Source organism: Lolium perenne, chromosome 4, assembly GCF_019359855.2.
Source record: "Lolium perenne isolate Kyuss_39 chromosome 4, Kyuss_2.0, whole genome shotgun sequence".
Classification (NCBI taxonomy): Eukaryota; Viridiplantae; Streptophyta; class Magnoliopsida; order Poales; family Poaceae; genus Lolium; species Lolium perenne.
In genome coordinates this window covers 291026213-291098301 of record NC_067247.2, presented here as the reverse complement: position 1 = coordinate 291098301, position 72089 = coordinate 291026213, and the positions used below count along the sequence as shown (strand labels likewise).

Sequence of the window (72089 nt, the reverse complement as noted above, 5' to 3'; positions counted from 1 at the left end):
GACATATTATCATCTTTAGGCATTTCCAACACAACAAAATCAGTTAATATTAAGAAATTATTAGCAACTTGAAATATACCAACAGGAACAGCAGTAGATTTATCACCCATTTGCAAAGATATATCAGTTGGTATCAACTTATCTAAATAAAGTCTCTTGTAAAGAGAAAAAGGCATAACACTAACTCTTGCTCCCAAATCACATAGAGCAGTTCTAACATAATTATTCTTGATGGAACAAGGGATAGTCGGTATACCTGGGTCTCCCAGCTTCTTTGGAACTTTGCCATTGAAAGAGTAATTAGCAAGCATAGTGGAAATCTCCTCATTAGGAATCTTCCTTTTATTAGAGACAATATCTTTCATATACTTTGAATAAGGAGGCAATTTAATAGCGTCAGTTAAAGGGATTTGCAAAAACAAAGGTCTCATCCAATCACAAAATTTATTATAGTGTTCTTCCTCCTTTGATTTTAGTCTCTTACCAGGAAAAGGCATTTGCTTTTGAACCCAAGGTTCTCTTTCATTACCATGTTTCTTAGCAATAAAATCTTCTTTAGTATACTTTTTATTTTTAGCATGCTTTTCAGGTTCATCTTCAACCTCTTCTTTATCAGAAACATCATTCTTATCATTATCTTTATCATGTTCATTACCACTTTCAGTTTCAGCATCAGAAATAGAAATACTATTAGGATCATTAACAGGCTCAGAGGATTCTACAACAGTTTTATGTTTCTTCTTCTTTTTCTTAGAAGGAGCACTAATTTCTTTAGTTCGTTGAGAATCTTGTTCAACTCTTTTGGGATGCCCCTCAGGATAAAGAGGATCCTGAGTAGAAACACCACCTCTAGTTGTTACTTCACAAGCATGTTTTTCTTTAGAAGTATTTTTTAACAAGTCATTTTGCACTTTAGTAAGTTTATCAATTTGAGTTTGAACCATATGAAAATGTTTAACAAGCATCTTAACATCATTGGAGGTTCTCTCCACAATATCATGCAATTTACTAATAGCTTGAGAATTTTCCATTAAATGATTCTCTACTCTCATATTAAAATTATCTTGCTTAACAACATAATTATCAAATTCATCTAAACATTGATCAGGAGGTTTTGAGTAAGGAATATCTTCTTTATCAAAGCGTTGAAGAGAATGTACCTCAATCATGGATGGAGGGGGAGTTATCTTACATACATCTTCTATGGGGGTAAATTCTTCACATCTTCAGATTTAATACCTTTCTCTTTAAGAGATTTCTTGGCTTCCCTCATATCTTCATCATTTAATTTAATCATACCCCTCTTCTTCAATATTGGTGTTGGGGTTGGTTCAGGTGTAGTCCAATCATCATGATTTTGGCTTATTCTAGCCATTAATTCTTCAGCATCATCTGGAGTTCTTTTCCTGAAAACACAACCAGCACAACTATCCAGTTATGCCCTAGACTCAATGGTTAGTCCACTATAAAATATATCAAGTAAGTCATGCTTCTCCAAATCATGTCCAGGCCGAGCTCCAAGAAGAGAGCAAAACCTTGCCCAAGCTTCAGGCAATTTCTCTCCATCTTCCTGGTCAAAACTATAAATTTTCTGCAAAGCAATATGTTGAGCACTAACAGGAAAATATTTCCGAAAGAATACATCAAGCAAACCATTTGGACTATCAATATAATCAGGAGGCAAACTATTATACCAAGTTTTAGCATCATCCTTTAATGAGAAAGGAAAAATTTTAGCAACAAAATAAGTACGCTTCTTGATATCATCAGAAAATAAGCTACTCAAAGTAGAAAGCTCATTCATGTGCTCTACAGCACTTTCTTTTTCAGTACCACAAAAAGGTGTTTTCTCAACAATAGATATATGAGATAAATCAAGAGAAAAATCATAATTCTTATCCTTAATGTTTATAGGAGATGTGGCAAATTTAGGATCAGGAGACAGTTTATATCTAACAGCACGTTGTGCAAGAAGCTTTTTAATGTTACTTGCATCAGTAGTAGCACTACATTTATCAATAAAATCATCATCAAGTTCCACATAATCTTCATCAAGATCATCACTAGAGTGTTCAACAGACTCAGGTGAATTAACAGGTGTAACAGTATTTTCATTAGGAATTTCAATATTTTCAATTTGTCTAGACCTAGCAATTGTAGCATCTAGAAAAGGACCTAATGAACCATTATCATCAAGCACAGAAGAAGCATCATCAAAATTATCAAAGCAATTTTCAGATTCAGCAGAAGTACCAACACGTGAAGCTTGTGGTGGTGACACAAGTTGACTTATCACAGATGGTGAATCAAGAGCAGCAGAGGTACTCAGAGTTGTACCTTTTCTTGTAGTGGATGGTAATATGACGACTTTAGTATCGCGAGGTTTACCCATGATGGAGGATTTGCAGCGAACAATATCAATTTAGGTGAACTTGCAAATAAAGCTATGCTCCCCGGCAACGGCGCCAGAAAATAGTCTTGATGACCCACAAGTATAGGGGATCGCAACAGTCTTCGAGGGAAGTAAAACCCAATTTATTGATTCGACAGAAGGGGAGCCAAAGAATATTTGTCAGCCTTAACAGCGGAGTTGTCAATTCAGCTGCACCTGGAAACAGACTTGCTCGCAATAGTTTATCAGTAGCAAAAGTTTTATAGCAGTAGCAGTAGTGAAATATAAGCAGCAGTGTAATAAAGACAGCAGTAGTGATTATAGTAAACAGCAGGATTAAAATACTGTAGGCACAGGGATGGATGAACGGGCGCTGCATGGATAAGAGAACTCATGTAACAATCAAGGCAAGGCATTTGCAGATAATAATAAAACAGTATCCAAGTACTAAATAACCATAGGCATGTGTTCCGTATATAGTCGTACGTGCTCACAATGAGAAACTTGCACAACATATTTTGTCCTACCAGCCGGTGGCAGCCGGGCCTCTAGGGAAACTACTGGTAATTAAGGTACTCCTTTTAATAGAGTACCGGAGCAAAGCATTAACACTCCGTGAACACATGTGATCCTCATATCACCGCCTTCCCCTCCAGTTGTCCCAATTTCTGTCACTTTGGGGCCTCGGGTTCCGGACAGCAATATGTGTATACAACTTGCAGGTAAGATCATAAAACAATGAATATCATCATGAATCAATAACATGTTCAGATCTGAAATCATGGCACTCGGGCCCTAGTGACAAGCATTAAGCATAACAAGTTGCAACAATATCATAAAAGTACCAACAACGGATACTAGGCAACATGCCCCGACAATATTATGCTATTACATTAACAATCTCATCCAATCCCTACCATCCCCTACAGCCTACATCGGGGATTTACTCACACATGGATGGGGGAAACACGGATGGTCGATGGAGAGGCGTCGGTGGTGATGATGGCGATGATCTCCTCCAATTCCCCGTCCCGGCAGGGTGCCAAAACGGAGTTTCTGATCCCGATACGGAGTTTCGCGATGGCGGCGGAGTTCTGGATGTCTTCTGGCAAAAAATTGGTCGAACCCCCGTGCATTTTTAGGTCAAGGGCTTTAATTAGTCCAAAAGGGACCGTTGGGGGCTGGCCGAGGCGGCGCCACCATAGGGCAGCGCGGCCTAGGGGCCCACCGCGCTGCTAGGCGGTGTGGGCGCCTCGTGGCCCCCCTCCATCTCGTCTTCTGGCTCCGTAAGTCTTCTGTGAAAATAGGCCCATTGCAATTATTTCCGGGGATTTTCCTGAAAGTTGATTTTCTGCACAAAAATAAGACACCAGGGCAATTCTGCTGAAAACAGCGTTAGTCCGTGTTAGTTGTATCCAAAATACACAAATTCGAGGCAAAACAATAGCAAAAGTGTTCGGGAAAGTAGATACGTTTTGGACGTATCAACTCCCCCCAAGCTTAGCTTATTGCTTGTCCTCAAGCAATTCAGTTAACAACTGAGTGCGATAAAAGAACTTTCACGGACACATTTGTTCATATGATGTAAATATTCTCATGATATGGACGAGTACTTAGGCAATTCACAATAAGATACATGCAAATAAAGTCATCTAATAGTTATGTCAATCATGAAAAAGATACCAACCAACTAATAATAAGCATCATGAATCATGTCTATTAGCAGGATTGCAATGTCCACAAAAAGATATGATAAAGTGGTATCTCGCTTGCCCATATTTGTACAACAAAACATAAATGCCCAGCCACCTCTGAATTTCATGGAAAGACTAGAAGTAAAGATTATCAAAGATAAAAGCATCAAAGTTATACCACAGTTAACCATATTCTGGGACAAACATATTACACTAAGAATGACAATTATGCTCTCAAGAAGGTGCTCAAAGAAAGGATGGTGACTCAACATAAACGTAAAAGATTGACCCTTCGCAGAGGGAAGCAGGGATTAACATGTGCTTGAGCTTTTCATTTTTAAAACAGAAGTAAAATTGTTTTGAGAGGTGTTTGTTGTTGTCAACGAATGGTAGTGGGCACTATAACTACCTCGTCAACCAGACTTTCAAGAGCGGCTCCCATGAAGGACGTTATCTCTACCAGCAAGGTAAATCATCCCTCTTCTCTTTTGTTTACACATTTATTTTAGTTTCATTATGGATGACACTCCCCCCCAACCTTTGCTTACACAAGCCATGGCTAACCGAATCCTTGGGTGCCTTCCAACATTCACATACCATGGAGGAGTGTCTATTTGCAAATTAAGTTGCTTACTGATAAATCAGGGCAAAACATGTAAAGAGAATTATCAATGAAAGTTAATTAATTGGGACTGGGCACCCCGTTGCCAGCTCTTTTTGCAAAATTATTGGATAAGCGGATGTGCCACTAGTCCATTGGTGAAAGTCTGTCAGGAGTAAATGACAAGGTTGAAAGATAAAATACCAAATACTTCCTCATGAGCTATAAAACATTGACACAAATTGAGAAGTACTTTGAAGGTTTTAAAGGTAGCACATGAAAATTTACTTGGAATGGTTTGAGATGCCATGCATATGTATTTATGGTGGACACTTTGGAAGAACTTGGTTTTCAGGGGTTTGGAAGCACGAGCAGCATTCCCGCTCAATACAAGTGAATGCTAGCAATAGACTGGGAAGCGACAATCAAGAGAGCAATAACTTTCATAATCATGCTTGCGACAAAATAAATTAAGTGAGGAATAAAAGTGATACAAGAACTCTGAGGCAAAGTAAATCATCGAGGCTTAATTGATTCAAATGAATGCGTGAGCATGTGCCAAGTCGATTCAAATGAACTATTCAGAGGAGGACACCACAATATCATACCTATCTATGAATAAAACAATGCAAGCAAATATTTATGACATGCTACTCATATTAATAAATTGGAGCTAAACATGAGAGATCATGAACTACTAGACTTTCATTAAATGACATATACCTCACATGAACCAACTAAGCATGCTCACATGGATGAGTATATGTACAAGAATGAAAACAAATAGAGTTCATACCAGCCTCTCACCACAGTCGAGTTGTCGTAGATCGTCATTATTGCCTTTCACTTGTGTGGCTTGAATAATATGGAATGAAAACCAAGCTCCAACGACCGAAGACCGCTGAACTCCATAGTTAACTTTACAAAACCGAAGAAGAACAACAAATATTTTTGGTGTTTTCGAATTGGAAACAAAAAACAAAAGGAAACAGGCAAACAAAGAAAAATCTTTTTGGATTTTCTCATAGCAAACTAGCAATAGTAAATAAAGCAAAATAGGAACAAAAAACAAATAAACAAATGGTAAAGAGAAACAACAGAAATATTTTTTGGGTCTAACAATGGTTCACAACCATTTAGAAAAGGAAAAGGGTATTGGTCAAGATTTGCATACTAGGGCTACATGCCCACATATGTCTTTTTATTTTATTTTAATCTCTTCATATTTGCTCCTATTTGGTTTTGAGAAGGTTAGGGTTTTGGGTTTTGGAAATGTTTGTAATGCAATAAACAAACAATCATGGCAATAACACAAGGATTAGGTATTAGTACTATGCATAGCACCCTATGTAAGAAAAGTTTTTGTTGGTTCTCATTTTTGGAGAAAGGAAATTCATTTTCTTCTTTGTTTGAAAAATTGGGATGTTACAAACCCTTCCCCCTCAAACAAATCTCGTCGCGAGATTTTAAGAAAAGTTAGGTTCCTAAGAGAGATTGGGTAATTGGATTGACAAGAAAATATACTTGGCATGGCCTGAGGTGCTTCCTGTGCTTATGTTGCCTTCATGTGGTAGAGGCGACCGTTGTGGTTGTTCTGGTTCCTTCTGGCTGCGAAACAGCGTTGTTGCTGGGCAGGTGCAGCAGGGTTGGTGGCAGTCTTGGCAAGCCTTTTGGGGCACTCATTGGAGTAGTGTCCCACAATTCCACATTCGTAACAAGTTATGGTTGACTTGTCCTTGGGGGTGACGGGGATGGCATTGCTTCCAGTCCTCGGACCAGTGTTGGTGTTGTTGTTGTTCCCATTGTTGTTGTTGCTGTTGTGGTTGTTGTTGTTGCTGGGATTGTTGTTGTGGTTGCCTCCGGGCTTCGGGGGTCCTCCATTGTTGTTGGTGTAGTTTGGGCGATACGTCTAAGTAGGGGGCGTGTTGTATCTTGGGGCAAATCCTCCAGATGAGTTGCTGCGGTACTTTGGGGCATTGCTGGACCCATTCTGGTTCATCATCCGGCGTTTGCGGTTCTTGTTGGCTTGGTGAAGCTTCCCTTCCATCTGGATGGCGGAGTCTACCAGGGCTTCTAGGTCAGCAAAGGGAATGTTGACCAGTACAGTCTGCATTTCGTCGTGTAATCCGTTTAGAAATCTTTCCTTCCGTTTCTCGCTGGTGTCGGTTTTGTCTGGGGCGTACCTTGACAGAGTGAGGAATCTGTTGCGGTATTCCACCACGGACATTCTTCCTTGCTTGAGTTCACGGAACTTGTCTCTCATCTTATTGATCGGTCCTTGGGGAACATGGTATTTGCTGAACTTGAGTTTGAAGTCTTCCCAAGTCATCATCTGTCCCGCATTCATTGCACGGGCACTCGTCCACCAGGCTCTTGCAGGTCCTGACAGGTAGTGGGTGGCGAACAGTACTTTCTCTGCGGCTTCAACTCCCTTAACTTCCAGGTTGTTCTCCATGGTCTGGAGGCAGTCATCAGCATCTAGGGGTTCTTCTGTCTTGCTGAACATGGGTGGGTTGGTGTTCTGAAAGTTCTTCAATTTTGATCCAGGGTGATCGTGGTTTCCATGACCTTGATTGTTCTGAGCTATCTGTTGCAGGGCAGCAATGTTGGCTTGTCGTTCAGCTCTCTCGGCTTCGCGGTCTGCCATCATCATCTGCAGCATTTGCATCATTGCATCCTGGTTGGTGCTGCGGGTTGGTGGGGCCATCTAATCATTGAGGTAGATGTTTTAAGATAAGAGGGAAATTTCTATGGTTTGTTTGAGTTAAAGTTCACAAAGTTTCAAAACTTGAGTAGTGCTGAGGGGGTAAAAACCAACAACACTTTTTCATTCATACCAAATATCACACATTACAAAGCTAACACACCGTTGGTTTTAAGAACCATTCATTCGTTCTACGATACAAGGGATCCTGATACAAACTCAAACCTACTCGAGTGGTTTAGTGATAATACTCTTCAGAGTGGATTCTTTGTCTTCATGGGTAATGTGCTTGGCGAAAGGTGATGGCGTTGTCCAACTCCTTGCGGGTCTTGTACAGCATGAAATCTAGGTAGGCGACATAGTTGTTCATCTCCGGGTGCGGGGGCATGGTTATTGGTCTTCCCATGGGGTCATGTCTTGGGTAGTAGATGAAGCGAGTGTTTTTGAGCTTGTTCACATTCTTTCCACACAGACGGGCAATTGCTTATTGCATGGCTCTGACTATTCCTTCCTTCCAAGTGTTTCCCGTTACAGAAAACCATATGGTTTCCCATATTGGGGCTCCAAGCTTTCCTCTCAGATCTGAAGTAACTTCCCACCGAGGTGGTCCTCCTGACTGATTATTGAGTGGTATTCCGAAGAACTCGGGATACGGGCGTCCTAGATATTCAACTAGTTGCTTCAAATCCTTCTTGAACATTAGGTTTCCTCCGTGGCGAAGCTGATAGGACTTGCATGTGTACTCCATCTGTGAACCATTTAGGATGGGTAAGTTAGTGAAGTGATCAAGTGTGCAAACTTTTATGTAGAATTTTCAAGGAAAAGTAAAGCATGAAGTCCTTATTTTTGAAAAAGCTCTCAAGGATAAGAAGAAGAATAAGTTTTCATAAATATTCAATTCCTTTGGTTTGAAACTAAGTTTTCCAGACGTCCATTCTAACTAGGATTTCCTAAGGTCAAACAATGGCTCTGATACCAACTTGTCAACACCCGGATTTTTAAGTCCAGATGCCCATTATGCCATACATCGCAATCCCAGGAAGATTGTTGTTGCGAGACATAACAGTCGATATCATAAGTCATCATTCATTACAAACCATACTTGTCTTACAAATTTAGATCACATGATCCAAAATCACACAAATAGTTGATCTAATGATCAACGAACAGATACATAGCGAAAGCGTAATAGAAGGGGACTATCTAGTCCACAGGCCAACGCTTGACATCAGAAGATTCCTAGTTGTCGTAGGCGTCCTGCTGGTCGTCACCTTGGTAGTGCTGCTCCTCTTCATAGTCTGGCCATTTTAATAGCCAGGGACACAGCCGTGAGTACTTTAAGTACTCGCAAACTAATACCAATGTAAGTAATATCACTCGAGTAAGGGGGTGTTAAGCTCTAGTTTATTTTGCATAAAGCCAGCTTTAGTTCACAAGTATTTGATAAAGACTCTTCATATGCTAACTAACTCAAGTGGGAACATTAGTGTCATTCCCACAACTCAGTTGTGATTCAAGTCAAGTCACTATTCAGTTCATCAACCCTTTTCAAGAAATATCTGACACCGGAAACAGTATGGCCTTTCCAACCGTTAGTAACCGTGGACACGGCTATTCGAATAGATTTACACTCTGCAGAGGTTGCACACTTGTGCCACAACATTTGATATCATCTGTCAGGGATAACCCTGAATCATCGTAACTCAGTACGCGGATCATCAACCATAACCTTTCACTTACATACCCTAGTATAGGTACCTCTCCCCATGAGCTTGGCCTCCCAGTGAAAACCAACTGTCAACCTGGGAACTGCACAGGGCTTGGGCCGTACATTCACCTCATTTCACATCATTTCACTTACAGCGGAGGCAGCCTCGGCCTAACCCCTATGAGGCTTGTTCTGAGGGAACCCATACTAAGATGTATAAACTTCAAGTTAAGCCCTACCCATAATCAGGTATTGTGGGGGTACTCAAATTTGGAAAGGTATCGCATCCAAACCAACATCAGATTTGATCAAAATCCACCATATCATTCAGGTCATATTCACCTTCAAATACCTTTTCAATAGAAGGACACTTCATTCCAAGGTTTTCAAATTCATTTCAAAATCACAAGTTCCCATCTAGAGTAGTCAATTTTAGTTGTTAGCACTAGCACTAATCATGAGGGGTGCTATCTTGCTTATCCATCTTTGAGGCTAACTTTACTACTCTTGTACCACTCTAGACTTAGACCAAAGTAAACTATAAAAGTACATCTTTAATAAACAAAGTAAATGCTTGTAAGGTAAAAACTTGGGATGGGATCATTGTAAATAAGGTAAGAGTAAGGGTGCCTTGCTCCAATAGAGCTTTGCACTTGCAAGAATATTAGCTTGCCTTGGTTGGGGTAGTGATCAAAGTTCTCTTCTTCTTCTTGGTAGAATACCTCCTCCTCTTGATAGTCTCCGGTACTAGAGTCTATAAACAAAGACGAGGATACAATCACCAAACAATACTTAGGTAGACTTAATTATCCTTAATGGCTCACCCAGATGATCTAGCATCATCACCTAACATTACTCAACATTAAGCTAGTGTTTTCTTACTTAGTGTTAGGAAAATAATTTCCTCTCATTGAATATGTGGATTAGGGTTTCTATTTAGTTTGGAGAAATAAATTACTCTCATTGAATCTTCTTAAGATTTATTCTCCTCAAATAAGTAATGTATGAACCCATGTTGACCAAGGTCAACCATTAATAATCATCATTTGGGATAAATGAGTTAAATGAGGTAGAATACCTTATACCATTTAACAATACCACTTATGATTTAACATCACCAAGTAATTCAATGTGAGAGTAAGTAGACCAAGGTCACAACCTCATATGAAGTTACTTGGGACAAGATTTAAATGAGGGCAAACACCTCATATGATTTATTATATAGTTTTGGACAATATCACTTGAATAGAAATAGCCATATAGTCCTTTATTTAACCTAGTCCATGATCACACAAAGTAACCATGCCATATTTTTGCATAAACAATTAGAGGGTTTGAAATGCGAGTCATAGCATTTGGATTCACCTCAAAATTCATTTTGGTTGATTTTCTAAATTTATTTGAAGTCTGAAAACTCTCTGACTTGTTATTTTCACTATTCAAAATCTACAACGGATATGGATTTAAAGCCAATGTGGTTGGATAGATCTTTTCATAAGCTTGCCAACAATATAAAGTTGGTAAAATTTGGTTTGGTAGATTTTGTTTTATTTAAATTCAAAGAGGACACCAGTAAGTAATTTAAAAGATTTGATTTAAACTAAATTTGAATTAACAGGCCACGCGGGAAAAGAAATGGGCCGGCCTAGCTTCGCTCTGGCGCTCAGCGGGCCGCCTGACAGAGCTACCCCACCTGTCAGTGCGTTAAAACGCCGAAGCGGTACGAATCAACGAGAGCCGCACGATTAGAACAGGATCTGACGATCCACGTTCATCGTCATCGACGGCGAGAGGGCTTACTGGCGCGGCGAGGGTTTGGCATGGGCGAGCTCACTGGAGGTCGAAAAGGCTGGGCGTCGGCGAAGCTGGAGGTTGTCGACGATGGCGAGTTCAACGGTGGTCGTGGGAGCGCCCGAGGTGGTCGCAATCGATGGCGGCGTCTGCTACGGTTCCGTGGGCTCCGGCGACAAATTGGCTTGCTCCGGTGGCTAATGTGGAGCGGCGATTAGACGAGGAGGCTGAAACGAGAGAGAGGGGAGAAAGGGAGTGTGAAGAATTTGTCCAGGGGCGGGCTCTATTTATAGAGGCGAGGAGGTCTGCGGAGGTGCGGCGAAGTCGACCATCCGGTCCCAGGCCCGGTCCGACCTGATCTTGAGCCGGGTCAGCCCGGTTTCCAACCGGGCGCAGCGCTTGTGCCATCCCGGCACTATCCAGTATGCCCGGGAGCACCGCCCGGTCACCACCCGGTGCCAGGTCCGGTTTGAACCGGACCGGCTGGTCCCAGACCCGGTCGACCGGCCGCCAGACAAGCAACTCCGAGTCTGTCTCGACCATATCTGTTCTGGGTCGGTTATTTTCGTACTTTTTTGACCTGAGGTCGTCCTGGACACCTATATAAGTCCATAGGATGCCCCCAAAGTTGCTTTAGACCACGTTTAAGAAAAACCCTAGTTCTTAGTTGTTTGCTCTGCAAAACTATTGAATTCCCTACACCATATTGCTTGATATTGTGTAGATCCTGATAAAGTCTTGTGTGATCTGCTGTTCCATTGGGAATTAGACGGTTGCAACTTACCGCTTCGTGGTCTGTGGCTACGTGCGCAAGTGTGTGGAGTTGCGAATATCTTGCAGGGTTGAGAGTTGTTGCATTGGCAACATGGACAAATCGAGAGATCTCGTTGTGTCATACAAGTTATCATCCATTACATCATCGAGTTTCTCCACTGCCATCACCCTGTGATCATCATCACCACCGTTGCTTACTGAGAAGATCGGGCCACCCCTTATCATCTTGGTATCAGATTTCCAGTTTTCCTCGGTAAGCCATCCACAATCCACCCCATAGTTGAGTTGTGAGTGTTTTTCCTATCCAGAAAAAGCCAAAAATATTGGGGTTAGGGTTTGCCATAGCCTTAGATTGCACTAATTTCAAGTTTTAGTTGCTTTTCGTAGTTGTTTTTGCGTCTCTTTTTCTTGCATCTAGTATTCTTAGGGTTTGAGTCTCTACTATCATCTAGTTGTAGTTATTGTTACTCCGAGTCCACATAGCGTACAGTGTGTTTTTCCCAACCATAGCCACAGCCTATCGATATGCGTGACTAGGAACTTCCCCAGAAGAGACTAGTTTTACCGCTCGACAGGCTGCTCATTAGGGTTTTGGTGCTTTGCATATCGTGTCGGCCGTGTGATCAAGGAGTGTGTCATAAAATCAAAAGAAAAAAAACAGAAAATTAAAAAGAAGCAAAAAGAGCTACATAGCTGCGTTCCAAAAGAAAATACAAAAAGAAAAGTAAACTGCTAGAAGAATCAAGTGAAGGCCTAAGTTTACTTTCCTGCACCCGAAGTTGAGCAATCTTGTGCTTGTTTCATTGAGCTTTGCTAGCGTCTCTCTAGTACATTGCAACCTTTTCTCCATATAGTTGCATTGTCCCATTATATCGCCTTGTGTGAGTATCATTGGTTGTCTACGGTCAGCGCTAGAGCTTGTTATTGGTGCAAACAGGTAGCCTACCTACAGCCCCACATTTACCCTGCTTTGTCGTGTGATTTGTTCTTATACCCTTGATATTCGCTTCGCTACATTCGTGCACTAGTTGTTTCTACAAGTGGTAAGCAACACTAATTTACTTTGGAACGGTAAGATCTCCTTTTCTTATCAGTTTTGAGTGAGTTGTGAGAGTACTGTCGTTGCCTAATCGACGGTACCTCGGAGGAGGGATCCTCACGAGGGGGAGAAGAAGTAGGGGCCATAGGGCGGAGTGCACACGGGACGGTGGTACGCGAGTTACCCAGCTTCGGAACACCTGCACGATGACAGGGCCTACTGCTGCTTGTCTGGAATTATCTGGGCGCTTTCGCGTTGTTACAATGAGTTGTGGTTGTGCCTCTAGGGCTCCCGGGATCCGGCTTATAAAGGCGCACGGATCTAGGGTTTACATGGAGAGTCCTAGCCGGATTACAGATAGCCTAGCTACGGTACAATATCTTGCCGTGCACGTCACGGATCCGCCTTCCATACACGTCGTACTGGATCCGGGTTCCTCATGGGCCTCCCTGGATCCGGGTCACTCCTAGGTCGGTACGGATCCGGCCTGCTGATCCTGGGCTGGACTTCTTCCTTCATGATCAACAGCAACTGGGCCGCCCGATGGGCCACATGCCTCATCACCATCTGTGGGCCACCCGGGCTTGCCGGATCTAGGCACTGTCGATGGTACACCCATGAAGTATACCCACAACAGTAGCCCCCAGAGTTCTCCGAGTTTCCCCTGCAGTCTCCGTCTTGCTGGTCCATCATGATCTCCGGCAAACGTTGGTAACGCGGAGAAACTTGAAGAGCTCCAACTTTGCATTTTCTTCTTTTTCCAACTTATAGCCGGAAAATGCTCCCATCCCGAGGGACTTCATCCATCGACGTTCCAAAGAACATTTCCGGGTTACTCCCTGCTTGAACGTAAGCCAATCTTATCTTCACAGAATCACCCGGAATCTTAAAAGACTCTAACGGTTTCGGAAATCCTTCATCTTCAGATCATGCTTAACAACGGAAGTTCCGTATTTCCCGCGCACAACTTCCTCATTTCCCGCGCTAAAGTTTCGCAGATGCAAATCTTCAGCCGGAATTTTCGGGAGTGCATGGTTAAGTTACCTCCACGTCGTTTTACCGCATTTGACCTAAACACGTGTCATCCATCCAACGGCGCGACCGTTCAGTTTCCACCGTTGGATCCGGATCCCGAATCTCCGAGCGCGGCCTATAAATACCCCGCGGCCCGGTAAAAATTCATTCTTTCACCCCCTCTCACCACATCGTCTTCCTCCTCGCGCCGCGCCGCCCGCCAGATCTTGATTCCGGCGAACTTCGCCCCGGTGAACTTCGAGTGCCGCCGTACCAAGGCTTCCCTCGCCCCAAGATTCTCACGTTTGAACGGGAAACTTGCTCCGCCGCCGATTCGTGGTCACGCGGGCCGATTTCCTTCAAGTTCGGCGACCTCATCTTCCGCCGGAGCTCCGTCGCACCACCGCGCCATTAGCGGTAAGTACGCCGGACTTGTAGAAGACAACCTAGTGTAGAAGATAGGCTTAGTGATCCGGGTACTCAGACACTTTGTATGGGTGCAGCCGGAAGCATGCCACTCGAATCGTCACTTTGCACTGGTAGCTCTTCGAGTAGCCCGGATCCCAACCAAATAGAACCCATATGCCCGGATCCTATATCATTCCTGCCACCGTATGTTTCCGACATCAGACTAGCTCAACCTTTTTCCGCATCTTCCAGCACCGCTCCAAGCCGGATCCCTACCCTCCAAGAGCTCCAAGAAGAACTCGAGGGACAAGCTCGGATGGCAGCAAAGGTGCAGGAGGCGGAAAACAAGAGGGCGTCCAAGGCCCGGATCCGTGAAGGAGAACGAGGTCAATGGTGGCCTTGCGCAACCACCGACGTGGAGCTTAGAGAGCTCCAGAACGAGGGAATGATCTCCACACACTGGAGTTTCGTTCGTGACTCCGACGCCCCCAAGCCAGAAGTCGGAGAAGTTGTCATGACCAAGGCTTGGGTGGAACGCGGACTTTCACTCCCTTGTTCGGAATTTTTTCTCTCCATCCTCAACACCTACGGGCTCCAGCCCCACAACATTTGCCCCAATTCATACCTTCTCTTGTCCAACTTCGTGACTCTGCGAAGGACATCTTGGGATCCGGCCAGATGTCAAGTTGTGGCAATTCTTTTTCCGAGTGAAGAAAGAAACTAAGGACAAAGCAATGGTGAACTGCGGAAGCATGACGTTTATGCTCCGCCCTAATCGTATGTATCCTCCCCACGATTCACACGAGTCCGTCCGGTACTGGAACGCCGGATGGTTCTACGAGAAGAATGCTCCTGTTCCGGATGTCCACGAAGGCCTTCCCCAGTTCGTCAACGAACCTCCGGAAGAACTTGCAAGCTGGAGCTTCGTCCCTCCACTCGCCCTGACTCCAACCTTGGAGAAAGCTGCGCGGAGAATCTCCTGGCTAGTCCACGACGGACTTACCGGAGCCCAGCTTACACTTAGCTGGTTTTCCCGGAGAATCCAGCCCCTTCGCTACAACGCGCGGTTGATGTGCTCTTACACCGGGGCGGATGATCTTCTCCGGGTTACCCGCCATGATCTTCCGGCTGACTCTCTGAAAAGAAGACTCAAGACGCTGGTGAAGATTCCGAGGGGCCAACAGGTCCCGGAACTGTTCAAGGATATCTACACGAACGATCAGTGTCCTCCGGTAAGCTTCGTTCTTTCCGTTGCTTCAAACTTCACAAGGATAACTCTAACTTCTGTTCATTTTCCTTCCAGCTCAATACTTTGGCGGAGGACAACTTCCGCACCATCATTCGCGTCCCCGTTACCAGCGACACGGCGGAGGAGGCTCCGGAAGACGACGAGGAGGAAGAGGACCAGGCACCCCGCAAGGCGGCTCCTCGACCTACAAAGCGTCCCCGCGCCAAGGCTCCCGGCTCTGAAGCCGGAGCTAGCGGCGAGGCCTCCGCCAAGAAGCCAAAGACGACGAAACCACCTCCGCTTGACTCAAGGAAGGCGGAGCGTGCGCGTCTACGGATGCTCTCGACGGCTGGCCAGGGCACACGCCCCATCATTCCCGGTGCCCCGTGAGTTTCCGAGCATGATGCGATTTTTACTTAGCGAAATTATTTCTTGTCTAAACCCTTTCACTTGTTTGCAGGAATCCGAAAACCGCTGCCACGCGGACCACCAGCCAGGAGCCCATCACGAAGTACATGAAGAAATCTCCGGCTGTTGGTCCCTCTACTCCAGTTCCACCCAGCGCTTCCCACCCAACTCCTCAACCGTCGCCTCCTCAGGCTGACCCATCTCCCCCGCCTGCCGCAAACACTCCACCGGAGATAATTCCGGTTAGCAGCGGGCACCTGGAGGAAGAAGATCCCAAGGCCAAAAGCCCTGCCCAAGAAGAGGCGGAAACACAAGGCCAAGGAGATGCGGAAGTCACTTCCGAGAAGGCTGGAGAGGGCGCTGGCGACATAGTCGTTTTTCCGAAGAACTTCGGAGATCCGGCGGACACCACTTCCACCCCCAAGGCGTATGCCACCAAGTTTTTTAACAAGCTGATCGAGGCGGAGAAGTGGGAACTTGAACAAGACCTGCTCAACGCCATGCTGAACAACGCACAGGGAAGCCGGATTCCAGGACATCGGAGATCCAGGACTTCAAGAAAAACATTGGCCAGTTCTGCGATCAACTTATCTGCAAGCAAAAGGTACTCCCCAGTAGCCCCCAAGCATGTAGGCGGAAACTCAAAAAGTAGTTAGCGCTTAAATGCTTAGAGAAAAATTACTTCCGGGAAAGTTATTTATACTGGCCCAGTAGCGACCAAGCATTATGGCGGAAAAGTTCCGGCAATGATGCTTTAAAAGAAACCACTGCTACAGCGGAATTTTTACTCCTGCCTTTGTTTAAATTTTACGAGAACAGCGGGCGCTGCACTACGAGCTGCACAAGAACATTGCCTGCAGCGCCGCGTTACTACGAGTCGGGCGGAAAATATCCGGACCCTGAAGGATGAGAATGCGGAACTGCTAAACAAGCGCGTACGCCCAAGGTTGGTTTCCACCTTCTTCGTTATTAACCAAATTCCGACTTCAAATTTGCCGTTAACGTATATTATTATAGGCGCATCCTCCTCCCTTGCAACAGCTTCGATCGAACTTGAGAACCTGCGCTCCTCGTACCAAGAATTGGAGACGAAGCTAAAGGAGGCGGAACTTAAGAGGGAGCAGGCCGAAAAGCAGCTGGCGGAGAAAAACTCCGAGCATATCGGGGAGAAGGGCGAGCTGGAGCTGAAAAGAATGCGACGGCGAGACCATCAGAGGCAGCAAAAGGAGCTGAACGGACTCCGGAAATTCATGGAGACAATGAGCAGCACTGGACTTGCTCAATGAGAACATCTTGGGTATGATATCGGAACCTTGTCAAGATATTTGCTCCGATTCTTTTTTACTTTGCGCTCAAATTGCATGCCTATATCCTGATTATCTTTTTATGTAGAGCCGCTTGGGTACCGGAACAGCGCCGGAATTTGTTCCCACGAGACGATCTTACGCAACTCGCGGGTGATGACCGCAAGGATCTCATCTCCGCCTCCCGCAAAATATGCCATAATTTGAACATCAAAAGGAGCCGCACTTGTGACGTGCGCAAGCTTATTGGTAAGATGGACGTTCTGCCGGAGCTGGTGATTGATCTACAAGCATCTTCAGCCCGAGGCGCAGCTGCAATGGCTTTGACCATGTGCCTAGCACATACTCCGGGTCTTGATCTTGATGAAGTGACCACGGGCGTTCCTCCGGATGCGGACGTCGGCGAGCTGCTGGATGCAGTGAGCGGCTACGACACCCGCATCGCGCGCAGGATCCGGCACGAGGAATTCTACGACAAGGTCGTCCTCGCTGCCGACGAGGCCTTAGAAGCGGAACTTTTGAAGGATCTCGACGCCCGTGCGCGACCTGCGGAATCCGGAGCCGAGTTTACCTGGACCAGCTCCAAGGATGCGCCCAAGAAGAACCCAAGACCAGCACTGCTGCTTCCGAAGAAAAGGAAAGTGAAGAAGACGTATCTTCTCCGGCCGAAGGCGCCAAGGAACAAGATCCAGAGGGCAAAACTTCTCCGGCTAAGGGGGAGTGAGAACTTTTATTCCTGCGGGAAAAGCAATGCATCATTTTGGCCCCAGCGAGGGTTTGTAATAAGACTTTAAATTCTTAAGTAGCTAGGAACGAAACAATTATGCATGGGGCGGAAACACTTATCCTGCTATCCGTTAAATATTGTGTGCATGTTTCGTTTTATGTCGGAAAGCAAGTGCTGACTTCGTTATTTTCCGGCTTGCTCGCTTGACCTTCCACGAGCCGGAAAACCTTAGCCGGAAACGCTCGCCAGCGGCGACGAAGCCCAATGGCAGTCCGTCCATAACCGTGGAAACAAGCCCCCAGGCATAGGTGCCGGAAATCGCTACTAGGAATCCACGAGTTCGCAACAGATAACAACTTTATCAGAAAACTTAAGCTTACGTCCTAAAGGACGATTTTGAAAATCACAACTTTCATACACGCCTAGGCGGAAAAAATCCAGCTCTGCGGTTTTAGTTGGAAAAAACATACACGATCTAAAATGAACAAGTAAAGGAGGTAAAAGACTCAAAAGAGTGAACCAGAAGCTTTATTTCATTGATCATGTATAACTATTACAGAGTTTAGAACTCGGAAAATATATGCTAAGTGTAGAAAGGACGTAGCTGTGCGATATTCCAAGGGCGATCTGTTTCATCGTAGATGTCATCCGGATCCTCACGCTTGCGTTTCCGGTGCCAGTTAGCAGGTCTATCCCTTAACTCGCGGAAATCGACAAGGTAGTACGACCCGTTATGAAGCACTTTGCTAACGACGAAGGGTCCTTCCCATGGAGATTGCAGCTTATGGTCTTTCACCTGTCGAAGGCGGAGGACCAGGTCTCCTGCCATAAAGGAGCGTTTCCGAACTCGACGACTGTGATAACGTCGGAGCTTTTGCTGATAGATGGCGGATCTCTGATCTGCTAAGTTCCGAGCTTCCTCGATCAGGTCCACAGATAGCTGTCTTGCCTCGTCAGCTGTTTCTTCATTGTAGGCGGAAACTCGCGGTGAATCGTGGATGATGTCGGAGGGAAGTACGGCTTCGGATCCGTATACCAGGAAAAAAGGGGTAAACCCTGTTGATCTGTTAGGGGTAGTTCGTAAACTCCACAGAACAGCCTCCAACTCATCAGCCCAAGCTCCGGCTGCTCGTCGCAGCGGTCCTTCAAGGCGTGGTTTAATTCCTGATAATATTAGGCCGTTAGCCCTTTCAACCTGACCATTGGACTGTGGATGAGCCACAGATGCGAGGTCCAGTCGTATCCCCATTGTCTCACAATAATCCCTCAATTCTCCTTGAGCAAAGTTCGTGCCATTATCTGTGATTATGCTTTGTGCGGGATGCCGAATCTCATCACGAGGCTGCAGACGAATTTTAGTGCCGTAGCACCGTCGGCTTTTCTCACTGGCTTAGCCTCGATCCATTTGCTGAACTTGTCACCAGCGACCAGGAGGTACTCAAAACCGCCAGGAGATGATTTTTTTAACTTACCAACCATATCAAGCCCCCAGACCGCAAATGGCCAGGTGATAGGTATGGTCTTCAGCTCTTGGGCTGGAGCGTTTGGTTGAGTAGCGTAGTACTGACAACCTCGGCAGGTCTTGACTATTTTATCAGCGTCTTCTTTAGCTGTAAGCCAATAGAAACCTAACCGAAAAGCTTTTGCAACGAGTGATCTGGGAGCGGGCGTGATGCCCGCAGTCCCCTGCGTGGATCTCTCGAGGATTTCAATGCCATCTTGATTGGAGACGCATTTAAGAAATACCCCTGCTGCACTTCGTTTGTAGAGCTGTCCATCAACTATTGTGTAGGTTCGTGCTACTTTGACGATCCGTCGTGCGAGGACCTCGGCCACCGGCAACTGCTGATCGATCAGGTAGTCCAGAAAGGCTGGGTCCAGGCCGGAATGATAGCCATCACTTCCCTAGCCGGAGACACTGCCACCTCTGGGTTTTCCGGGTTAGCGCCCTTAACTGAGGGTATCCGGAGATGCTCCAGGAAAATGCCAGGCGGAATTGGTTTCCTGCCGGATCCGAGCTTGGATAGCATGTCTGCCGCTGTGTTATCGTCTCTCCTGACGTACTTGACTTCGTATCCGAGGAAGCTCTTGGCAATCTCGTCAACTTCGTCTCGTAGGCCGCCATGACGGAATTTACGGCGTTCCAGGTTCCGGCTACTTGTTGTGCCACCAGGTCGGAATCTCCACAGCATATGATGTGCTTGATCCCTATTTCCTTAGCGATGCGCAGACCGTGTAGTAGAGCCTCATATTCCGCCATGTTGTTGGTAGCTTCGAAGTGGATCTGCAGAACATACCGCAATTCTTCTCCGGTGGGGGACTTCAGGGTGACTCCGGCTCCCGAGCCTTGATGCTGCTTGGATCCGTCGAAGTGCATGACCCATGTTTCTGGTTCCGGCTCCAGACTTGCATCCGGAGCTTCATCCAATCTGCAACGAAATCTGCGGAACACGAGATTTTACCGCAGTCCTTGGCTTGTAAGCGTTTTCGATGGCGGATATTTGGATGGCCGATTTAGCCTTACGTCCTGTTGCGTCAGGGTTGTTGAGAATTGTTGACAGCGGTGCCTTGCTCCACGATCGTTCTTGGATGCTCTTGGAAATAATGCCTCAACTTCCGGCTGCCTAGGAACACGCCATAAGCTAGCTTCGAAAGTGAGGATATCTCTGTTTTGATTCCGTCGACACCTCGCCGATGTAGTAGACAGGTCTCCGGACGTCATATTCATGACCTTCTTCCTTTCGCTCCACCACGATGACGAGGTGACGACTTTGTTGGTAGCTGCCGGATAAAGGAGCATTGGCTCGACTCTCTTTGGAGCTGCCAAGATAGGCGGGGAGGTGAGTGTCTCCTTCAACCCTCGAAGAGCTGCATCACCGTGCCGTCCCAGCATAAATTTGTCTGTTTTCTTCAGCAGCTTGTACAGAGGTAGTGCCTTCTCGCCAAGACGGCCGACAAACCTGCGATTGCTGCAACACAACCAGTTAGTCGTTGCACATCTTTGAGACAAGTTGGCCTTTTGATGCACAGGATTGCCTTGATCTTTTCCGGGTTAACCTCAATGCCTCTGTGAGAGACTATGAAGCCAAGGAGTTTTCCGGTGCACGCCAAAGACGCACTTCAGCGGATTCAACATCATCTTGTACCTGCGGAGGTTGTCGAAGGTTTCGTGAGATCGCTGATCAAGTCGGATCCTTTCCGGGTCATGACCGCGATGTCGTCGACGTAAGCGTGCACGTTCCGGCCAATTTGGTCCTTCGTGCACCGCTGCATCGTACGTTGGTAAGTAGCACCTGCATTTTTCAAACCAAAAGGCATAGTAACATAGCAGTAAGTACCAAAGGGGGTAATGAATGAAGTCGCCTTTTGGTCGGATTCCTTCATCCGGATCTGATGATACCCGGAATACGCATCAAGAAAACACAGAAGTTCCGCCCCCGCCGTCGAATCAATGACTTGGTCAATGCGCGGCAAGGGGAACGGATCCTTCGGGCAATGTTTGTTCAAGCCAGAGTAATCGATGCACATTCTTAGTATTTCAGTGTTCTTTTTGGGTACAAGGACGGGATTCGCGACCCAATCGGTATGGATAACTTCTATTACAAAACCTGCTTCTAGTAACTTTGCTAGTTCCATTCCTATGGCGCGGCGCTTCTTATCTCCAAAGCGTCGCATAGCTTGCTTCACTGGTTTGGCCCCCGGATTTATGTTGAGGTAGTGCTCGGCGAGTTCCCTAGGTACTCCGGACATGTCAGAAGGTTGCCATGCGAAGATATCCATGTTAGCGCGGAGGAACTCGACGAGCGCGCTTTCCTATTTGGGGTCCATGTTGGCTCCGACTGAAACCTGCTTGGAAGAGTCACCTGGGATGAGGTCGTGCTTCTTGGTTTCTATCGCGGGCTTGAAGGAGGTTTTCTGCTCGGAGATTTGCTTCTTGGTGGTCTGCATCTCAGTCGGATCCACCGCGGCTCTGTAGCCTTTCAGCTCTTCTCCGGATATCACAGACTCTGCGAAGGCGGCTTCGCCTAACTCGCACTCATGAGCTTTTTTGTAGTCTCCGGATACGGTAATCATACCTTTAGGACCCGGAATCTTGAGCTTGTTGTAGATGTAGCACGCTCTTGCGTGGAACTTGTGGTAGGTGGGCCTGCCGAAGATGACGTGGTAGGAGCTCTTGAAGGGCACAACTTCAAACGTGATCTTCTCTTCGCGGAAATTATGAACATCGCCAAAAGCCACGGGAAGTGTGATGCTGCCGAGGGAGTTCGCCTTCTTACCCGGAACCACGCCATGAAACTCAGTGGTGCTGTGTTTGAGCTGTTCCTTGGTGAGGTTCATCCGCTCTAGAGTCTCCAGGTACATGATGTTCAGGCTAGCTCCACCATCCATGAGGCACTTGGAGAAGTCATACCCATCGATGCGGGGACTTACAACCAAGGCGTAGCATTCCTTCGGCACAATTGCGGGATGATCCTTCCGATCAAATGTGCACGGGATTTCCGACCACCTGACGTACTGCGGCACAGCCGGAACTATGGCGTTCAGGATCCGGGTAGCTGACTTGGAGGCGCGCATCGTTGGGGTTCCGAGGAAAGTGTGGTAAGCCCCCACGCTCTTTTTGTCGAATGGGTTGGATTTTCCTGCGGATCCTGCCTTGGGATCCGGCGAGTTATCATCCTCATCCATCGCCTCGGAACTATCGTCCTCCTTGTCCTTGTTCTTGCCCTTGCCACCTTTTCCGCGAGGGCGGTGCTTCCGGGCGCGCTTGTATCCGGCCTCCGGGTCGTTCTTTAGATCATTGACCCACTTGCGCTGCGGTTGGTATGAGTGGACTTCCGTAACCGGATCCGGATGGGCCGAGCAGGGCATGTCTCTGTACTCCTCATAGGTTTGCGGTGCGCGGGATCCGGCAGCAGTGACCTCGGAGGTATGCTGCTGACCCCTGCCGGCTCCGCCTCCGCGTCCGCGTCCTCTTCCGCCTCCTGGACCTCCGCGTTGAAACGCCATGGCGACTATCTCGGATCCGCCACTCTTCTGGTCATCGTGGTTCTTGCGCTTATGGCTGCTGCTGCCGCCGTTGTCACGGTTCTTCTTTTGTTGGTGCAGGGGGATTGCTGTGGCTGCGAGATCACCGCCTGCGTCGTCGTCGGCGGCAGTGTGATCGCTAGCGATGGTGATCATGTCATCCAACGTCAGTTGATTTGCATTGACCATGCAGGTTAGCTTGTGTCGCAGCAATCCTCCTCGCTGCAAGCCCCCAATGAAGGCGTGCATTGCCGTGCGGTTGTCAACGTTCTCGCACTCGTTTCTGCATGCCAACCATCGGGTAAGGAAATTCCTTGATGTTTCGCCCTTCTTCTGGATGCAAGCCTGTAGGTCGCTTGTTGTGGCAGGTCTCTTGTAGGTGCCCCTGAAGTGTTTCTCAAAAGCGTTCTTCAGGTCGAACCAGCAAAAGATGGAGTTCTTCTCGAGGTCGCTGAGCCAGATCCGGGCTGGACCTACAAGGTACAACTGGAGCATGCGGCAGGCGATGTTAGGGGTTCCTCCGGCGAAGGTTACAGCATTGTAGTAATCCTCAATCCAGGTATCCGGCCTTTCGGTGCCATCATAATGCTTCAGATTTCCGGGTAGCTTGAGGTTCATCCTTGGCTTTGGTTCCTCTCGAATCATCCTGCCAAAGCACTTCGGACCAATGTAGTCGGTTCTGTACTCGTTAAGGCGGTCCCGCGCGTCGCGCGAGCCGTGGCGAGGAGACTTGGAGCGAGAGCGAGATCTCCGGCCATTGCCTCCGCCTCCACCTCCGCCGCCACCGCTAGGTGGTGGTGAGGGAGACCTGCGAGGTGGGCGGTCTGACTTCTTGCTTCCGCCATCTGAATCTCCTCGGCCTTCCTGGTGCTGACTCCGGCTCCTGTGGCTGCCTTCGCCTTGGCGCTGGCTGCCCTGGTCGTTCCGGCGAGGCTCCGGGTCACGGCTCCGACGAGGCTCTGGGTCCCGGCTCCTGCGAGGTTCTGGATCGCGGCTCCGACGAGGTTCTGGATCGCGGTTCCGGCGAGGCTCTGGACCGCGATCTTCATTCCGACTCCTCCTGGGCTCGGGCTCATGAACATTGTTCTGATTCCGGCGAGGTTCCGGCGAGCACTCCCTGTTTCTGTTTCTTGGCAGCACGTTGTCGCGGATAACAAGCGCACCATGCCCTACGGGCCTGGTGTTTCCGGCTGGACTACGGCGGCGAGGGGGTCGCGGGTAACCGTTGGGTGGAGGTGAGGGGTTGCGGTATTTGTCTCTTCCGGAGTACATCGCGTCCTTTCCCTTCCTTGGATCCGACGGAGGCGTCGGTGACGGAACGGGGATCGGATTTGGGTGCTCCCTGGCCCTTCTTCTGCGCTCCGACGATCCGGTGTGCGATTCATCGTCCTTCTGCGCGGTAGATACACAGTTATCCGGATTGGATTCCAACCTGCGCGAAGTATCTGCCTTGTTCTGCTGCTGCATTGCTGAAGCGACAAGTGTGCGGAGATAGTTGATATCAACTTCTTCGTCCTTCTTCTTCAGCAATTCCGCAGCTTTCTGCATGTTGTCCTTTGGAGTTTCCAGCGGCTGGTGATCTGCGGGCGTGTTGAAGGGTATTCTGCGAGGCGGAATTGCTTCTCTAACAATTCGATCGGCCTCCGCCTGCGCATAGGTCATCTTTACCTCCCACTCAGCCCTCATGCTCTTGACCTGCTCGAGTGTGGCAGCAATCTCGCGGTCCTGTCTCTCGAAGTTTTCCGTCCAGGCTGCATGATCTGCCCTTCCTATCCTTAACGCAGCTTCGGTATCGGCGAGCCTCTTGGCTGTGGCCAGCATTTCCTTTCTGGCGGTCTCTAGGGCCTCCAGATCTGCGGCGTCGCCCGGGGTTATAGGTGTGTTAAGAACTGCTCGCGCGGCCACCTCCTCTGCTGACAAGATTTCCTCCGAGGGAGAATCCCTTTGGGGTCGCACTCGAGACATTGGAGATCCTTGATGGGATGGTTGGGGGTCAGATTGGCTGACTTGGTCTCCGGATCCAGTTTGTCCCAGCGCTGCTACCGTTGCGAGAACCTGCTTGGGCTGGGCGGAGTCGACTTCAGGCTGATCGCCGTATCCGTACTCCCTTATCTTGCGAACGAAGTCATCATTTTCCGTGGACGGGGTGTCGCCGGAAATTGGGCTCAGATTGCCCAAAATCGACTCTTCAACCGGAGCTTCGCTTTCTCCGACAAGCTGAGCCTGATCCGGATCTGCGCCGCTTTCCGGTGCCTCTACCTGCTCAGGACCAACTCCGTCTTCTTGAGGGGCGGTTCCGGCGGTATGGGCCAAGAAGTGTACGAAGTGGCACCTCTGCTTTTCTAACACCTGGGAAACCCAGGCGGATCTCGCATTGGTCTTCCACCTTTGTTTCCTGCTCAGGGGCGGATTGGGTGGGCTTTGAAATTTCCAGATCCGAGGCGGAATCTTCCTTGGGAAGCTCCTGCATCTCAGATCGGATCTTCGCGACAGCGTCCAGCTCTGCGGCGGTCGCGTCTGCGTTACTTACCAGTGGGTTTCCGTCGGAATCGACGGTTTCCCCGATGAAGATGTGAATGCCGCCAATTGGGACGATGGAGAGCTTGACGGGGTTTGTCCTAGCCGGAATCCAGCACTCATCCGGAGGGACGATCGGCAGATTTCCGGCGTAAAGGACGCGCCCCACAGCGATGGTGTCGTCGTAGCTTCCCATGGCGGAACCCTCCCGGTTCCGGCCTCCAGACGCCACAGGCCCCACGGTGGGCGCCAACTGTCGTTGCCTAATCGACGGTACCTCGGAGGAGGGATCCTCACGAGGGGGAGAAGAAGTAGGGGCCATAGGGCGGAGGGCACACGGGACGGTGGTACGCGAGTTACCCAGCTTCGGAACACCCGCACGATGACGGGGCCTACTGCTGCTTGTCCGGAATTATCTGGGCGCTTTCGCGTTGTTACAATGAGTTGTGGTTGTGCCTCTAGGGCTCCCGGGATCCGGCTTATAAAGGCGCACGGATCTAGGGTTTACATGGAGAGTCCTAGCCGGATTACAGATAGCCTAGCTACGGTACAATATCTTGCCGTGCACGTCACGGATCCGCCTTCCATACACGTCGTACTGGATCCGGGTTCCTCATGGGCCTCCCTGGATCCGGGTCACTCCTAGGTCGGTACGGATCCGGCCTGCTGATCCTGGGCTGGACTTCTTCCTTCATGATCAACAGCAACTGGGCCGCCCGATGGGCCACATGCCTCATCACCATCTGTGGGCCACCCGGGCTTGCCGGATCTAGGCACTGTCGATGGTACACCCATGAAGTATACCCACAACAAGTACCACCATATATATTTCGATTTAGTGCACTAACCTACTAATCATGTCTGCTAGTGATCATAAAATTGTTAACCAGGAAAACAAGAGTGTTGCAGACCTCATCACATGGAGGGAGTTTGAGGCTGTTTGTAATGAGATGCGACGTGAACTCCGCGCTCAGGATGATGTGCTTAATGGGAAGGTTGAAGAGATCAACCAAATTTTGGATGCTACTAATGCGACCGTTGATACGTCTCAAATGTATCTATAATTTCTTATGTTCCATGCTAGTTTTATGACAATACTCACATGTTTTATATACACTTTATATCATTTATACGCATTTTCCGGCACTAACCTATTAACGAGATGCCGAAGCGCCAGTTCCTGTTTTGTGCTGTTTTTGGTTTCAGAAATCCTACACAGGAAATATTCTCGGAAATGGACGAAACGAAAGCCCAGGGTCTTATTTTTCCACGGAGCTTCCAGAAGACCGAAGAGGATACGAAGTGGGGCCACGAGGCACCGACACCACAAGGCGGCGCGGCCAAGGGGGGCCCGCGCCGCCCTATGGTGTGGGGCCCCCGTGCCTCCTCCGACTCTGCCCTTCCGCCTACTTATACTCTCCGTCGCGAAAACCCTATTACCGAGAGCCACGATACGAGAAAAGTTCCAGAGACGCCGCCACCGCCAATCCCATCTCGGGGGATTCAGGAGATCACCTCCGGCACCCTGCCGGAGAGGGGAATCATCACCCGGAGGACTCTACATCACCATGATCGCCTCCGGACTGATGTGTGAGTAGTTCATCCTTGGACTATGGGTCCATAGCAGTAGCTAGATGGTTGTCTTCTCCTCATTGTGCTATCATGTTAGATCTTGTGAGCTGCCTATCATGATCAAGATCATCTATTTTGTAATGCTACATGTTGTGTTTGTTGGGATCCGATGAATATGGAATACTATGTCAAGTTGATTATTGATCTATCATATATGTGTTGTTTATGATCTTGCATGCTCTCCGTAGCTAGTAGAGGCTCTGGCCAAGTTGATACTTGTAACTCGAAGAGGGAGTATTTATGCTCGATAGTGGGTTCATGCCTCCATTGAATCTGGGACAGTGAAAGAAAGTTCTAAGGTTGTGGATGTGCTGTTGCCACTAGGGATAAAACATCAATGCTTTGTCTAAGGATATTTGTGTTGATTACATTACGCACCATACTTAATGCAATTGTCTGTTGTTTGCAACTTAATACTGGAAGGGGTGCGGATGCTAACCCGAAGGTGGACTTTTTAGGCATAGATGCATGCTGGATAGCGGTCTATGTAATTTGTCATAATGCCCTAAGTAAATCTCATATTAGTCATCATGATATGTATGTGCATTGTTATGCCCTCTCTATTTGTCAATTGCCCAACTGTAATTTGTTAACCCAACATGCTATTTCTTATTGGAGAGACACCACTAGTGAACTGTGGACCCCGGTCCATTCTTTTACATCTGAATACAATCTACTGCAATCATTGTTCTCTGCTGCTCATTGCAAACAAACATCATTTTCCACACCATACATTTAATCCTTTGTTTACAGCAAGCCGGTGAGATTGATAACCTCACTGTTAAGTTGGGGCAAAGTATTTTGATTGTGTTGTGCAGGTTCCACGTTGGCGCTGGAATCCCTGGTGTTGCGCCGCACTACACTCCGTCACCAACAACCTTCACATGGCCTTCATCTCCTACTGGTTCGATAACCTTGGTTTCTTACTGAGGGAAACTTGCTGCTGTACGCATCACACCTTCCACTTGGGGTTCCCAACGAACATGTGCTTCACGCGTCATCAAGCTAAATTTTTGGCGCCGTTGCTGGGGAGATCAAGAAACGCTGCAAGGGGAGTCTCTCACCTCCAATATCTTTACTTTTTTATTGTCTTGCTTTACTTTATTTTATTTTATTTTCTTCTTTGTTTGCTTTCTTTATATCAAAAATACAAAAAATAGTTACTTGCATTTACTTTACTTTATTTAGTTTGCTTTATTTACTACTGCTAAAATGGGTACTCCTGAGAATACTAAGTTGTGTGACTTGACTAGCACAAATAATAATGATTTCTTATGCACACCTATTGCTCCACCTGCTGCTACGGCAGAATTTTATGAAATTAAACCTGCTTTACTAAATCTTGTTATGAGAGAGCAATTTTCTGGTGTTAGTTCTGATGATGCTGCTGCCCATCTTAATAATTTTGTCGAACTTTGTGAAATGCAAAAGTATAAGGATGTAGATGGTGACATTATAAAACTGAAATTGTTTCCTTTCTCCTTGAGAGGAAGAGCTAAAAATTGGTTGCTATCTTTGCCTAAAAATAGTATTGATTCATGGACTAAATGTAAAGATGCTTTCATTGGTAGATATTATCCTCCCGCTAAAATTATATCTTTGAGAAGTAGCATAATGAATTTTAAGCAACTGGATAATGAGCATGTTGCCCAAGCATGGGAAAGAATAAAATCTTTGGTGAAGAATTGCCCTACCCATGGACTAACTACTTGGATGATCATCCAAACCTTTTATGCAGGATTGAATTTTTCTTCGTGGAACCTATTGGATTCAGCTGCTGGAGGTACTTTTATGTCCATCACTTTAGGCGCCGCAACAAAGCTTCTTGATAATATGATGATCAACTACTCTGAATGGCACACTGAAAGGACTCCACAAGGTAAGAAGGTAAATTCTGTTGAAGAAACCTCCTCCTTGAGTGATAAGATTGATGTTATTATGTCTATGCTTGTTAATGGTAGATCTAATGTTGATCCTAATAATGTTACTTTAGCTTCATTGGTTTCTCAAGAAGAGCATGTTGATGTGAACTTCATTAAAAATAATAATTTCAACAACAATGTTTATAGGAATAATTTTGGTAACAACTATAGGCCATATCCTTCTAATAATAGTAACGGTTATGGTAATTCTTATGGTAATTCTTACAACAATAATAGGAGTGTACCCTCTGGTCTTGAATCCATGCTTAAAGAATTTATTAGTACATAAACTGCTTTTAACAAATCTGTTGAAGAAAAGCTTGGTAAAATTGATGTTCTTGCATCTAAGGCTGATAGTCTTGCTGCTGATGTTGATCTTTTAAAATTGAAAGCTATGCCTAATGAAACTAAAGATATTAAGTCATTTTCTACAGAAAACGCTATCCAAGTTTGAATTAATGAAAATATTAGGTTGATGGCTGAATTGCATGCTAGGTGGGAAAGAGAAGAAAAATTTGCTAAAGAGAATAATGTAGCTAAAGTTTGGACTATTACCACCACTAGTAATGTTGATGCTTCACATGTTGCTAAACCTCCTACTATCAATGGTAAAATAATTGGTGTTAGCAATGTTTCTACTCCTAATGCAAAGCGTGCAAAACTGCCTGAAACTGCTAAAACTGCTGAAACTGTTTGTGATAAAACTGCTGAAATTTTTCAGAATATTGGGAGCAATGATCCCATTGCTTTAGATCATAATGGTTTAGATTTTGATGATAGTCACATCTCTGAAGTTATTAAGTTCTTGCAAAAACTTGCTAGAAGTCCTAATGCTAGTGCTATAAATTTGGCCTTTACAAAACATATTACAAATGCTCTCATTAAAGCTAGAGAAGATAAATTAAAACTTGAAACTTCTATTCCTAGGAAGTTGGAAGATGGTTGAGAGCCCATCATTAAGATGAAGGTCAATGATTTTGATTGTAATGCTTTATGTGATCTTGGTGCAAGTATTTCTGTTATGCCTAAGAAACTCTATGATATGCTTGACTTGCCACCATTGAAAAATTGTTATTTGGATGTTAATCTTGCTGATAATTCTATAAAGAAACCTTTGGGGAGGATTGATAATGTTCGCATTACGGTTAACAATAACCTTGTCCCCGTTGATTTTGTTGTCTTGGATATTGAATGCAATGCATCTTGTCCCATTATTTTGGGAGGACCTTTTCTTCGAACTGTTGGTGCTATTATTGATATGAAGGAAGGGAATATTAAGTATCAATTTCCTCTCAAGAAAGGTATGGAACACTTCCCTAGAAAGAGAATGAAGTTACCTTTCGATTCTATTATTAGAACAAATTATGATGTTGATGCTTCATCTCTTGCTAACACTTGATATACACTTTCTGTGCCTAGCTGAAAGGCGTTAAAGAAAAGCGCTTATGGGAGACAACCCATTATTTTACTACAGCAATTTTGTTTTATATTTGAGTCTTGGAAGTTATTACTACTGTAGCAACCTCTCCTTATCTTTATTTATTGCATTGTTGTGCCAAGTAAAGTCTTTGATAGTAAGGTTGACACTAGATTTGGATTACTGCACAGAAACAGATTTCTTGCTGTCACGAATTTGAGTAGGTCTCTCTGTAGGTAACTCATAAAAATCTACCAATTTTCATGAGTGATCCTCAGATATGTATGCAACTTTCATTCAATTTGAGCTTTTTCATCTGAGCAAGTTAAGTGCCTCTAAAAAATTCGTCTTTACGGACTGTTCTGTTTTGACAAATTCTGCCTTTTATTTCACATTGCCTCTTTTGCTATGTTGAATGGATTTCTTAGTTCCATTAACTTTCAGTAGCTTTGAGCAATGTCCATAAGTGTTAGGAATGATTGTGTTACCTCTGAATATGTGAATTTTTGATTATGCACTAACCCTCTAATGAGTTTGTTTTGAGTTTGGTGTGGAGGAAGTTTTCAAGGGTCAAGAGAGGAGGATGATACAATATGATCAAGAAGAGTGAAAAGTCTAAGCTTGGGGATGCCCCCGTGGTTCATCCCTGCATATTTCAAGAAGACTCAAACATCTAAGCTTGGGGATGCCCAAGGCATCCCCTTCTTCATCGACAACTAATAAGGTCACCTCTAGTGAAACTATATTTTTATTCCGTCACATCTTATGTGCTTTACTTGGAGCGTTTGTATGTTTTTATTTGTGTTTGAATAAAATCGTATCCTAGCATTCTTTGTTTGGGAGAAAGACACGCTCCGCTGGTTCATATGAACACTGGTGTTCTTAGCTTTACTTTTAATGTTCATGGTGAAGGTTGAAACTGCTTCGTTCATTGTTATTTAGTTGGAAACAGAAAATGCTTCATGTGGTAATTGGTATATGGTCTTGAATAATTTGATACTTGGCAATTATTTTGCTCAAATAGTTCATGTTTAAGCTCTTGCATCATGTACTTTGCACCTATTAATGAAGAACTACCATAGAGCTTGTTGAAATTTTGTGTGCATGATTGGTCTCTCTAAAAGTCTAGATATTTTCTGGTGAAGTGTTTGAACAACAAGGAAGACAGTGTAGAGTCTTATAATGCTTGCAATATGTTCTTATGTAAGTTTTGTTGTACCGGTTCATACTTGTGTTTGCTTCAAACAACCTTGCTAGCCAAAGCCTTGTACTGAGAGGGAATACTTCTTGTGCATCCAAAACCTTGAGCCAAAACTATGCCATTTGTGTCCACCATACCTACCTACTATGTGGTATTTCTCTGCCATTCCAAAGTAAATTGCTTGCGTGCTACCTTTAAAACTTCATTCCTTGTCTTTGCAATATATAGCTCATGGGAAATGTCCTTAAAAACTATTGTGGTAAAGAATATGTAGCTTATGTATCTTATTTCTTATAAGTTGCTTGTTGAGCGGTAACCATGTTTCTAGGGACGCCATCAACTATTACACCTTTGTTGAATATCATGTGAGTTGCTATGCATGTTCGTCTTGTCTGAAGTAAGGGTGATTTATCATGATCAAATGGTTTGAGTATGCATATTGTTAGAGAAGAACATTGGGCCGCTAACTAAAGCCATGTATTATGGTGGAAGTTTCAGTTTGGACATTAATCCTCAATCTCTTATGAGAATATTATATGTTGTTGAATGCTTATGCATTAAAGAGGAGTCCATTATCTGTTTTCTATGTTGTCCCGGTATGGATGTCCTTAGTTGAGATCTATCAAATACGAGAAATCAAATGCGGCCTATCTCCTTGGACCTTTGTAAAGGCGGCATAGAGGTACCCCTTTGTGACACTTGGTTGAAACATATGTTATGCAATGATAGTCCATAGAAATCCAAGCTAATTAGGACAAGGTGCGAGCACTATTGGTATTCTATGCATGAGGCTTGCAACTTATAGGATGTCTTATGCATAACGCATATGAATTATTACTACCGTTGACAAAATTGCTTCTATGTTTTCAAAATGAAAAGCTCTAGCACAAAAATAGTAATCCATGGTTCCCTCTGCGAAGGGCCTTTCTTTTACTTTATGTTGAGTCAGTTTACCTACCTCTTTCTATCTTATAAGCAAACACTTGTGTCAATTGTGTGCATTGATTCCTACATACTTGCTTATTTGCATTCATCATATTACTTTGTGTTGACAATTATCCATGAGATATACATGTTGAAGTTGAAAGCAACTGCTGAAACTTATATCTTCCTTTGTGTTGCTTCAAAACTTTCTACTAAGAATTTATTGCTTTATGAGTTAACTCCTATGCAAGTCTTATTGATGCTTGTCTTGAAAGTATTATTCATGAAAAGTCTTTGCTATATGATTCAGTTGTTTAGTCATTATCTTTACCATTGCTTCGAATCACTTCATACATCTCATATGCTTTACAATAGTATTGATCAAGATTATGATAGCATGTCACTTCAGAAATTATCCTTGTTATCGTTTACCTACTCGAGGGCGAGTAGGAACTAAGCTTGGGGATGCTTGATACGTCTCAAACGTATCTATAATTTCTTATGTTCCATGCTAGTTTTATGACAATACTCACATGTTTTATATACACTTTATATCATTTGTACGCATTTTCCGGCACTAACCTATTAACGAGATGCCGAAGCGCCAGTTCCTGTTTTGTGCTGTTTTTTGTTTCAGAAATCCTACACAGGAAATATTCTCAGAATTGAACGAAATGAAAGCCCAGGGTCTTATTTTTCCACGGAGCTTCCAGAAGACCGAAGAGGATACTAAGTGGGGCCACGAGGCGCCGACACCACAAGGCGGCGCGGCCAAGGGGGGCCCGCGCCGCCCTATGGTGTGGGGCCCCCGTGCCTCCTCCGACTCCACCCTTCCGCCTACTAATACTCTCCGTCGCGAAAACCCTATTACCGAGAGCCACGATACGAGAAAAGTTCCAGAGACGCCGCCGCCGCCAATCCCATCTCAGGGGATTCAGGAGATCACCTCCGGCACCCTGCCGGAGAGGGGAATCATCACCCGGAGGACTCTACATCACCATGATCGCCTCCGGACTGATGTGTGAGTAGTTCATCCTTGGACTATGGGTCCATAGCAGTAGCTAGATGGTTGTCTTCTCCTCATTGTGCTATCATGTTAGATCTTGTGAGCTTCCTATCATGATCAAGATCATCTATTTGTAATGCTACATGTTGTGTTTGTTGGGATCCGATGAATATCGAATACTATGTCAAGTTGATTATTGATCTATCATATATGTGTTGTTTATGATCTTGCATGCTCTCCGTTGCTAGTAGAGGCTCTGGCCAAGTTGATACTTGTAACTCCAAGAGGGAGTATTTATGCTCGATAGTGGGTTCATGCCTCCATTGAATGCAGGACAAAGGATGAGAAAGTTCTAAGGTTGTGGATGTGTTGTTGCCACTAGGGATAAAACATCAATGCTTGTCTAAGGATATTTGTGTTGATTACATTATGCACCATACTTAATGCAATTGTCTGTTGTTTGCAACTTAATACTGGAAGGGGTGCGGATGCTAACCCGAAGGTGGACTTTTTAGGCATAGATGCATGCTGGATAGCGGTCTATGTAATTTGTCGTAATGCCCTAAGTAAATCTCATATTAGTCATCATGATATGTATGTGCATTGTTACGCCCTCTTTATTTGTCAATTGCCCAACTTTAATTTGTTCACCCGACATGCTATTTCTTATTGGAGAGACACCACTAGTGAACTGTGGACCCCGGTCCATTCTTTTACATCTGAATACAATCTACTGCAATCATTGTTCTCTGCTGCTCATTGCAAACAAATATCATTTTCCACACCATACATTTAATCCTTTGTTTACAGCAAGCCGGTGAGATTGACAACCTCACTGTTAAGTTGGGGCAAAGAATTTTGATTGTGTTGTGCAGGTTCCACGTTGGTGCCGGAATCCCTGGTGTTGCGCCACACTACACTCCGTCACCAACAACCTTCACGTGGCCTTCATCTCCTACTGGTTCGATAACCTTGGTTTCTTACTGAGGGAAACTTGCTGCTGTACGCATCACACCTTCCACTTGGGGTTCCCAACGAACGTGTGCATCACGCGTCATCAACCGTCACCACAATGGCTGATCAAGTGACGGATATACAGCGCAATATTGCTGATATGCGCTTAGCTATTGAGAATTTGACCGCACAACAACAACAAGACGAAGACAAAGATCCTGAGCTTCAAGATGACGCACACAGTGCTCGTGGTGCGCCACGTGGTAATCGTCCTCGAGGATGGGATCCGCTTGACCGCCATGGTCGTGGACATGATGAGGAAGATGGTTTGGGTAAGCCTATGTTTTCCATACCACTAGTAGGAAAAGCCTTATAGGTGAATCTTATTTTTGTGGCGCACAGGACGAATATGCGCCACAGAAAGTTCTTTTGTGGCGCACCTGGCTTGGTGCGCCACAATATTTTTGTGGCGCAGCGAAGATAGCTGCGCCACAGAAACAAGAAGGGGCCCACACCCTGCCACCCCTAATCATAGATTCCACTTTAACTGTGGCGCACAGGCGTGGTGTGCCACAGAAATAAACTTTTCAGTGGCGCACACGGTGTGGTGCGCCACAGAAATAACTTGTTCTGTGGCGCACTAGTTATGGTGCGCCACAGAAATAGTGGAACTTATATCATCCCCGTACCCTCCCCACGCCCGTTCACCTCCGCGCGCCCGTACACCTCTCCCCTCTCCTCCGATCCCTACCGCCGCGTGCCGCCATGGTGAGCGCTGGCGTCGCCGTCGCCTTCCTCCGTGAGGGTCACATGCCGCCACGCTCCTCCCATCCCTGCCACCTGCAGCACAAGCTGCCGCTACGGCGAGGAGGTGCCGCCGCATCAAGGTGGAGGAGGGGCCGGCGTCGCGTCATGGTGGAGGAGCCACCGCGTCCTCCTCCTCCTCCACCCATGCCGTCATCGTCAACCTCCTCCTCCACCCCTGTCCTTGGTGAACTCTCTCCCCTCCCCTCCCTCTTAATTCCTCTCCCGCGCGAGCACAAGATGCTCGACGAAATGCTTGTGTGCTATTGCTATCATTGTTGCTGCCATTGTTGCTATCCTGGTGAACTACTGTTGCTAGCATGCAGTCATTGTTGCTGTCATTGTCCTGGTGAACTACGGTTGCTAGCTTGCTATCATTGTTGGTGTCATTATCCTGGTGAACTACTGTTGCTATTGCTTGTGTGTGCATGCTCTAAATGGTCAAATGATCATCATGTGCTAGTGATTTACTTACTGGCTCATTGCTCATGCATTTTACTTAATGTCCTATGCTATTGCTATGTCTCTGTAGCTTCTCACCATGTATTGGTGACCTGCCTTGATGCTTCCATAGCATCCTGGTATGATTGTTGTTGCCTAATTCAATTATCTGAAAAGGTTTTCTTTATTGATGTCAGATAATTAGATGAACTCCTTATGCAGAGTAATGATTCCTTTGATGTGTTATTGAAGCTTGGATGGAAGCCAACTACTGTTGGGTACCCTAGCTTTGTTTTGAACTCAACTGAGTAATAATAAATTTCTAATTCTTGTTGGCTTAGATGAATTTATGGTTGATGTAACCTCAGCAGTGGTTCACTGGTGTGATTGCTTGTGTTGTGCTGTGTTGTGACCTCATTACTTGCTACTGCCACTGGTTGCATCTCATAGTTGGATAATTGGTGACAATAGAGATATTCACAGTAGGGAATCATGTAAATGAATGCCACTGTGGTATCCTTTGAAGAAAATGGGAAGTTTCTGATGGTTTAAAAGACTAGGTGATGCTAGGTTATTAAGTTGGCTGTCAAGGTTGGTTTTATCTGGTTAACTTGGATAGGCTATGTGTTCTTGCTTACTTATGCATATCCATCTCTACTGGATTGACTAGCTCTCAGGCTTGGCCTCTCTCTTGGCAGCATCACTTGGTTATTACCAAGTGATGAGTAATCCCTTATGGTACCCCAGCTTTGTTTTGAACTCAACTAAGTAATGATAAATTTCTATTTCTTGTTGGTGTGGATGAATTTATGGTTGATGTAACCTCAGCAGTGGTTCACTGGTGTGATTGCTTGTGTTGTGCTGTGTTGTGACCTCATTAGCTCTTGCTACTGCCACTGGTTGCATCTCATAGTTGGATAATTTGTGAAAATAGAGATATTCACAGTAGGGAATCATGTAAATGAATGCCACTGTGGTATCCTTTGAAGAAAATGGGAAGTTTCTGATGGTTTAAAAGACTAGGTGATGCTAGGTTATTAAGTTGGCTGTCAAGGTTGGTTTTATCTGGTTAACTTGGATAGGCTATGTGTTCTTGCTTAATTATGCATATCCATCTCTACTGGATTGACTAGCTCTCAGGCTTGGCCTCTCTCTTGCTAGCATCACTTGGTTACTACCAAGTGATGAGTAATCCCTTATGGTACCCCAGCTTTGTTTTGAACTCAACTGAGTAACGAGAAATTTCTATTACTTGTTGGCTTTGATGAAAATAGAGATATCCACAGTAGGGGATCATGTAAATGAATTCCAATGTGGTATCCTTTGAATAAAAAGGACTGTTTCTGATGGTTTTAAAAGGCTAGGTTGTGCTAGGTGATTAAGTTGGCTACCAAGACTTGTCTCATCTGGTTAGCTGGGATATGCTATGTGTTGTTGCTTGTTTAGGCATATCTATCACTTACTGGATTTACTGGTTCTTGATTGGCCTCTCTTTTGCCAGCATCACTTGGTCTATATACCAAGTGATGAATAATCCCTTTGGAGCATCTGCTCCATGCATGCTATGTGTGTTTGAGCATCTTGACTTATGTCACCATGGTTGCTGGTTTGTAGGTGTTTTTGTACTTGCCGATGATTAGATGGTTGGTCGATCACTCGTACACTCGGGGGTGGAGCAAGTGAGCCTGGTGTGATGGCACAAATATCAATATCTTGTGCCTCCTACCTGGCCTCACTTACTCCATCCCTGGATGTTAATATTTGTTTCGACCAACAAAGTATGAGGCATTCCATTTAGTTCATACTAGCTACTTCTTAATTGCATTGGCCTTTCTTCCATTTTAGTGCCGATGATTAAATTGTTTGGTCACTTGTACACTCTGGGGTGGGGCCAGTGAGCCTGGTGTGATGGCACAAATATCAATCTCTTGTGCATCCTACCTGGCCTCGCTGACCCCATCCCTGAATGTTAATATTTCTTTCGACCAACAAAGTATGAGGCATATGATATCTAGTTGAGATACCACTTGGCTCTTTCTTCCATTTTTGTGCCGATGATTAGAATGTTTGGTCACCTATACGCCGCAATATACTTTGTAGACGGGCCCCCTTTCCCCGGCCGCCGTTCCGTGAACGAGTCCTTGACGAGACAACAACGCCGACCTGCCTCTCCAGCGCAGAACCACGCCAGTCCCAGCCGCCTCCCTTGTAGCCGCGTCTCCTGCGCTCTGCGCTATTCTCCATGGCCGGACTACGATTGGACACACCGAGGGAATAATGATAATATCCATCACCACTATCGTCAGACTCCACAGGTGTAGAGTACTTTGCAGCAGATGCCACTTTTCTTCTCTCGCCGTCCAGTACGTGAACGAGTCCTTGATGCAAAGACGGTGCCGGCCTCCCTAGCATCATGTCGACCCCTGTTGCCGCGCTTCAGGCCTTGTCTCACGCGCCCTGCACTCTTCGCCTTCTTGCCCGGTGAACGAATAGACTAATCGTTGGAATAAGAAAGCCGATGACGGCCGATCGCAATCTAATCTTGCGACCGGCCGTCATCGGTTTCCTTATTCCAGCGATCAGTCTATTGGTTCACCGGGCAAGAAGGCGAACAGTGCAGGGCGCGGGACACACGGCTTGAAGCGCGGCAACACGGGCCGGCATAATGCTGGGCAGGCCGGCACGGTCTTTGCATCAAGGACTCGTTCACTGGACGGCGAGGGAAGAAAAATGGCATCTGCTGCAAACTGCTATGCACCTGTGGTGATGGCGATTATCATTATTCCCCCGGTGAGTCCAATCGTGGTCCGGCCATGGAGAAGAGCGCAGGAGACGCGGCCACAAGGGAGGCGGCTGGGACTACCATGGTTCTGCGCCGGAGAGGCAGATCGGCGTTGTTGTGTCGTCAAAGACCCGTTCACGGAACGGCGGCCGGGGAAAGGGGGCCCTTCTGCAAAGTATACTGCGGTGTATACTGCAACTATGGTTTCTGACCATAGTATTTGTATTGACCAACAATGTATGAGGCACTTATTCCATTTTGTCATTCCATTTGCTTTGGTATTTTCAAAATGCCGATGATTAAAATGTTTTGTCACCGTACACTTGGGGGTGGCGTAAGTGAGCCTGGTAAGATAGCACAAATATCAATCTTTTGTGCATCGGACTTGGTCTCACTTACGCCATCCCTGAATGTTAATATTTGTGTTGACCAACAATGTATGAGGCATTTATTCCATTTCTCTTGTGCATCGGACTTGTTGGTCTCACTTTTTTCCATTTTAATCATAGTAGGAACTGGATGAAGACCTCGATGCAAGCGAGCCTGGTGGGTAGAGAGGAGGGAGCAAAGGAGGAACCGGATGAAGACTACTTTGTATCTCGAAATTGTGAAATTTGTATGAATTAAGAGTTGTATGCAAAACATTTGACACTTGCCACTATATATGTAACTCGATCGGGCTCTAAGTACTGTGATGATGATGTATAATGTTGTTATGTTATATGTGTCAATATTATATCTCTCTATCTGTCTATATTATACCTGTATACTACGTACAAAACTTGTATAAAACCTGTATAATACACCAGGGAGCACAAAATCGAGTATACCTGTACATTGTTCTGTGGCGCACCAAAATAGAATTTAGTAGCGCACCTATTTCTATGGCGCAACACGTCCATATGCGCCACATAACAGCTTAATTCTGTGGCGCATGGTCAGGTGCGCCACAGAAACCCTATTTTTGTGGCGAAGTTTCTGTGGCGCACCGCCCGTGCGCCACAGAATCAAGATTTCGTGCGCCACTGATGAGGCTTTTCCTACTAGTGTACCCAAGTTTGAAGGAGGAGCTGATGTTGAAGAATACCTCACTTGGGAGCTCAAGATTGAGAAGTTATGGAACTTACATCCGAACTACACTGAAGATAGAAAGATCAAGCTAGCTTCTTCTGAATTTGATGGCTATGCATTGCATTGGTGGGATGCTTTTGTTCGTAACCGTGCTGAGGATGGTGAGCAACCTATACGCACATGGCGTGCCATGAAGGAGGCAATAACTTCTTGTTTGTGCCTAAAAATTACTTGCGGAATATATACGATAAGTTGACTTTATTGAGACAAGGTGTGAAGACTGTGGATGAATAATACATGGAGATGGAGATGCTTATGCAGCGTGGCCGTGTCCGTGAGTCTCTTGAGATGACAATGCAGCGTTTTCTGAACGGTTTGAAGTATGATATCAAAGGCATTGTTCGTCACTACAGCTACAACAATATGAATCAATTGTTACATCATGCAAGAGAAGCTGAATCACAGTTGGCTGACGAAGCAAAGATTAAGGGCCGAGCTTCAGGAGCTGGGCGTTTCACACGCCGCGCGGCCCCATCTACGACGCCGGCGCCTTCGACGTGCTCCGCCCCTTACTCTACTCCGCCTAGTAAGCCGGTCTCCAATGTGTCTAACACAAAGAAGTCTGAATCTGCTGCAAGTACGAGTGGCTCTAATGTGTCTACTGCGCGTAACCGTGATATGGCTTGTCATACATGTGGTGGCAAAGGTCACTTCAAGAGAGATTGTCCTAACCGCAAAGTCATGATTATCAATGAGGGCAATGAGTATGAGACTGGAGATGATGTTGATCCTAATGCTCCAGAAGATGATGACTATGACACTGATGGTGAAGATGCATATCCGTCTGATGCTCGCACCATTGTTGTGTCGCATCGTGCTCTTAATGTTTTGCCTAGTGCATCTACTCAGCGCTGCAATTTGTTTCAAACAAAGGCTTTAGTTGGTCCTGACAAGGCTTGCAAGGTCATTATGATGGCGCGAGTTGCCGCAATTTAGCAAGAAAGGAGTTATGTACCAAGCTGAAGTTGAAGTATCTACCGCACCCGCATCCATACTATATTCAGTGGTTGAGCGACAATGGTGAGATGAAGGTAAACCACATGGTGCGTGTTGAGTTTGCTATTGAACTGTATAAAGATTGCATTGACTTTGATGTGGTTCCTATGACGGTGTGTCACTTATTATTGGGTCGGCCTTGGCTCTATGACCGTTTTGTGCAACACAATGGCCGTGCCAATACATATCACTTGGAGTTCAAGGGCAAGAAAATCAACTTATAGCCTATGACACCACATCAAATTGTCAATGAGTCTCGTCATAAAGTTGAAGTAAACTTGGAGGATGCTTCTTTAGATAGGCGAGAGAATTGTAATGTTGTGGGTGATGTAACGAAAAGTGAGAGAGTGAATTCCTTGGTCTCATTAGCCACCAAAGAAGACATGAGAGAATTTAGTGAGGACCCTACAGCCATGCCTCTTGTACTCTTGGACAAGGGTACGGTTTTGGTTTCTAACGACATGACCCCTCTTCCTCTTGGTGTTTCTAATGTTTTGCAGGAATTTGGCGATGTGTTTCCGGATGAGGTACCCGCAGGACTTCCACCATTGCGAGGTATTGAGCATCAAATTGACTTGATTCTCGGCGCTTCGCTACCCAATCGGGCACCATATAGAACAAATCCCGAAGAGACGAAGGAGATATAGAAGCAAGTACAAGCGCTACTCGACAAAGGTTATATCCGCATAAGCCTTAGTCCTTGTGTTGTTCCTGTTATTCTTTTTCCTAAGAAAGATGGTACATGGCGTATGTGCGTAGATTGTAGAGCTATAAACAACATTACTATTCGATATCGTCATCCTATTCCCCGTTTAGAGGATATGCTAGATGAATTAAGTGGTGCTGCTGTGTTCTCTAAAATTGATTTGCGTAGTGGTTATCATCAAATTAGAATGAAAGAAGGGGATGAGTGGAAAACAACCTTTAAAACAAAATTTGGTTTATATGAGTGGTTAGTAATGCCTTTTGGTTTGACTAATGCACCTAGAACTTTCATGAGACTGCTGAACCATGTTTTGCGTGAATTTATTGGCAAATTTGTGGTTGTGTACTTTGATGACATATTAATCTACAGCCACAATGAATCTGATCATACTATACATATTCGACATGTTTTGCAAGTGTTGCGTGATAATAAACTCTATGGTAATCTTGAGAAGTGCACATTTTGCAAAGATAAGGTCATATTTCTGGGTTATGTTGTCTCTAAGCATGGGGTAGAAGTAGATGTGTCTAAAATTGAAGCTATTCAAAATTGGCCTACTCCAATGAATGTGAGTCAAGTAAGAAGTTTTCATGGTCTAGCTGGGTTTTATAGAAGATTTGTGCCCAACTTTAGTACTATTGCTGCACCTTTGAATGACTTGACTAAAAAGGGTGTTATATTTGAGTGGGGCGCAACCCAAGATCATGCTTTTTATGAACTTAAGAGATTGTTAACTTCTGCACCGTTGCTTGCACTTCCGGATTTCAATAAGCAATTTGAGATTGAATGTGATGCTAGTGGTATTGGAATTGTTGGTGTGTTGTGAAGGAGATATGCCCTAGAGGCAATAATAAAGTGGTTATTATTTATATCTTTATGTTTATGATAAATGTTTATATATCATGCTATAATTGTATTAACCGAAACATTAGTACATGTGTGATATGTAGACAAACAAAGAAGTCCCTAGTATGCCTCTTAACTAGCTTGTTGATTAATGGATGATTAGTTTCATAATCATGAACATTGGATGTTATTAATAACAAGGTTATGTCATTGTATGAATGATGTAATGGACACACCCAATTAAGCGTAGCATAAGATCTCGTCATTAAGTTATTTTGCTATAAGCTTTCGATACATAGTTACCTAGTCCTTATGACCATGAGATCATGTAAATCACTTATACCGGAAAGGTACTTTGATTACACCAAACACCACTGCGTAAATGGGTGGCTATAAAGGTGGGATTAAGTATCCGGAAAGTATGAGTTGAGGCATATGGATCAACAGTGGGATTTGTCCATCCCGATGACGGATAGATATACTCTGGGCCCTCTCGGTGGAATGTCGTCTAATGTCTTGCAAGCATATGAATGAGTTCATAAGAGACCACATACCACGGTACGAGTAAAGAGTACTTGTCAGGAGACGAGGTTGAACAAGGTATAGAGTGATACCGAAGATCAAACCTCGGACAAGTAAAATATCGCGAGACAAAGGGAATTGGTAATATATGTGAATGGTTCATTCGATCACTAAAGTCATCGTTGAATATGTGGGAGCCATTATGGATCTCCAGATCCCGCTATTGGTTATTGGTCGGAGTGAGTACTCAACCATGTCCGCATAGTTCTCGAACCGTAGGGTGACACACTTAAAGTTGGATGTTGAAATGGTAGTACTTGAATATGGAATGGAGTTCGAATATTTGTTCGGAGTCCCGGATGAGATCCCGGACATCACGAGGAGTTCCGGAATGGTCCGAGAATAAGATTCATATATAGGATGTCATTTTATGTGAAATAAAATGTCGCGGAAGGTTCTATGGAAGGTTCTAGAAGGTTCTAGAAAAGTCCGGAAGAAACCACCAAGGAAGGTGGAGTCCACATGGGACTCCACCTCCATGGCCGGCCAGCCCTAGATGGGGAGGAGTCCCAAGTGGACTCCTCCATAGGGGGCCGGCCACCCCCCACATCGGAGGTTGAAAACCCACCTTTTGGTGGGAGTACTAGTTGGGCTAGGTTTCCTCTTATGGAAGGTTTTTGGTTCGGGTCTTATTCGAAGACTTGGACACCAACACTTGGGGATCCACCTATATAATGAGGGGCCAAGGGAGGGGGCCGGCCACCCCAAGACCACAAGCTGGCCGCCCCCCTTGAGTGGCCGGCCACCCCCTCCCAAACCCTAGCCGCCCCTTCTCCTCCATATCTCCCGCGTAGCTTAGCGAAGCTCCGCCGGACTTCTTCACCGCCACCGACACCACGCCGTCGTGCGGTCGGATTCAAGTGGAGCTCCTACTTCCGCTGCCCGCTGGAACGGGGAGGTGGACGGCGTCTTCATCAACAACCGAACGTGTGACCGAGCACGGAGCAGCGGCCCGTACGTGGCGCCGGAACCGATCGTGATCAAGATCTTCTACGCGCTTGCAAGCGGCAAGTGATCGTCTACCGCAGCAACAAGAGCCTCATCTTGTAGGCTTTGGAATCTCTTCAAGGGTGAGACTCGATACCCCCTCGTTGCTACCGTCTTCTAGATTGCATCTTGGCTTGGATTGCGTGTTCGCCGTAGGAAAATTTTTGTTTTCTATGCAACGTTATCCTACAGTGGTATCAGAGCCGTGTCTATGCATAGATGGTTGCACGAGTAGAACACAATGGTTTTGTGGGCGTTGATGCTCTTGTTATCTTTAGTTTGAGTACTTTGCATCTTTGTGGCATAGTGGGATGAAGCGGCTCGGACTAACTTTACATGACCGCGTTCATGAGACTTGTTCCTCGTTCGACATGCAACTTGTATTGCATAAGAGGCTTTGCGGGTGTCTGCCTCTCCTACTATAGTGAAGATTCAATTTACTCTTCTATTGAAAACATTAGTATCAACGTTGTGGTTCATGTTCGTAGGTAGATTAGATCTTTCTCGAAAACCCTAAACCACGTAAAATATGCAAACCAAATTAGAGACGTCTAACTTGTTTTTGCAGGGTTTGGTGATGTGATATGGCCATAATGTGATGATGAATATGTATGAGATGATCATTATTGTATTGTGGCAACCGGCAGGAGCCTTATGGTTGTCTTTAATTTTCATGTTGAGTAGTATTTCAAAGTAGTTGTAATAGTTGATACATGAGGTGAACAACCATGAAGACGGCGCCATGAACCTTGACGCTATGCCGACGATGATGGAGATCATGCTCGTTGATGATGGAGATCATGTCCGTGCTTTGGAGATGAAGATCGAAGGCGCAAAGACAAAAGGGCCATATCATATCACATATGAACTGCATGTGATGTTAATCCTTTTATGCATCTTATTTTGCTTAGAACGCGACGGTAGCATTATAAGATGATCCCTCACATTAATATCAAGATAATAAAGTGTTCTCCCCTCGTATGCACCGTTGTAACAGTTCGTCGTTTCGAAGCATCTCGTGATGATCGGATGTGATAGATTCAACGATTCACATACAACGGGTGTAAGCCATGTTGCACACGCGGAATACTTGGGTTTGCTTGACGAGCCTAGCATGTACAGACATGGCCTCGGGACAACGGAAACCGAAAGGTTGAACACGAGTCATATGGATGATATGATCAACATGTTGATGTTCACCATTGAAGCTACATCATCTCACGTGATGATCGGTTTTTGGTGTAGTGAATTTGGATCGTGTACCACTTAACAACTACGAGGGATGTTGTATTAAGTGGGAGTTCATTAGTAATTAGATTAAAACATGAACTAATTATCATAAACATAGTCTGAGTAGTATTTTGAATTATTTTTTTAGTATTGGCATCCGTTTTCTACCATGCGCTAGTCTTGTAATTGAGATAGAAATACTGTTAAAATCTGACAAGAAACTTTACGGATTGGTACCGTATTGTTAAAGAATCAAGAATTGATTAAGTCCTATTGCAAACTTTTAGTAAACCTCACATTGTTGATTCAAAGAGCTATGGTTTCAATTAGTACCTAAAGTTATCTTGTCTCCGTGAAACTTGAAGTTCAAATCTGTTTGAAAAGTAAGGAGCTGAAAATTTAGTTTTCAGAAATAATCAAGGTATGAGATATATGTGATATCTAAGACCTTATTGCAAGATGATAGAATAAAGTTTGGTGAGACTACATAAACTCATAAGTTTTATGGGAATGTACGAAGGTTGAAGACGCAAGGCGTCACAATCCTCCAACTATTGGGGCACTAACGATATTCGCATATCCATGAAGTGACCATCCTTAAATATGCACCGTTACTAAGACTCGTCGTTTCGAAGCATCACGTGATGATCGGGTGTGATAGATTCTACGTGTGCATAAAACGGGTGCAAGCTAGATTTGCACATGCAAATACCAAGGTTAAAACTTTACGAGCCTAGCATGTACAGACATGGTCTCGGAAAGTCGTCATGATATGATGGATAAAATTATGAGTGAAACTGTTCATCATATTACAAAGTTACTAATAGTGAAATCTGGAACACTTGTCATATGATGATCAACTTCAAAGTAAGAACCTCAAGGTTATTGGTATTTGACCAACAAACCTAGAAGTTAATGATGTTGATGTGTTTTTCTGAATAATGAGGAAAGCTAAAAGAGAAACTACAAAAGATTATTGGCAGAAAGAAAGAAAAGACTAGAATGTCTAGCTCAGGTGTATATAAATGATATACATGTTATGGTTGTATTCCCAGTTAGGTCTCACAATGAAATTCTTGGGTATTTGTACCATATTGGTTGGTATGAAGTGTCATACAAAACAACGCAATACAAGAATACAATGGCCTAAGTGACTGACAAGGAATATGAATAGGAATGCACGTCAGGAACAAAAATAAAGTGTTATTATGTTCGTCATTGGCATTCTATCTAGCCCTTAGAATTTATAATAAAGAACTTAATAAATTGTTATTTTGCTCTGGTCAAATAAAAACAATGAGTTGTTTAAATTATGACATTACTCCATGTACGATGGATAAGTTATTATAAATCTTAATGGTGAAACACACATACATAACACTGACGCTAAAATGCCATAAGGCAAATGATTTGAATTCCACTTATTTGTGGAACCGCCATTTAGGTCATGTTAGAAAGGAACGCATGAAGGAACTCCATGCAAATGGATTTTCGGAGTCATTTGATTTTTGAATCATTTGGCGCTTGCAAATCTTTTCTAAAGAGAATGATTAAAATACCGTTCATAGGCCAAGAGTTGAATGGGCAACTAACTTAGTGAAAAATACATGATGATGTATGTGGTTCACTGGGCATAGTTGTGTGCGGGAGATTCTTCTACTTCATGAAAACTTTCAAACAATGAATTGAGTATATATGTGGATATATTCAATAAGGAAGAAGTTTGAAACATTTGAATGGATTCAAATAAATTTCAGCATGAAGTAGAAATCATCGTAATAGAAAAGTTAAATATCTATGATAGGATCATGGTGGAAATATTTGAATTACGAGTTTTAGCGAACATCTAAGAGAGTTATGAAATTGTTCTACAACTCACGTTTCTTGGAGTATCATAGTGATGATGAAGTATCCGAGAGATGTATCCAAACCTTGTTGGATTAATGATGAGATAAAATATTATGACGCCATTATATTTTTGTGGATTATGCTTTAGTAACTACCGCTTTTACACTTAATAGAGCATCATCATGATCCGTTGAAATGACACCATACGAGTTATGGTATGGGTATGAATCCTAATAGTCTTTTCTTAAAATTTTGGTATGCATAGCATAAGTAAATAAGTTTACAACCAAAATCGGATGAATGTCTTTGTTGGTTATCCCAGAGAATTGATTGGGAATTCTTCCCACTATGTAGACAAAGACAAAAGTGTTTGTCAATGTTTCTTATTTCCAAGAAATTGTTTCTAGTGAAGTTTTTGAGTGGGAGGACAATATAATTTGATAAGGTTTATGAACCTGAGCATAATGATCAGAGTAGCGCAGCATCGGAATTTGTTTCGGAAGCGGCCACGACGATCATGGCTCCCATGACTACAAAGTGTTTTAGCCATGGAAATCGAAGTACATATTGAACCTTGTAGGTATGGTTTACTTTGTGATCAAATAAATGATTTGTGGACAAAGGATTGATTATGAACAATGATAAACCAACTACAAACAAAGAAGCTATGATGGGCCCTGACTCCGTTAAAATGGCTATACGCCATGAAATCCAAGATAGATGAATACTTTATGAAAGTAAATGGATCTATGAAATTGATAGACTTGGATGAAATATCCTTGAAGAAAGCTTGACTTGTCGAAAAATTGTTTACGACAAAGTTCAAAGAGTTGAATACGATAAGATTAGATCTTCCGAAGCAATGCTTATAGTCTATGTGGATTATTCTAGTAATCACTACATATTTCTTTTATGAGATATGCTAGTAGGATGGCAAAATACACTACTTAATGTATATGTATACAAGATACAACCAAGAGTTTTGCTGGTCCGTGGAATACTAGATAGCTATACAAGCTTCAATTGGATGAAGTAAGTATCACGGAGTTGGAATCTTCACCAGATGAAATAATCAAAGAGTTTTTGATTTCATCAGAGATGATGAAGAGGCTTGCTTTTGCAAGAAATTAAGTGGGAGCGCTAAGACACATTTATAATACTTTATGTAGGTGACATATAGTTGGTTATAAATGATGTAATTATATACTTGATTAAAAGGTTTCATTGAGAATTAACTTCAATGAAAGGATATGGACTGAAACAAATTTAGTGTCAAGATCTATGAAGATAGATTGAAACACATAAATAAGTTTAAGTCAAAGTACATATGATGGATATTGAAGTAGTTCAATATAGAAATATTAAGAAAATGTTCTTGTCATGTGAAGGTTTAACAAGACTTGAGTGTATCTGACACTCAATGAGTAAAAACACATGAGTGATTATAGATCACGAATAATATGTACACAATCAGATATCATGTGCTATAAAGTGTTATGAGCATATACCAGAATGATTCATATGATGATCATTGGACGACAGTAAGAATATCCTTGAGTACTTTAGAAGAACTAAGGATATATATATATATTTTTATATGAAGAAATGACAAACAAATCGCTGTAAGGTGTTACACCGATATTGGTTTTGTCACATATAAAATATAATCTCAAATTAGACGAAGTGTTGTTTAAAAGGTAGCACAATGAGCTAGAAGTTGTCTATGCTAGATTTAGAAGAGTTCTAAATATTGTGACGGATTCTACAAAAGAAGGCAGAGTATGTCATTGTTTTGACAATGACAAAGGATGTTAAGTCAAGAGGTTCTTTGAGAACTTGGTGTAGTTCCGACAGAGTCAGAACTTTGAAGCTATATTGTGTGTGACAATATAAGTGACATATTTCAGACAGCGGAATTAAGGTTCCACCAGAAGATCAAACATATATAATGCCAACTCATTTGGAAATGAGTGATGCGTTGAGACGCAAATGAATTACAAAATACATACGTTTCTGAGCGTGTCAGATCCGATGACTAAAAAACCTCTCCCGTGAGCAATACATGATAAAGCACCAGAAGGCCAAGGTGTTATATCTTTACAAATGTAAACTAGATTATTGACTCTAGTGCAAGTGGGAGACTGAAGGAGATATGCCCTAGAGGCAATAATAAAGTGGTTATTATTTATATCTTTATGTTTATGATAAATGTTTATATATCATGCTATAATTGTATTAACCGAAACATTAGTACATGTGTGATATGTAGACAAACAAAGAAGTCCCTAGTATGCCTCTTAACTAGCTTGTTGATTAATGGATGATTAGTTTCATAATCATGAACATTGGATGTTATTAATAACAAGGTTATGTCATTGTATGAATGATGTAATGGACACACCCAATTAAGCGTAGCATAAGATCTCGTCATTAAGTTATTTTGCTATAAGCTTTCGATACATAGTTACCTAGTCCTTATGACCATGAGATCATGTAAATCACTTATACCGGAAAGGTACTTTGATTACACCAAACACCACTGCGTAAATGGGTGGCTATAAAGGTGGGATTAAGTATCCGGAAAGTATGAGTTGAGGCATATGGATCAACAGTGGGATTTGTCCATCCCGATGATGGATAGATATACTCTGGGCCCTCTCGGTGGAATGTCGTCTAATGTCTTGCAAGCATATGAATGAGTTCATAAGAGACCACATACCACGGTACGAGTAAAGAGTACTTGTCGAGACGAGGTTGAACAAGGTATAGAGTGATACCGAAGATCAAACCTCGGACAAGTAAAATATCGCGAGACAAAGGGAATTGGTAATATATGTGAATGGTTCATTCGATCTCTATAGTCATAGTTGAATATGTGGGAGACATTATGGATCTCATTATGCCGCTATTGGTTATTGGTCGGAGTGAGTACTCAACCATGTCCGCATAGTTCTCGAACCGTAGGGTGACACACTTAAAGTTGGATGTTGAAATGGTAGTACTTGAATATGGAATGGAGTTCGAATATTTGTTCGGAGTCCCGGATGAGATCCCGGACATCACGAGGAGTTCCGGAATGGTCCGGAGAATAAGATTCATATATAGGATGTCATTTTATGTGAAATAAAATGTCGCGGAAGGTTCTACGGAAGGTTCTAGAAGGTTCTAGAAAAGTCCGGAAGAAACCACCAAGGAAGGTGGAGTCCACATGGGACTCCACCTCCATGGCCGGCCAGCCCTAGATGGGGAGGAGTCCCAAGTGGACTCCTCCATAGGGGTCCGGCCACCCCCCACATGGGAGGTGGAAATCCCACCTTTTGGTGGGAGTCCTAGTTGGGCTAGGTTTCCCCTCTTATGGAAGGTTTTTGGTTCGGGTCTTATTCGAAGACTTGGACACCAACACTTGGGGATCCACCTATATAATGAGGGGCCAAGGGAGGGGGCCGGCCACCCCAAGACCACAAGCTGGCCGCCCCCCTTGAGTGGCCGGCCACCCCCTCCCAAACCCTAGCCGCCCCCTTCTCCTCCATATCTCCCGCGTAGCTTAGCGAAGCTCCGCCGGACTTCTTCACCGCCACCGACACCACGCCGTCGTGCTGTCGGATTCAAGAGGAGCTACTACTTCCGCTGCCCGCTGGAACGGGGAGGTGGACGTCGTCTTCATCAACAACCGAACGTGTGACCGAGTACGGAGGTGCTGCCCGTTCGTGGCGCCGGAACCGATCGTGATCAAGATCTTCTACGCGCTTTTGCAAGCGGCAAGTGATCGTCTACCGCAGCAACAAGAGCCTCATCTTGTAGGCTTTGGAATCTCTTCAAGGGTGAGACTCGATACCCCCTCGTTGCTACCGTCTTCTAGATTGCATCTTGGCTTGGATTGCGTGTTCGCCGTAGGAAAATTTTTGTTTTCTATGCAACGTTATCCTACATGTTGATGCAAGAGGGTCGCCCAATTGCATATTTTTCTGAGAAACTTTTTGGTGCTAAGTTGAACTATCCTATATATGATAAAGAATTGTATGCTTTAATTAGAGTTCTTGAGGTTTTGCAACATTACTTGTGGCCAAAAGAATTTATCATACATTTTGATCATGAATCTTTGAAATATCTGAAAGCCCAATCTACTTTGCATAACATCTTGCTAAGTGGGCTGAGTTCATTGAGTCTTTTCCATACATTATTGAGCATAAGAAGGGAAAAGATAATATTGTTGCTGATGCTCTATCTAGGAAGAATATGCTGTTAACTCAACTTGATGTTAAAATTCCTGGATTAGAAGTACTATGTGATGTGTATGCTACTGATCATGATTTTGCTGAACCATATCGCTTGTGTGCTATTGGTAAAGCATGGGAAAAATATCACATACATGATGGGTTTTTGTTTAGAGCTAACAAACTATGTGTTCCAGAATCGTCTGTGCGTTTGCTCTTATTGCAGGAATCACATGCTGGAGGTTTGATGGGTCACTTTGGGCGTGAGAAGACGCTACTCATGCTAGCTGACCACTTTTATTGGCCAAAGATGAGGCGGGATGTGGACAGGTATGTGAAGAGGTGCATTACTTGCAACAAGTCCAAGTCCAAGATGAAGCCTCGCGGTTTGTATACTCCTTTACCGGCACCTACTACACCTTGGGAGGACATTAGTATGGATTTTGTGTTGGGTTTGCCGCGTACTAAGAGAGGCCATGATTCTATATTTTTGGTAGTGGACAGATTTTCTAAGATGTCACACTTTATTGCCTGCCACAAAAGCGACGATGCGTCACATATTGCTAACCTGTTTTTCAGGGAGGTCGTACGACTACATGGAGTCCCGAAGACTATTGTTTCTGATCGTGACGTGAAGTTTATGAGCTACTTCTGGAAGACGCTTTGGAGGAAGCTGGGGACGAAGCTACTGTTCAGTACAACTTGTCATCCCCAAACTGATGGTCAAACTGAAGTGGTGAATCGAACATTGTCACAACTATTGAGATCCATGATCAAGAAGAACCTGAAGGAGTGGGAAGAGTGTTTGCCGCATGTTGAGTTTGCTTATAAAAGGGCGGTACATTCTACCACAGAGCTGTGTCCCTTTGAGGTGGTGTATGGTTTCAAACCCATTACTCCACTTGATTTTTTGCCATTGCCCATACATGAGAGAGTTAATATGGAGGCATCCAAGAGGGCGGATTTTGTACGGAAGATACATGTGAAGACTAAAGAGTTGATCGAGAAGAAAGGAAAGAGCAATGCTGCAAGGATGAACAAGAAGCGTAAGGAGATGTTGTTCAAGCCTGGTAATATGGTTTGGGTACATTTTCGCAAGGATAGGTTCCCGAAGCTGCGAAAGTCTAAGTTGAAGCCTCGTGGTGCTGGTCCTTACAAAGTGCTTGCCAAGATCAATGATAATGCATACTCGATAGATCTTCCAGTTGATGAGTTTGGTGTCAGCAATTCTTTCAATGTTGCTGATTTGACACCATATGACGGAGAAGACCTTGGAGCGTCGAGGTCGACGCCTTTTGAAGGGGGGAGATGATGAGGACATCCCTACCTCACTACTACCTCCGTCATTGCAAGTTGAAGCTGATCCTGCTGTGAAGCTCAAGTCCAATGAAGTTCGGATTGGACCAATGACACGAGCTCGTGCGAAGCTACTTAAACAACAGGTGAACTTGTTCCTAAACGATACTGTGATTGATGAGAACTTTATACTGCCTAAGTGCTATTATTTATGTATGCTCAGGTACGAGGAGGGAGCAAGCATCGCACGAGGAGGAGAGGAGCAGTTGGACCAGAAGATCGACGTGAAGCTGGACATGGAACTGGCATGCGCGAGAGGGGAAGCTGAAGTTCAGGACGGTGCCAGATCCGGTCCGACCGGCCGTGCCACCGGACCATCCGGTCCCAGGCCCGGTCCGACCGGATCCGGAGCCGGGTCAGCCCGGATTCCAACCGGGCGCAACGCTTGCCATCCGGTCACTATCCAGTATTCCCGGGAGCACCGCCCGGTCACCACCCGGTGCCAGGTCCGGTTTGAACCGGACCGGCCGGTCCCAGACCCGGTCGACCGGCCGCCAGACCGGCCGACTCTGAGTCTATCTCGACCAGATCTGTTCTGGGTCGGTTATTTTCGTACTTTTTCGACCTGAGGTCATCCTGGACGCCTATATAAGTCCATAGGACGCCCCCAAAGTTGCTTTAGACCATGTTTAAGAAAAACCCTAGTTCTTAGTTGTTTGCTCTGCAAAACTATTGAATTCCCTACACCATATTGCTTGATATTGTGTACATCCTGATAAAGTCTTGTGTGATCTGCTGTTCCATTGGAAATTAGACGGTTGCAACTTACCGCTTCGTGGTCGGCGGCTACGTGCGCAAGTGTGTGGAGTTCCGAATATCTTGCAGGGTTGAGAGCTGTTGCATTGGCAAAAGGGACCAATCGAGAGATCTCGTTGCGTCATACAAGTTATCATCCATTACATCGTCGTGTTTCTCCGCTGCCATCACCCCGTGATCATCATCACCACCGTTGCTTACTGAGAAAATCGGGCCACCCCTTATCAGATTTCCTAGCCCCCGGGTCGCCAGCCGTCGGATCGGCCATCTTGAACGGCCAGATCTGCTTTTACTGGATGTAGCAAAAAAATACCTCCCTTAAGCAAAAAAATAATCCGCTTTTGCTATATTGTAGCAAAAAACGGTTCAGTCACAAAATCAAATAAAAAGGTTGAGCTCGTCGGAGACTCGCCGGAGAGCTCGTAGCAAAAAAAAATTATACTACTGTAGCCAAAAAAATGTACTAATGTAGCAAAAACAAATATCATCGGAAAAATTGACGAAGACCTCGTCGGAGACCCTCGCCGGAGACCTCGTAGAAAAATTTCTATACTAAAGTAGCAAACCAACAAAACAATTATAGCAAAAAAAAAAGCATCACAACATTTTTTACAAAGATCTCTGGCGAGGTCATTGCTATTGTATCAAAATACTTAATAGCAAAATATATATACTAACATAACATAACCTACAATGCCTGGAACCACCGCCTAACGTCTAAGGTAGAAAAGGAGTCATCCACCGGTAGGAAAAAATGTCCTCCATCGGTAGCACCGCCGGAGGCCTAAGTCAGCAAAACCGGCCTCCACCGGTAGCAACACTGGATGCCTAAGGCATCAACCTCCTGAAGACGCGCTAGGTCAACACATGGAGTTCCTCACCAGCCCCGCTGATCTCGTCTGGACAGGGGCCATGGTGCTTGGGAGCCTCTCACCGGCGGAGGCACTAGGCAGGGGTCGACCTCGGAGTGCTACACGTGCAGGGGGGTTAGGGGAACCGTCGACATCAGGCCTCACGGAGATGGTTGTCCGTGACCTCGGATTTGGAGGAGCAGGCCCTGGGCGGGCCTCCATGGGAGGTAGAGGAGGTCCAGGACGGAACCCCGCCTTGCTGCAACAGCGCGCCTCAACGGACGGCAACGGGGGGAGGTGAACCTCACGGCGCCATGGTCACACATCGCGGCGGTGAGCGATGGTGCCCGGAGCATGGCTGCGGCACGGCGTCGGTAGTGGATGGGGTGCGGCGGCGTGGCGACGCGTGGTTGGGGCGCGGCGGCCCAAGGTTGTGCGGGAGGCTCCCTTGCCGGCAACGGGGAGAGAAGGACCTCAGGGCGCCATGGCCGCACCTCGCGGCGGCGCGCGACGGCACGTGGAGCATGGCTAGGGCGCGGCGGCGTGTGGCTTGGGCGCTGCGGACCAAGATCGTGCGGGAAGCTCCCTGGCCGGCCTCTCGGCTCCTTCTCGGCCGCTCCATTGCTTGAAGGAAGAAGATAAGGTAAGGAAAAAAGAAGTGGAGAGGAAGATGCTGTGTGGTTTGGGTGGGGTCCTCCCTAAAGATGTGTCACGCGCGGAGGGAAAGAGTCCACACGATGCAGAGCATCGGACGACGCTCGACCCGGAGGTTGCGTTGCTCGCAGCCTCCAGGGGAATCCAATCATTTTCCTTAATTAAAGCCATACGCGTCCGTTCCCACCACGTCACGAGATTCATAGGCTAACGGTAGACTAAATGGTGTTAGACACGTGTCGGATAGTAAATGCGTGCTCATCTATCCATGTGATCACCAAGCTTCTTCCGATTGATGAAATGTCATGTCAGTGACCTCTGCTTGTAATACTTTGATTATTTTACTTAGTTATGAGCTTGTGTTACTTTTTTGAGTCGAAGGGTCACTGTTGTGTTACCGATTCTCACATGCAAGACCCTCGAGGTCTGGTTTAGGCTTATGCCAGATGCAGTCTGGGTTGATTTGGCCCCTGACCTCCAGGACCCCCATAGTGTCTCCTGACTGATGGTGGAGATTCCGCATTCGATAATTGTGGCAATCCCACGATTACTACTTCACCATTTACTTCTTTATCTGGCATGATGGTCTTAATACTCCTTAGTTGATTTTGGAAAGTCATTACTGATTTTGGAGAATGATCCATGTTTAGGAGATTTTGAGGAGGGGGGCACATGGATGGGTACATATCGACTGGGAGATATTTAGTACGATTAGACGGTCTGGATGTGTTGAATGTTTGACTCAAATATTTTTGATGATGTACGGACTGCAATATAATAGTAAAGAAACGTACGCACACAATTGACCCCGAACACAACCATTTGTGATGATGTTGCGTTGCATACACTGCCAGCGTAAACGAAAAGAAAAGATGTCAAAAATTGTCCGTCATACCTAGGTTTTTTTTGTTGGGAAGAAAGTACAGTAAAAAAGAAAATGGATCTAAAAAAAACCAATAACACCCTTGTCTCCTATTTGCACTCCGCTCGTCTTTTGAGGTCAAAGGGAGACAAACTGAAGAAGCCGCCTCCCCGCATGCACATCCGATCGACTATGTGACCCTACAGTTCGACATCACAATGTTAATTATTATTGCTCTTTTTTCTGCTAGTAGTAGATCGTCTTTCGCGCAAAATAGCCTTCAGTATTTATGTGATTGGATAGGGTTATATCATGTGTAGATGAAGCTAGATCTCCCTACAAATGAATATCATATATTAATTAATATCCCACACAAAAGCTTAGCTGATTAATAGGGTTTTCTTGTTCTCACTCACGCTCTTAGTAGGGATTTAATTGTTCAAATGTCAGTAAGATTTTCATTGTTCACTTTGATCATATAAGGTGTAAATGGCTAAGGTTAATCACATCGATATTACCAATGGTAGTAGCGCCGATGCCGAGTGTCCTATTTGGCGCAGAATCATACGAATACAATGAATCAAACTCCATCTCCGAGGTTCAGTTATTTTGTTCACTTATATACTAGCTGAGTTACTCCCTCCGTTCATATTTGGTCTACATTCTAGAAAAACTGAGATAAACTAGTGTTGCATTTATTAGTACTATTTAGATATGTGTACAACAAATCCAAACTACATTAAAAATAACCACAACCAATAAAAAGAGCAAAATCACTTTGTTGTGTTGTTCTTGACAAAAAGCTAGAATGTAGATTATTTAAGAACAAATTTTGAACCTAGAATGTAGAGTATTTCAGAACGAAGTGAGTATGTATTATGGACTTGTGTACAATTATGTTGTAATCAGGACAAAGTCTTCATGCTTGTATATGTTTTATGTAGGCCCTTATCACAAACGGAAATTGTTTGAGCTTCATTGCATATATGGCAATCACCTAGAGATGACTAGGTCACAATCAAGCGTGTTATGAGGTGTGTGTGATGCTTCTTACAATCCTTTGTATGTTTGCCAGATCACAAAATCAAATTTCATCGTTGGAAAAGTCAAGATGGTAAGTAATTATCTAGTCATGGTTAATGGTACTGGAATTTTCTATTAAAAATTCAGGTAGAAACTAGTAACTAACATATTCATGTTTTTTATTTTTGTTTCAACACCTTTCAGTCAGCAACACTAGGACGTAGCTTCTGAACTTTGGCATTGAAGAATGATTAACAATGGACACATGGTGCCATCACTTCATCGAGATCGAGAAGTGTGTTAGGCTGTAGAAGGACAAGACTAAGGATATGGAATCTGAATGACTAGCTAGGCATATGTTGTGAAGACCTTTCAACTCAAGGAGGAAACAATCCATATCTTCAACTTCATGTTTGAAAATAAAGCCATCTACCTAGTTACAACCCCTCTGTGATGTGAATGGGTTAATGTGTTAAGATGATAATTGTTCATTTGTTTTTAACTTTGTAGTTTGTTCATGTAAACTGATGTGATATATCTACCGGTACTATTTGCTTAATTATATTGAAAAATATAGCTAGCCATAGATTTTCCTTTTAATAATTCATAGTACTCATGTATTTTGTTTGTTAATTTTTCGTTACCGTTGATATATGTGTGAACGTACATGTGTTGGCACTTTCTTTTATTGTGAATTCTATATGGTTGGTACACATATATGTCACATCGCACATGATATTCTCCGGTAGAAATATGTGGTATCACATCGCACACAACTTTCTTCAGGAGAAACGTGTGTAACTATCACACATGTTTTTTGTAGGATAATCATTTGCGATGTAAAATAGCCTGTTAATTAGGGCCCATTTTGTGGAACACTGCCTTATAAAAGACTAGCAAAAGTGCCCGTGCGTTGCACCGGGAAAATTGAATGCTCTAGGTTATATCAAACCATCCATGTTGACACTTATTCTATTTGTTACCGTGTTACCATAGTTGATGGTGGTCATGTTTTCTCCTATTCATAATAATCAACATAATCATGTCTAACAAGATTAGGCCTAACTGGGCAAAAACGAAGTGGAGAACGATAGCATAGAGATCCAGTATAATAGTTAGTACCACCTCGGCTGCCAAGGCTATAATTTCTTTCATGATGCACAAGACGACATAAACAACGATGTACAAAACTAAACGGGCGAAGAAAACGTCAACTAATGAAGAGAGCAACACTTATTCTTGCATTGCTAAGAAATGATTTTTTATTGAATAGTCATTTATTCGCGTAACCCGGTGACGCCTCTTGCGATGAATAATGCCTTCATGGTTGCAGGTAGTGACACCCTTCTACCCCGCAGCTACCACCGATGTCGTAATGGTTGTATGACAAAGTAAGATCTCCTTGTGTAGATGTCGCATGTTAGTAATCACATTGCGAAATACAGATATAATAAAAGTTTTCAAATGCAGTTGTGAGCAGAAATTCCAGCAAAAAAAATAGTTTGTACGTATGAGGAAGTAGGTGCCTTGCACGGCGTTAGCATTGTTGATGTGGCAATATGCACCACCACCTGTTTTATGCTGTGAAGAACCAGCCTAATAAAAAGAGCTCTGAGCTTTAGTGACACGATTAATCTTGATCCATTAGAGACTCCATCAGATTAGATAGACCAAAATTGCTACTCCCCTAACGCACATGTTGCATCGCGCCTGCATTGAAATTAGGGGTCGTAGTTTCTGACGCCCCGTAGAATGACCAAGAACAGGTCCCTTGACATCTTGTATCGGCGCTGGAAATATTTTTCCGAGAAGATCGGATTGGTGAGGTGGAAGTAGTCCTTGTGGAGGCGGGCCTGCCCTTCCACTCTGTTGCGCGGCAGGTTTTTGGAGCGCCCCTTCACAGAGCCCCGGTGCTGCGGCCCCGGGTTAAAGGTGAACTCGTGGATCATGGAGGCCGCAGTAGTTGCCAATGTCTGTGTCGACTCAACGGACTCCTCGTCGGAAGAGGAGTCGACGACCTCCGCGCGGAACTTGTCCAACATCTGCCACATGTCCATCTGCGTGGGTACAAACTGCGGATCAATGGCCGCGCACAATAGCGCCGAAAACACGAGTAGAAACCTACCGGAGCAATTGACCGAACAGGTCGTGGGCGGCGCGGAAGGGCGGCGCAACCGGGAGCATTTCGCCCGAAAACAGCCGGCTGGTACGCGGCGGAGCCAAGCCCGAGTATGCTCCCGCTCTCCCGCGCGGCAAGAACGCAGCCGGCGGCGGCTACTACGGCGCTGCGGCCGGACGGCGGTGGATGGGGTTGGGGTGGTGGCGACGCACTAGGGCAGCAAAGAAGGGGAAACAGATGCAAATCGAAGCGGTCGATTTCGCTGTCCCTGACATGCAGGACCGGGTAAGAAATGGAGGACGCTCCGTGCGACCGCCGAGCGTCCGCCGAGACGCAAACCTGGCGCATATTTGGGCCAGGTTTGCGTCTTCTCGGACGACCCGATCACTTCGCGTCGCCCCGCTGGAACAGGCCCCAGACGTATTTTCGGTCACGGCGAACGAGCGACCGTTTGCGTCGTGCCGCTGGAGATGCCCTAACAACGCATGATAGGAATCCTCCTCGGTTATACCACATAGTCGATAGGTGCTGAGAGTTTCTAGCTAGGTATTTGTACCTTTTGTTAGCGGAAATAACAAGCCCCCGTGGAACACTTTCAAGGTGAAGATCTTCATTTTCTGCGGCATCGAGGACTTCCAAATCAGATTCTAAATAAGCCTTTTGTTGTTTGGTCTAGAAATTGTACATCACTTGCATTCTAATCGCTCTGCATTCCAGTCCATACTTAATTCCTTTTCAATTTTCATACATGATGCACATTGCTCGTGAAGACCATGTCCAGCTGGTAACTAGAGGATATATAGTATCTTGCGCAGAGAAGTCTTGCACATAAACTCTTTGGATTATCTAGCAAACACCTAGAGGGATTGGTGTTTTGGAACATGGGTCCATATGCTCTCTATATTTCGAAATGCATCTTACATACATTTTAAATTTTTAAAAATTGAAACTAAAAGTTCGCATTTACATCTTCATGTGCTACGTGCTCACAAAGTCGTTTCATAAAAATCGACTTATCATATGACGTGTGTAAAAAAGACAAAATTCAGTGCTAAAAATAATGCTTTTCACAAGATAAACTTTCTCTTTTTTATATAGACCATACAAAATATTGGTTTTTCGTGAAACTTGACGAACGCACGTATATTATGAAGATGTACATGTATAATTTTTTGTCCATTTTTTTTACATTTCTAAATATATTTTTTTTAGTAGAGGGAGCTTATGCACCCGGGAGCTGAATTGAATTTCCGACACCTAGAGTGATCTTTTGGCTCTTGGGTATATACTTTATTTATTTTAAAATACATCTTTGATATATTTTTAAATGTTAAAAAATTTGAACAAAAATTCACGTGTAAATCTTCACATGCTACGTGCGAACAAAGTCTTTCCATGAATAATCGACTTGACGGTTGGACTGTCCAAAAAGGAAAAAAAAAATGGTGTTAAAATAAGCCTTTTTGCGAGACATGTTTTGTCCTTTTACATTGAACAAAAAAATATCGTTTTCCATGAAATTGTACGAACGCACATAGATTATCGAGTTTTACATGTAAATTTCTTTGTTGGATTTTTTTTGACAATTATAAATATGTTTTTTAGGTGGAGAAAGCATATGCACTGGGAGGCGAATTGAATATCCGGCAAACACCATGCTTGTTTAGCTAGCAAAGCATGGTTAAATATTCTCATATATATATATAAATGCATGGTTATACCATTTTAGTGAAAGTATAAGTTTTATTCTCCACCGGCAGGTTACATAAAAAATTACAAACTTCTTAAAGGGGGTTGTGCCGAAGCACACTCCTTATTGATTTTTTGCACATGGAGTATTGGATTTTAAGTTAACTAGATTTTGATGTGCGCCTTGGCGCACGACCCCGTGTGACTCATGTATAGGTGGAAAATCGGTAATAAATCTTCTTAGGTTTTATAAAACATAGCAAACCACAATAGATTATACACAGGGAACAAACAATTTTATACAATTAGAGAAACATGAGGAAAATATATTAAAACAACTAACGGTTATTAAGCAAGAAACGAACCCCAAATCATCATCTACATAGGCGGTGCATTGTCGCAGCATATAAGAGCATTTATGAAGACCACTAATTTCATAGAAAAAAAATCCAGACTCGTTTACTTGTTGAAAGAAAGAAGAGAGGTATTGAGAGAACCAAGAATATGATGTAGCTTCGACATTTGAGAAAGAGCACTTGCTAAAACACCGAAGGAAAATATCAAGAACAATAAAATGTTTACAGCAGAGACTTTCATCTAATGTGGCTTATTGCGACGGCAAGGGGGGCAAGGGGACGAGGATCCCTTTTCATCAGAACATATCTAAGTCTAATGCGATATAGCAATTAACTATAGCAATGGAACACGGATGGCAGCAGCGGTCACTTTACTGTCAAACAGAATTGATACATATGCATGCGCTACTGGTTCGGCGCGCTGGACAGGTGGACTACTGCGAGATGGGCCACAGCAGCAGACGCGGCCACATGTGAAAACGGAAAGGAGAAACGAAGCCAGTTGCTGTTTTAGGAAAAGAACAGGTGAAAACGGAATTTAAAAGAACAAAGATAGGGTACTCCAGGAAGGAAAATGGTCTGAATTCGTGATGTAGAAGGCGGGAGGGGGACAAAGGAGATAGTGGTCGCGGCGGTCGGCTTCAGGGAAGCTAGCAGCATCCTCTCTGCTAGCATGTTCTTGAACACCGGCGTCTGCGACAACACCGGATCTGGACTCTCTGCTCGCGGTCCACCTTGCGAGGCCGGAGGCCGATCTCTGGAAGCATGGGCGCTGTTCCGGTTTAGGGCGGAAGGTGGCGTTGGAGTAGCCCTGCACGCCGACTGGTGCTGAATCCCATTTGCGCGGCGCGCTACAACATCAGTGGGAGTGTGCAGAAAGAAAAGAGAAGCATAACTACAGCCGCTTGAAGATGAGAGAGCCGTTGGTATGTTCCCTTTCTTTCAGCTACTCGATAGCGTTTGCTCTATTTGTCGGAAAGATTGCGTAGATTTGACTGAAAAGTATGTTTCTAAAGAAATCGAAATGAAAAGGTCAGATGAGAAACCAGCTTATACTTCAAAACATGCCATCAGTTTGCTAATTCTGGTTAAATTATTTGTTAGTACCGTAACTGGTAACTCAAAAATAGCATAGATGCAAGATGATCCCTCTGTACCTTGCCTACCAGAGTGTTCTTATTTCTAAGCTAATTTGGTTAGCCAGCTTTACTTGCTGAGTTGCTGTACATAGTTTGGGAACCGAGAGACCGTAAACATGAGATACTTTTATTTAGCTGAGATATACGGTGAGCATTCCATCACAAGTATTTTCAATAGCGATGGAAAGCAGCATGAAAACAAGAAACATAAAAGCTATTTTTTTATATAAATCTGCCCATCCCAGATACACAGCAGAATACACAGCACAGAACAGATATACAGAGAAGTTAGTTAGGCCACTGCTTGGAAATGTACACAAAACTAAACAATGACTATGTACATCTTTGTGAACCTAGAAGTTGATGAGCATCCAGCCAAGCCTTACAGCCACCAAAAACCTGACCATAAGAATATGCATGAAGACAATATTTAGAGAAGGGCATCAATCAGCTGGGTTGAAAGTATAAGCTTATTAAACGATGCAAAAAAAGAAAGAGAGGAAATACTGACACAACAAGGTGCATCATCGTCAGCAACAAAACAGGGTAACCATTCATTTTAAACCCATAGCAAACATCGTAGCAGAAAAGGAACATAAGGCACAACAACTTCCTCATAAAGCGAAACCTGAGCAGAATGAATCATAAGCCTCTAAGTTCAAGTACATATACTCAAAGAATGGAAGAGTTTAAGAAAATGAACATTTACTGAAAAATGCAAGAAAGTGAAAGATCAAAACACCCATATAGAAACACATGCGTGTAAGAAGCAACGTTTAAAGATGAACAAGAACTTCCCAATATGCTACTACCTCTGACCATAAATAGATGTCAAAAATTTGTCTAAATTTAAATGCATCTAGACACTCTTTACTGTATAGATACATCTAAATTTAAACAAAGCTTTGGCATCTTTTTATGGACGGAGAGATTATATTTCTTGTCTTCGTAGTCAGCTCACCAGATTCATCAGGCGCTAGCACTTCCATCCCTTCTCTTGATGTTACCCTTGAAATGGCACATAAAACTGCCCATGTGAAAACGCCAACCTGATTAAGAGTCTGACCCTGGCTTTGGGAAGTAAATGCCAACCTGATTAAGAGTCTGACCTGGCTTTTGATGTGCCTTACTGCCTTTCTAAAATAAAAAAAGGCTAACATATAGGCATAAAGATGTATTCACTGCTGCAATATTGTTCATGTGGTAAAAGAAGATAAAAATTACCTAGTAACTTACACCATAAGTTAACCTCAGAGTTACAAAGTCTGAAACTTCCAATTCAACCAATGGGTTACGGTTATAGCCTGAGATTCTGTACTTCAGATTAAAAAAAGAGCAGACAACTTGAACATATAAAAATACCATTTGTCTGAACTGGCAATTGCTGAAAGATTCATCTTCAATTTTGTGTATATACCCAAAAGCAAGGATCTGGCTTTAAACTGAAGTAAAGTCAGCAACACAAACACAACACCATACCTTTGATTCACTTGTTTCGGATTTGCACTGCTAAGTTGAACAAAATAAAAGATAAACCAATATTCCAAATATAAACAATGGAACATCTTGTTATCCAATTGATTAGTTCAACTTCGGGATAAGCTAATTTTACTATGCTTGGTTATGTAGATTTATTTCCACAAAAACAACATAAAATGTTTCACCTTTGGAAACAACTGGCTGCATATGTCAGCATGAGCAGTATCGACAACTACTTGAGGAATGCAGAGACACACTTGGAATGCCAGAAAAGCTTTTGTTTCATCCTTGCTCGATTGTCTGTCAGCTACAAACTGCTGAAGCTTCTGTTTGTAAATGTCTAAAAGTATGAAGTGGCATTAATACTCACAATAGCTAATAAAGACCTATGTTGTAAATATAATGGTGCAATAAAAAGTAAGTGTCTACTTCATTCCTCTGGCTAGCAAGTTCAGCCTCCCTCCACCTACTGCTCTAATATCCACTCCTAACATAGCAGAAGTAATAGTCATAACAAAAGAACACAGTACACACCAAAAGAAAGGATACATCAAGAATGCCTAATAATTCAAGTATTATTGTCTTATCATAAACAAAGGAGCATATATTATGGAAAGTGGAATTAGGCCACATAATATTTTTGTAAAGGAAACGGCCTGGAATGGGATCCGCTAATCTTTGTTAAGGCAATAGCCTGAACTAATTTTTTTAACTATAGTGACCTGAACTAACTGCTCACCGCAGATGTACACCTGAACAAACCAACATCTCATGAATAGTTTGTTTAACAATATCAAGACAAATGTATGCAGAACAAACAAGAACTGAGGGGGCATTTACACACATAAAACATATATAAGAAATAGGCCTCGTTTTTGCTACTCCCTCCGGTTCATATTAATTGACTCTAATATGAATGTATCTAGACACATTTTAGTTCTAGATACATCCATATTGAAGTCAATTAATATGGATCGGAGGGAGTAATATAATTCTAGTCATGGACATCAACCTGAAGTGACAAATTATCATAGAGATCTCAGTCCCCAGTTACACGACCAATATCAGGATGTCAATTTCTAATGTTATAATGTGTATTACCTGAAACCTTACCATCATTATCTGAATTTACAGTGATATCATTTGATAAAACAAAATAACAATCCAGAATCTAGCATAGCAACAAAAGAGGCATCATTTATGGCAAGAAAAGTTTTCAAAGATCAGAAAGCAAGTAAGTGCCAATTATTAACATAAACAACTTATTATATATTCCAGTAATTAATCATCACCAGGAACAAAATTATGAGATATCAAAAAGTGCCTACAGGAATCATATATACAGTTGTTCTTATAAATAAAATGAACCAATACCAAGCAGGGAATAATATATTTCTTATTTAGTTCCGTCCGATAACCACTAATAAGTCCACTAATGAAAATATCAATGTTGGAACACAAACGTATATCAACTTAGTTGCAATCTCACACCTAATCTTTTAGATGCAAAATATACAGGAACAAGTGAATGATGATATAAAATTATATTGTAAAGGAATATGCAGAGAAGCAAAAAAAAAAAAGGCAGAAGTAAAGAGAAAAATAGAAGGGTTAATATTGTTATAACATATCAAGAAATCCTTTCATAGGCGGATGGTTAGAAGAATCTCATGGTTTACCCCTATAGCTCCTCCTTAGGTTAATACACCTAATCTACCTCACAAGACCGTAAGGAGGTCCCAATCATGTCAGAAATAAGGTTGATGCAAAAAAGATCACCTCGATAAGGTGGAATCGGTCTCCTTTGGGTCAAAGTATGTCACGTGAGGCAACACTTAAGGGATACACACCATTGTAGATCAAACCACCTCTCAAATACCTACAGCCACGGAGAATATCTTAATGATACCATGCCAAAGAAACATATCATTAGAGAATGCAAAATTTCTTGGAGAGAGAGAATACCTCTCAGTTCTTCCCAATGGCAAAATGAAGCATCATATGTATTCAAAGTAGCTGTTTCAATCAGTACCTCACGTGCCAAACAATAAGAACTTCCATCTTCTTCCTCCAAAATACACCTGGAAAAAATTGTCCGAGAGTAAAATCAGATGGTCATGAACCATAAAAATGTATCTAAATGGAAAAGAAATTGTTTCGTGCTAGAGAGCTAAGCCTGGATATAATTTCCGCCAAAACCAAAATAGAATTCATTGTGTGGCATCACCATTTCGTGTCCATCTCTGCAAGAAATCCCAGATAACAAGGATACGCAATAGTTTGTGACCACAATACTCTACAGTCTACGTTGAGTGCAACCTAGGGAATAAAGATATAGATCAAAGTCAGCGGTAGCAACATCAAGGATCCAAACCATTGTGATCTGCTATAGCTTGGAGGTCATGCAAAATGCTCAGCCTGCTCGCTTGTGGTTCAGTTCATGTCCTCTTTGAGCAGACCAAAACCTTGGCAAGGACCTGCAACATATCACGAAGAGGTCCAAGTTATCTAACAATTGCGTTGGACAGAACACAAAAACATTAATGTTAGCGGGGGATCAAAACTTGCAGACAGAGGAAAATAATTTTGACGCGGCGACATGCAGAACCAAAACTGAAAAATTACATGGAGAAGAAACATCAAGTAGTAGTGCATTTGTTGTAGCAGTAATAAATCAATACCACTCTCTTACCTTTAAGATAATTTGAATTATGTTTGTGACAACGCCACCGAGCATGTAGGGTCATAATCTAGTATGAACTACTACTATGATATGTACTATGGTATCTAGTATCAATTGTCAAAGGTTTAGTAATGGGACCCAAGGAAACACTCTAAATATAAATAATACATGAAATCTAGTATCAACTCTTTATGTCCTTTGAGGCAATGACCATAATTCGAAGCAGGGTCATCATAATCCAGTAGGCATGTTTCACAGGCTATCTAAATATAAATAATGGTATAAATGAAGGAGTTGGGAGATGGCAAAAGATTGTATCCAGCATTAAATCCTCACCGCAGTCAAATCATAGAATTCTAATTCTTCATATTAGTAACCTAATAGCAAGTAAATAATTTTAAAAAACCATCATCATAGTCCAAACACATCTCCTACACTGATTCTAGGATATACATTTAGGGTTCTAAACTGGCTACATAATTCAAAGGGACTATTCAAAGTGGTAGTTCCAGTAGATGGTGCAGGTGGGTTAGTCACATCATTAATTACATGAGAACCAAGTTGCTGGAAAAAAAAGTCCAACTGTGGGAGACTCGCAATCCTAACACATGAAACACAGGCATATGTGACTAACATGCCAGTAATCAATTTTTCAAACTGGACATAAGTAGGTGTCTGAGAGATGAATATATCATATACGTAAGAGTAACAGCTGATTGCAGATTTTTTTTAAAGAAATGAATAATTGAGAAGACAATGTGGCATTAAAAAGGCAGATAGCTTGTACCTGCAGCCTGCTTTGTAAATAGCACGAAAATTGTAGTTGTACAACAGATATACGGGCAAAGAACCACCATATCAAATGAAGCACATCAAACAATAATTTTTTTTGCTTACTCAATCATGCCACTATGCAGATCCATTTCAAAATACAGAAAATTTTTGCACCTCAAAGCACAATGAAAATAACCAGGGAAATGTACCTGAGTGACTTGTGGAGAGGCTTCAGTGGGTACACAAGTATGAATATAGTCCCATGCCAATCACTCCAATCAAGATTCCAAGTACCTTCTTTAATGCATCCAAGAACTTCTTCATCTCTGCCCAATCAAGAAATCAAAATAGTGAGTAACCTTCTTGGACTTTTGTCAAACACCTTGTTGGCATAGATAAGCAAATCTGCACAAACAAACATAAATTCTAAGGATTAAATCTAGAGAGAGAGAGAGAGATCATAAGGAAGAGTTTAGAACTCTGGGTACCTGCGTTTCATGGGTTTTTTTCAGTTGTGGCGGCGCCCCTCTCTATTCTGCAGTACATCCAGGAGCAACACGAGCACAATGGCGGGGAGAGGGGAAGCGGTGAGCATGGACTATTGGAATCTGACCCGACGAACCAGAGGCGGAGCATTACGGCCCTCATGCGGCTGGCTAGGAAGACGACGACCTACATAAGGGTCTGAAGCAGCTCACCACAAGGATGATGGCGGCACCATGGAATCATTCCCGGCGGATCGATCTCCCTGCGATGTGGATGACGAAACCTTTTCCTCCCGTGACCAGAAAAAAAGAACGGGATCATGACCGGTCGATGCAGCGACCGGTACTCGTGCGGTTCCCCCGCATCGACCTCCGGTTATTACTGCCGAGGCGGCCGCGATGGGGAAGAAAAGGACACTCGGCGGCAGCGCAGAAGAGGAGATAGAGGACGAACCGGCGGATGGACAGAGGAGGAGCCAGCGGACGGGCACGAGGTAGCCGGGGCTGGGAGGGCGCGAGGTGAGGCGGCCGGCGTCGGGGCTGGGAGGGCACGAGGCGAGGCGGCCGGCGGCGGGGCTGAGGCATGCGAGGAAGACGTGGAGGGGAATAGAGATAGGGTTTGGGCCGCGTTGCTGGTTGGTTGGGGTGGTTTTTGTCTCACGCGGGCCTTCCACGCCCAGTCACGCAATGACACGTGGCCCAACTGCTGAGGGCGAAACGAGCCAAGCGGCCAGCCCTTCCGCGCCACTTGCCCATCGTGGATAGCCTGAGAAGGCCCCTATGGGGGGCATCGTTTATACCTTTAGAGTCCATGGTAACTTACAATCACCCAACACGTTAAAGTGCATGCAGAATATAACACTTATAAGAATCACATTTGTCTTACCATCATGCATGTACTCCCTATTTGTATATGTAAGAACATTCAACACTAGATGAAAAACATGTATCCATTGAAAGTCTTGTTATAAGAATGGAATGAGTGTTGTAGAAGGCACAATAATAAACAACTGATTAATATATGAGAACTGTGTTGGGGCTAGGGAAGGTCTTGGCCTCCCTATTCCAGATGCTTTTTGTATGATGGCTTACTATGTTTCATTCCTCATACGCAGATCTTAATGTCGAAAACTTGAGCATCCCATTTAAGGTGCTGCCTGGGATACCGATTATGATCCTCACCAATAAGAGATGAAACAAAGAAGTGTTTTAAAAATCACGGTCATCGTCGCTAGGGCCGTCGTGCAAACGTAGATCTTTCTAATTCGGGGTATCAATTATATTTGTATTTCTATCATACATGTGTTCCCAATTCAGACATGTAAGAACACTGGACACGAGATGAAGAACATGTCTCCACTGAAGACGGAATACTAAACAACAAAAATTTGTACGAAGATTGTCTTAAAACTAAAATATGGAAGATATGGGTGAACGATCCTTTTATATTCTACTTTTGTCTTCAAACTCATGAATATTTGCTTTTCTTTAGGATCTAGTCATCCTCAGGTGGCCTTGCTGGCTTCCGAGCCATACAACATCGAACTCTGCTTGGACTTCAGCTCTGACTTCGGCTTTGATTCCAGTTATGAGTTTAGCTTTGATTTCAGTTACAAGTTCAACTTTGATTCCTGGTACGAGCAAGGTAGTCAGAATCCCGATCCTACTACCGGAATCCTATGATTGGACGATCTTACATCACCGTATCGATTCAAATCCCACTATAAATCTCAATCGCGTAGAATTCATGTTGAGTCCAGATCCAAATTATAGAATCCTTTAGAATAATGTAGAATCTCGATCCCTTTAATGTAGAATCTCGATCCCTTTTATGGAATTTTCCGATTCTACTAACTCATTATTTTTACCATCAGCAAAACCGTAAAAGGATACTACTTAAACTTCCCAAGCCCTTTTCACTTGCTTTACTACCCTTTATTTACCTATCAAATCTCAAATGATCTATCGCTAGAACATTATTGCTAGAAACTTTATTTACTATAATTTTTATCTCCATTATACTATTACACAAACTTTATGTGTGATAAAAAGATCTTCTCTAAGTAAGTATGGTAGGATCCCCGATTCTACGATTCGATACTACGACTCGATTCTGCTTGACAAAAATCGATTCGACTCTGAATCCCGACTCTGACTACCTTGGGCACGAGTTCAGCTTTTGACTTCAGCTATGATTGACTTCCTCATCTCCTCCGCCTCCCACTGCTTCCTCTCCTCGCGCGCATTTTTATTTGTCGCAGACGCAGAGCTGTAGTGCGAATGCTTGTAGCCTGTATTTGCGCCAGCCACACGGTCTCTATGCGGCATTCTCGGAGGTGAACGATTATTAACTATGTTTATCTCCCAGACGAGGGGCTTGTCCCAGTCTACCTCGCCCGTCGACGCCAGGGATGAGGAGCCTCTGTCACATTGGGCAAGTCTTTGTTTTTCTGCTTCTTGCAGAAGTAACGTGAACCATTTAGGAATATTTCTACTATTATGAGTCATATGATCTAATTAAACTGGTTAATTGCTTACCGGTTGTTTCTCAATCTCTAGGACCTTCGGGTCGGTCGTGACCCAAACTATATTAGTTAACACCTTGGGGTCCATGAGAAGTTCCCCGGCTGGTCTTCGTTTATGGTACCGTGACCTGATAAATCTTCTTCCCTACAGGTCCTTGTATTTGTGCCAGGGGTTCACAATGCCAGCAAGTCTATAGGTCTCGTCATCCTTCTTCCAACGGGGCTCCTTTCTCTCAAAACCACGACTCCCAAGGGTGTGGTTGCTGATGTTAATATCCCGCATCTCCTTCCTCCACGTCTTGTGGTTCTTGATCGCTTGTAGCTCTTCATTGGCCACGAAAGTATCAAAATCCTCTTGTGTAACCTTCGGAAAAGAATAGTGGATCTCTTATAAAAAAATTCCCTTAGCAATCATCTTCCTTACCATGTACTTATAACTGCTCAGGTGTTTGGTGAACTTGAGGAGGGCTTCTGAGTTCACAATATTTTTGCTTTCATGAGTGGAGGAATAGTTTCATAGGAACTTGTATCGTCCGTACAACCTCGCAAGGAGTTGGACTCGCAAATGATTTTGTTCTTCCCTCGGAGGTCTGTTTCGTTGAGATTGACGACCTCTCGGAGGATTGCTGCTAGTTGGTTTCCTAGGAACTTTTTGGGTCCACCGCTATGACTGTGTCTCTGCAAGTGGCGACCGTGTTTGGGCACCTTTCCTTCCGCAGACGCTTGGCGCCACTTGTCCCGGTGCCACTACTCCTGGTGGCGCCACTTGTCTCGTCGCCTCAGTCCTTGTGGTGCCACTTGTCTCGTCGCCCGAGCCCCAGTGGCGCCACTTGTCTCAGCGCCACTACCCCCGGCCGCATCACTTGGCTCGTCGCCACTACCCCCAGCAGCATCCTCCATCTCATGGTCGTTGTTTGTAGCTGGTGGACTATCTTGCCTAGGCTGCGACGATGACTTCAAGAAATAGTGATGGTAGTGCAAATCCAAATCTTGATGAGACCCATCGTCGTCGTTGGAGTGTCCGGAAGACGACATGGTGGCTAGCACTAATGAAATATTAAAGGAATTAGCAAACCTAAAATTCACGAAAAAAGGGCATGACCTTTGCTGAAAAATGGTCATGTGGAGTGCTAGATTTACCCGAACGGAAATGAATCAACGTTCCGACAACTCAATAGCAAGTCAATCCCTGTAAACGTACACAGAAATGCAAACATATGGAAACATCATAACCAACATTGGCAGCATCAGCAACATAACAACATCATCTCCAATTCATTTTCATTTTCACTGCACCATAACCAACATCAGTAGCATCATTTCATAGCACCATAACCAACATCAGCAACATCTCCAATTACCATTTATTTTCAGAGAGCTAAAATGCATTTAGGAACCAGGAACCAGGACTACAAATTTCATTTTCATTCAAGAGAGCATTTCATTTTTAAGTACCAATATACAAATTACCAATATACAAATTCAGAGAGCATCTTCATTTTTATTTTTAGGGACAATTTAAAGTAGCAGTATACAAGTTTGAAGACGCTTGTTGATTTCATCACTTTATGAGTTTATTTCTAGGAACCAGGAAGTTGCTTGTTGATTTCATGATTTCATCATTTTATTTCTAGAGAACTTAATTTGAAATAGAAGTTGACCATTTATCATTTTAAAAAGTTGGAAGTTGCTTGTTGATTTCATTCTTTCTAACAGAGAGCAATATGTATTTTGAACCCTAAATCAACTAAAATCAACTCTAAATTACAGAGAGCATTTCATTTTTATTGAACCTAAAGAAAACCTTCTGCATTTTATTCAACTATGTATTTTGAACCTAAAAAAAACCTACTGCATTTTTGTTGAACCTAAAAAAACCTACTGCTTTATTCAACTATGTATTTTGAACCTAAAAAACCTACTGCATTATTGTTGAACCTAAAATTCCAGTATAATAAACTAGAAAAAAAAAACCTACTGAGAGGGGCATGGACCAGGGCATGGCATGGAGGGGGAGAGGAGAGGGGAGAGGGGAGGGGATGTCCTCACCAGCAGCCACGGTGACCTCCTCCTCCTACTCGATGTGGCGGCTTCCTCCTCCTCCTTCTTGATGCAGCGGTCTCCTCCTCTTCCTCGACGCGGGTGCGAGAAGGGTTGATCGGCGTGGTTAGGACGAGTGGACGGCCGACGGCAGTGCGGTTAGGGTGAGGGGGAATTGGGGGGCTATGTTGGTGTGGGAGAAGAAAGAAAAGAAAATGGTTAAGTGTCACCGCACCCAGGCCTGGTGCGTCGGCAGTAACTGATGACCCACAAGTATAGGGGGTCGCAACAGTCTTCGAGGGAAGTAAAACCCAAATTTATTGATTCGACACAAGGGGAGC

At 44.0% G+C, this 72089-nt stretch overlaps 1 protein-coding gene and 1 long non-coding RNA gene across 2 annotated transcripts; one reads left to right on the top strand and one right to left on the bottom strand.

Moving 5' to 3' along the window:
- Positions 1-14782: 14782 nt before the first annotated feature.
- On the top strand, positions 14783-52581 carry LOC127348968 (uncharacterized). Its single transcript, XM_051374810.2, has 4 exons — positions 14783-15357; positions 15429-15739; positions 15814-16273; positions 52477-52581. The coding sequence occupies exons 1-4, from the start codon at positions 14860-14862 to the stop codon at positions 52579-52581; spliced, it is 1374 nt and encodes a 457-aa protein (XP_051230770.2). The 5' UTR covers positions 14783-14859.
- Positions 52582-61983: 9402 nt separating this feature from the next.
- Positions 61984-67034, bottom strand: LOC127348967 (uncharacterized). Its single transcript, XR_007880049.1, has 4 exons — positions 66908-67034; positions 65207-65718; positions 62724-65120; positions 61984-62161 (listed from the first exon to the last, which is right to left on the bottom strand). It is a non-coding gene; the product is annotated as an uncharacterized lncRNA (long non-coding RNA).
- Positions 67035-72089: the final 5055 nt, after the last annotated feature.

What these genes read in the sequence shown, in the direction of transcription:
- LOC127348968 (XM_051374810.2), top strand. Translation starts at nt 14,860, where the DNA reads ATGGTGAACTGCGGAAGCATGACGTTTATGCTCCGCCCTAATCGTATG. An exon ending in CCCATCATTCCCGGTGCCCC is followed by an intron (nt 15,740 to 15,813) that starts GTGAGTTTCCGA and finishes ACTTGTTTGCAG; the next exon opens with GAATCCGAAAACCGCTGCCA. An exon ending in TCAACGCCATGCTGAACAAC is followed by an intron (nt 16,274 to 52,476) that starts GCACAGGGAAGC and finishes ATGTATGCTCAG; the next exon opens with GTACGAGGAGGGAGCAAGCA.